Source organism: Paralichthys olivaceus, chromosome 6 (genome assembly GCF_024713975.1).
Source record: "Paralichthys olivaceus isolate ysfri-2021 chromosome 6, ASM2471397v2, whole genome shotgun sequence".
NCBI classification, from domain to species: domain Eukaryota; kingdom Metazoa; phylum Chordata; class Actinopteri; order Pleuronectiformes; family Paralichthyidae; genus Paralichthys; species Paralichthys olivaceus.
This window is the reverse complement of record NC_091098.1, coordinates 3,713,065-3,777,593: the sequence shown is the minus strand read 5'-3', so window position 1 is coordinate 3,777,593 and position 64,529 is coordinate 3,713,065. Positions and strand designations below refer to the sequence as shown.

The 64,529-nt window shown below is 39.9% G+C and overlaps 3 protein-coding genes and 1 long non-coding RNA gene across 10 annotated transcripts; all 4 read left to right on the top strand.

Annotated features, from left to right (window-relative positions):
* Nucleotides 1–7,679: 7,679 nt before the first annotated feature.
* LOC138410515 (deoxyribonuclease gamma-like) lies at nucleotides 7,680–13,106 on the top strand. The gene is made up of 8 exons (XM_069526893.1): nucleotides 7,680–7,920; nucleotides 8,607–8,695; nucleotides 8,839–8,928; nucleotides 9,027–9,139; nucleotides 9,241–9,353; nucleotides 9,479–9,636; nucleotides 12,254–12,350; nucleotides 12,485–13,106. Exons 1-8 carry the CDS (start codon nucleotides 7,771–7,773, stop codon nucleotides 12,632–12,634), a joined length of 960 nt encoding a protein of 319 aa, XP_069382994.1. The 5' UTR covers nucleotides 7,680–7,770; the 3' UTR covers nucleotides 12,635–13,106.
* A 7,704-nt stretch (nucleotides 13,107–20,810) lies between these two features.
* On the top strand, nucleotides 20,811–22,308 carry LOC138410514 (uncharacterized). Its single transcript, XR_011243223.1, has 2 exons — nucleotides 20,811–20,947; nucleotides 21,082–22,308. It is a non-coding gene; the product is annotated as an uncharacterized lncRNA (long non-coding RNA).
* Nucleotides 22,309–34,841: 12,533 nt separating this feature from the next.
* Nucleotides 34,842–59,585, top strand: LOC138410500 (tumor necrosis factor receptor superfamily member 14-like). 6 transcript variants are annotated; one of them, XM_069526841.1, is made up of 10 exons: nucleotides 34,842–35,232; nucleotides 36,910–37,045; nucleotides 37,805–37,898; nucleotides 38,092–38,214; nucleotides 38,454–38,609; nucleotides 39,929–40,016; nucleotides 40,123–40,295; nucleotides 40,403–40,425; nucleotides 40,547–40,607; nucleotides 41,065–43,104. In XM_069526841.1, the coding sequence occupies exons 2-9, from the start codon at nucleotides 37,004–37,006 to the stop codon at nucleotides 40,592–40,594; spliced, it is 747 nt and encodes a 248-aa protein (XP_069382942.1). In that variant the 5' UTR covers nucleotides 34,842–35,232; nucleotides 36,910–37,003; the 3' UTR covers nucleotides 40,595–40,607; nucleotides 41,065–43,104. The 6 variants fall into 6 exon arrangements, with proteins under 6 accessions (XP_069382942.1, XP_069382941.1, XP_069382943.1 ...); XM_069526840.1 differs by lacking the exon at nucleotides 41,065–43,104 and adding an exon at nucleotides 50,508–51,096 and having other exon boundaries at nucleotides 34,848–35,232; nucleotides 40,544–40,607; XM_069526842.1 differs by having other exon boundaries at nucleotides 34,848–35,232; nucleotides 41,187–43,104.
* LOC138410496 (tumor necrosis factor receptor superfamily member 14-like) lies at nucleotides 53,224–60,842 on the top strand. Of its 2 annotated transcripts, XM_069526823.1 has the most exons (11): nucleotides 53,224–53,352; nucleotides 53,470–54,268; nucleotides 55,286–55,421; nucleotides 56,766–56,859; nucleotides 57,050–57,172; nucleotides 57,571–57,726; nucleotides 58,856–58,943; nucleotides 59,050–59,222; nucleotides 59,330–59,352; nucleotides 59,471–59,534; nucleotides 60,102–60,842. In XM_069526823.1, exons 3-10 carry the CDS (start codon nucleotides 55,380–55,382, stop codon nucleotides 59,519–59,521), a joined length of 750 nt encoding a protein of 249 aa, XP_069382924.1. In that variant the 5' UTR covers nucleotides 53,224–53,352; nucleotides 53,470–54,268; nucleotides 55,286–55,379; the 3' UTR covers nucleotides 59,522–59,534; nucleotides 60,102–60,842. The 2 variants fall into 2 exon arrangements, with proteins under 2 accessions (XP_069382924.1, XP_069382923.1); XM_069526822.1 differs by lacking the exon at nucleotides 60,102–60,842 and having other exon boundaries at nucleotides 59,330–59,475.
* The last annotated feature ends 3,687 nt before the right edge of the window (nucleotides 60,843–64,529 follow it).

The following is a 64,529-nucleotide window of genomic DNA, read 5'->3' as shown; positions in this document are numbered from 1 at the left end:
GTTTATTCTAACCAATGATGTAAATAATATTTTTCTGATGTTCTCCATTACACATGGCATCTATTGCACTTCTGTCCGTCCTGTGAGAGGGATCCCTCACACTTTTTCCCCCTATAAAAGTTTTTTTTGTTTGTTTTTTCTTATTCTTGTTGAGGGTAAAGGACAGAGGATGTCACGCCTTGTTAAAGCCCGATGAGACGAGTTGTGATTTGTGAATATGGGCTATACAAATAAAATTTGACTGATTGATTGACTGAAAATACCAAGGAGTATCTTTGTTTGGTATTCCAGCTGCTGTCATTCCAAGGCACTGCCTGTGAAACCATCTTGTACATGCTCCACACTGAATCTACATTAGGATAAATACGTTAAAACCAATGAGGAAAATGTTTTTGAAAACTTTAGGAAACTTGAATAAAAATGCTGTCTACAGGACAAGATTAAAATCCAGTTTTACATTTGTGCTGTCAACATGCATGAATCATTTATGGCATAGGTCACTAACAGATAGACCGCGGTCCGAGTCCAGACCCAGAAGCCGTCCCAGACCCGGACCTACAGTACAGCCAAAACAGATGGTTATGATTTAAAACCTGACGGGGCGCTTCTATTTGCACAGACCAATCGCATGCGCGTTAAGCCACCCCACGTGATACTACTGAGCCAAAGTTCAGAAACTGTGGCACTTGCTCCACAATGAACATTATCAAAAGTAAATATTGTTCAAGGCTCACCAATGAGCGCCTCCACATCTGTATGAGAATGGCCCTGACTCCTTTGAAGCCCAGATTTCAAATCCTGGCAGGACGAGCTAGAGCTCAATTCTCTCACTGAGCAAAAAAGTGGAGGAGTGGGATAAAAGAGGGGAAGAAGTGATTCTAAAACTTCAGTTGTTAAGATGTGTTGAGATTTATTCTCTGTAAAATTGGTTGAGACTGTTGAGGCAAGATGTGAAACAGAAAAAGGGAAATTCAAGCCTTTGCTTTCTTTATTTGATTTTTCTTAAGTTAAGCACTTTATTTGAACATGCACAATTTTTACATTTTATTTATTTAGAAATGCAGCCCTACTTTTATTTATTTAAACAAGAGAACATTATACATATCTGCAATACATATATGTTCAGTTCTATGTTACGTGACAATAATATTTTTGAAACATACTGAATTCATTTGATTTAACAGTCAGATATTGAGTATATGCAGATGTTAATGTAACTACTAGGCAGTGGCAGCTCCTGACAAATTTCTCAGGGGGGGCAACTGTTGCAATGATGGCTGAGATGACCTGTTCAATGGGTAAAATAATAACAAATAAAAGTCAGATGGCTAACTTTACAGTGTTACATTGCATTGTTTAATTGGGTTTTCATGTTCAACCACTAGATGGCAACACCAGAATGTCTCAAATACAATACATTTGGTTCCACAATAAAACACTTCCACACTATCATCAAAACTAATTAATCCAATTTTTCCAGAACATATTCAGTATATATACAATACAGCTATTTATGATTCAACATTTGGAGAGTACAACATAACACAACTCACCATTTAATAACACACTCACTTATCACTTGAAATGTTTCTCATCTCTCTTTCAAGCAGTTAAAGTGAACAATTACCCTCTTATTGAAATCAGGCATGTTCCTGACAAGTTCTCTCTGCATGGAAAGCATGGCCAGTGCATTCAGACGTTCCTGTCCCATTGTATTTTCTCAGGAACATCTTGATTCTCTTTAAGGGAGCGCCTCCCGGCATGTGCGCACTGTTTTTTGTTTTGTTTTTTTCCCCCCGCGCTGTACGTATCGTCCGAGCACGCATCAGTGCGTATGATGAGGACATGTCGCTGTATTGTATATATACTGTTAGCTGATTGATCCTCATTCATTCATTTATTTATTTTAATACATGTCAATGACTTGTTCACTTTGTACTCCCATAGTCTCTCTCTCTCTTTTTCTCTCTCATTTCAGATATCTCTGACCCCGGAACCTCAGGACAACAACTTTACCATTATTACTATTATTAATTACAATATCTCAGTAATTCATTATGATATGAATTGTGTCTGTTATCAATAATAATTAAATGTCTTTACACTGTTGTTTACATTTCAACTAGTCAGATCTAATACCTGATGGTGCTCAAGTGTTCCCGGTCTTTTATCACTCCCCTACTTCCCCCTCTCCACTATCTCCCTCTCTCTTCTCTCCCCTCTTTTCCACCCATCTCTCCTCTCCTCCCCCCTTTTTCTTTGCTCACCCCAACCGGTCGAAGCAGATGACCGCCCACATTGAGCCTGGTTCTTCTAGAGGTTTCTCTCTGTTAATGAGGGAGTTTTTCCTCCACAGTCACCAAAGTGCTGCTCATTGTGGGAACTGTTGGGTTTCTCTATATTAATACGATTTTAAGGTCTTGACCTTCTATATAAAGTGCCTTGAGATAATGTATATTATGATTTGGCGCTATACAAATAAAATTGAATTGATTATATGTATATATATATAAGACTGCAGGCTTCAACAATGTCCCATTGAAAGTGAGGAGCAGCTTAAAAGGATAAAGGGAGAAGGTCAGAGCAACAGGAGAGAGGATGAAGGAGAGTTCTGAGTTGTTGGGACCTGTTATTGGTGAACCATAGTTGGGCCTACATGTGTAGGCAAAAGCCTGACTGCATGTCTCCTTTGCTCTGGAGACAAAGGAGAGCTTCCAGAACTCAGTCTCCCAGGGTGCTTCATCTTCACACATAGGTGGTAAAACTGCTCCTGAAGACAACTCTCAACCACTATTGGTCACTGTGTGCCCCATGACCCATGAGGTCACAAGGCCAATATAAAATGAGTTTCCCTTCTTCTGGCTCTCTTCTCTCTTCTGCCTCTTCCCCTGCTGACCGCTCCTGGAGGAGTAGGTTCTGGCCCTGCTCTCCCAGCCAGGGAGACTTCCTCCCTACACAAGCTCCTCAACTTCAAGCAGGCCTGCCTGGAGCAGACTGCTAAAACCTTCCAAAGGCAGTGACACGAGAGCCTGCCTAAGAACTTCAGCACAACTGGCCAGGACACAAGGTCTGACCAGCAGATGATCAACAGGAGCCACAAACCAACAAGACCACTTCACTGGACTTCAAACAGCACATCCAAAAAGGATCTTTCCCCCTTTTTCATGGATGGGTTAGAAGTTTGACTTGTGTTGTTGTGATATTTGGTAATTTGTTATTTGAAAGTTAATGTTTGTTCTGTTAGGCTTTTCATTTTCTTTGCATGCATTTTACTACTTTCTTTAACCTGGCACCAACCCCTCACACACTCACCTCCACAAACTTAACACATACATGTGATCTCAGCCACATGGTCTCACTCCGGGGGGCCTTTTGTCTTCATAGTGGCCAGCTGCCATTTTGAATCTCAGTCACACACACACACACACACACACACACACACACACACACACACACACACACACACACACACACACACACACACACACACACACACACATATGTATATGGTAGTTACACTTTTTTGTTAGTTTGTGTGTTTATACTTTTATTTTTTCATAATAAATGTTGCATAAGTGTGAATTTTGCCAACCTCTATACTGTCAAGAAAGAGAAGAGATACTTTATTGATCCCTCAAGGGTAAATTCTTTTTACACTCGTTTTTTTAGATGCACTTTTTTTTAACCCTGAAACACAATCCCACACAAAAAGGGCTCATAGACATGCACATTTGGTAATTCTGATTATAGTTATTTATTTAATTATTAATCAGAGTTCCAAATTTGTAGTCAGTAATTTCATGAGACTTATTCAATAATCTTTTCCCTTCCTTTGAAGGGTGGGTGTTAGCTGATTGATCCTCATGCTTGAAAAGGCAGCAGCAGAGCTGCCTCGTGGAACACACTGGGGAAGAGACTGGGTGAAGCTAAAGGTCCAGCAGAAAGTGCTGGACCCTTTAAGTTAAGTGTTTTGTCAGTTCTCTTTGTAAATTAAATTAAATAAAAAGATGTTGCTGAGCACCCAGTGCTCCCAGTTGGACTGGTTCATCTCCGGCTGTCGTGGTGGGTACCCCGTGGCATGGTCGACTGCCACAACACCATTTAATGGTGCCACGTTTAATGAGTACATAGTCACAACAGTGATTAAGTGCAAGTGTTTGTTTTCCTGGTTCTTTTAAAGAGCTGGAAAAATCGTTTCAGCAAAGACGGCTTCTTTGATTTGCTCTCTATCACCTTCTCCTCCATTGCCTTCAGAGCTTGCTTAGTGGTGTTGAGAGCCACCTGAAGTGTGGACATTTCCGACTGCCACTGGAGTCTTTCCTTCCTTCTTCCTTCCTGTTCCTGTAGCAGAGCTGCCTTGAGCCTGGAGGTTTCCTGACTATGTGTAGCCAAGATTTGGGACTTCTCATGCTCCCAAAGGCATCTTGACTTTTCCAGTTGGTCATGGGCTTGAACCAGGGAGGTTTGGATTTTGGATCTTTCCTCAATCTCTCTGGCGAGGCATGTCTCTTCCTCCATTGTTTTCTCTCTTTCAGTTTGGACAGCTCTCTCAAGGTCGCTGACCTTTTGGTTTCCACTTGACTGAAGCATCCTCAGTCGTGAAACTTCCTTCCCTAGACCCACTTTAGTTGCATAAATATATACAATTTCTTGCTCTATATCCTTTGCCTTTCTGACGAGGTCTTCATTTTCCTGTACCTGAGCGGTCCTTTTCATGTGCTTCTCATGCAGGAGCTGATTTAAGAGTTCAGAGTAGGCATGTGTGGTCAAATCAACCCCACTGCCAGATTCAAACTCAGGCACAGATGCAGACACAAATGCAGATGCCTCTGTGTGTGCAGAAACATCAGCTGTCCCAGCAAACTGTGTTCCTGTGGACTGAGAAGTCCATGCCTCTGCCTGTGGAGATGGAGGCTGAAACTCTTTTGCTTCTTCCTCCATCCCCAGGACAGTCTGGTCTTCAATTGTCTCTTTCGTCAGGACAGTCTGGTCTTCAATTGTCTCTTTCGTCAGGACAGTCTGGTCTTCACTTGTCTCTTTCGTCAGGACAGTCTGGTCTTCAATTGTCTTTGTTGTCTCTTTCCTCAGGATAGTCTGGTCTTCAATTGTTTCTGCTGACTCTGTCCTCGGGATAATCTTTTCTTCATTTATCTCTTCTGACTTTATACTCAGGACAATCCTCTTCTTTTTAGATGTAGTTGGCTTATTATTCTCCCCAATTTCACTTCTGTCTGGTTTATAGATCTCTCTTTGTAGTGGTGGGAAATTAATATCATCCATTGATTGATTGAACGTTAGAAGCGTTCCATTGCTTTCGGTCACTTTATTCCTATTCATGCTGAGATTTCTACTCGATCCTCTTCACTGAAATGTCTCTAAGTAAATATTAATGATAAAACAATGTGAGGCATTACACCTACTATGGGGAAAATGATGCTTTGTAAACCCTAACATCAAAGCACATTGAAGGCACAAAAGAAGAATGCCTTTACATCAAAATCAAAGCCCCAGAGAATGGTGTCCTTTGCATCAAACTCAAAGGATGGAATATTGATAGAACAAATGATCCTAGATGTTTGTAATAAAGACATCTGTCCATAATTGGCCTCTTACATCATTATGTGTGCAACTGTGATCTGATTTCCTGTTGAAGTTGACAATTCTGTTAATAGTAGCACAAAGAGAAAATAATTGGTTGCCTGGCTGAGAAAACGAGATGTGTGGCCTGTTGACTGCACCTCTTCATCTAACAGCTCACTAGGGTTGCTCCTGACTGTTCCATTTCTCCCTGCAATATCTCTAACTAATCCCTTGTTGAAAAAATACCCCAAATAACTGTTACCTTGGTTTGTAAACATGTTACATAGAATAAAGCAAATGTTAATAGTAGTAAAACAGAAAAACTCCAGGCCTTTCTATCGTTTGCGTGTTGGACGTAGTGTGCACAGCTTTTTATTAACAGTCTAGGATGTAGTGTTACGTTTTCATTCATCCTACCTGGTTTATCTGCATAAAGATTTTATATTCAATATTTACATGAGATGAAACAGAATATGCTTATTTACTGTTCACGTGTGTGGCTTTGAATAGGTTTGAATGATGTTATTTTTACATACATAACACTGCGGCTATTTCAGGTCTGTTAAGCCATTGACACAACCTTCAGGCCATAGTTCACAGCTTTTTGAAATTCAAACATCAAACTGCATCAAAACAAAAACATTTAGCTTTGAGGTCAAATTGATAAACAGGAAGTGATTCTGTGAATATACAGTGTCACAAAGAAATGCAATATGTCACCTTGTACTTTACATATACATTACATATATACATACCAGCCACAAAATGTTGTCTTTTTAACTCTGTGTTCAAGTGAAAAATAAAATAGAGTAAAATCCATAAAATAAATGTTATTATTATTAAACTATTATTAATTATTATTAAATAATTATTCAACTGAATCTCCTCTCTCTCACTTCTGTCCTGTTTGGAGATGCCTTTAGGAAGTGATGCGAAATTAATTTCATCCACCTTCGGCAAGGATTCAACCTCTGCTTGGAAATGCATTGTCTTCTGAGGGTTGACTGTTGGCAGCTCAGTTTATTTTATTTTGAAGAAATGACACCACGACTTGAAACAATACAATTGATGATCAAATATAATCTATTTAATGTGAATGTGGACAGCAGTGACATTATAGTAATATGTTTTTAATTGGCTGGTGTGTACGTCCTCATGACTAAAAATGCAAGGATTTGTTTAGTAAATTTGTTTTTGCTGCACTTGTTAGATTGGCATAGAGACTTCCAAAAATGAATTTACAGAGCCTGATAAATTATGTGACACACAAAAACAAGATCCTCTAAACAACTGACAGAGGATCTGAAAATGAATCAATTTAATGCTACAAAGCAGGGGAGAATATAACAGGTTGTTGTAATGAAAATAATAACTTAAATTGTACCTTGGTGTAATCAAGTATTCCAGCCTATTAATCTGAACAGCGTTGAGAAAGGCTAAAAGTAAATCTGACTGGCTACTGGCTTGTATGGCAGTGCTGTGAAAGCCATGTGGCCCACTCAGTAGACCAGATGTCATTACCTCTGTGCCTTTTTTATTCTCTTTATGTATTTATTTGTTTTTAAACTAAATTGAACTAAATACCTACTCTCATAGGTTGCAGAGTCAGAAGCTGCCATATTAACCCAACAGTTCCCACAATGAGCAAGCCCTTTGGCGACTGTGGAGCTGAAAAACTCCCTCTTTAACTGGGAGAAACCAGTCCCAACATTGAATATCAAACAAATAAATATTGCAATTAATACCAAAAAATTGTAGTGAATATAATCATGTTTTTGTCTGCTTTAAAGGTCCAGTTTGTAGCATTTAGGAGAAATTATAGGACATATTTACAATGATGTTATCATTCGCATATAATTGCTAAGAATGGATTTTTGTTACTGTAGAATCAGCCATTTATCACCTAAAACAATTAACCAATTGAGCACTTTCAATAATACATACGCACAAAAGATAAAATACTCAACCCCAGCTAATTAAAAAAAAAAACTCAGCAGGGAAGATCCCTACCCCACTAGAAGACAAGCCCACTGTACAATGAATTAGATAGATCAATAAACAATTACAGAAGAACAAGCAGAAATACAGACAGACAATTTACAGCAAAGAAATCTAAAATGAATAATAATAAAATGTAACTGTGCCTTTGTCATTGTTCTCAAATGTTACAGTCTCTTACAACTCTGTACCATGAGGTGGTCTTCTCTTGTCCTGCTCTCCTTCCTCTCTGGTGTGACGATTGTTCGGGGGGGTTCGGACTTTAGAGTCTGTGCCTTCAACCTCCATCACTTTGGGGATTCCAAGTCCAAGAAGAGCACTGTCATGCACACTCTTACCAGGGTAGGACTAAGTCAGATGGATTTACCTGAAATACTGATATTTGTATTTCTTATCTCTGTCTTGAGCATTATAGGTAAATTATTGTATTCTTTTTTATTTTTATTTTTAGATTAAAGCCCTCAAATTACTGTGTAATTATTTGATATGTGCAGTGTATCAGTAAATTACTGTCTGGATACTGAAATCAGGGAAAAAACATTAGTAAGAGAACAATAGTTAGTGAATGAGGGGGTAACTAATTTGTTCATAAGAGACACTAAGAAATAAATGACATTGAGTATATGAGAGCATATACTATCATTGTTGCTGTGAAACAAAATATTTGGCTCAGCCAGGAGAAAGAGTGTGCAGCTATCACTTCAGTTACTAAGATGATAGGAATCTGGTGAACAGTGAGAACTTGTGATATCAGCTCAGGCTCACAGGCCCTCAGTATGAATAATCGTTTTACAAATTCATCAAGGAAACAAATGACACGTCACCGTCTTAACCAGTTTCTTGAAAAGCATCAATGATATCAGCTGAGGTCTTCAGTATTTATAGCAAGACAAGGCAGTTGAAATGTAGCAGGAAACTCACTTATTACACTGCAGCACTCATAGTACACTGTGATTCGTGAGCTATATACACAAAAACTGGCATGAAACTTTTTCAGAGTTTATACCTTTATTATATATCTGTTCCAGATCATCGCTCGCTGTGATGTGTGTCTTCTTCAGGAAGTGAGAGACAGCAAAGAGACAGCTTTACCAAAGCTGCTTACACGCCTCAACAGGTGAATAATCACTTGCTTTCACACACACGCACACACACACACACACACACACACACACACACACACACACACACACACACACACACACACAGAACTGAAAGAGCAATATTAACAGTTGCCTCCATTGTCTCTTCTATCCTCAGCTATGATACTGAACATAAGTACGATGCTGCAGCCAGTGAGAGGCTGGGCAGATCTGACTCATACCAGGAGCAGTACGTGTTCGTTTACAGGTGATATCATTGACTGGCTACTTTGCTGCCCGATCAGAGTGTTTGAGTACAGCCTGTAATGTCGATGTTGTACTCTGTCTGTATGCCGATGTGTGCAGGACTGATACAGTGAGTCTCACTGGCCAGTATCAGTATCCCGATGATCGACCAGGAGATGTTGATGCTTTTTCCAGAGAACCTTTTGTTGTCCGTTTCAAAGCCCCCAAGACAGGTCAGTTATCAAACACTCATTATTCATGTCAAAAATAAAACACATGGTGATGATTCTGAATATAAACACCTGTATCCTTCCTCTCTTATTTACATATTCAGCTATAAAGGAGTTTGTCCTCATACCTCAGCACACCACTCCAGTCAACACCACTAAGGAGCTTGATGCACTGTATGATGTTTTACAACATGTGAAAAAGATGTGGAAAACTGAGGTAAAAGCTTGTTCTGCTGAAGGTCACTGGCAACTGGCATCCTTTTGAAATAACAGAATTTCAAAGCTCAGTCATGTAAGATTTTGTGACCATGAGTGTTGTTGTGTTTGTGTGCATGTGAGCAGAATGTGATGCTTCTTGGTGACTTCAATGCTGACTGTGGCTACCTTGCTAAGAAGAACAGGAAGAATGTGCGTCTGATTACAGACACGGATCTTGTTTGGCTCATCAAAGATAAAATTGACACCACCGTGCGATCAACCACCTCCTGCACCTACGACAGGTGACCTCACACATATTACTACACGCTTTTCAATGTCATTTACGTATAAATTTGGTCTTCACTTGAAGGTGGTGTATTTGCATTGCTTAGTGTACTGTCACAGTGACTGTTGGTTTGTGTCTCTGTGTGTACTCAATCCTTCCACCTCTCAATAGCTGCTTTTAGAACTCAGTGAAATATATTGTCCAGACATTCCTCGGACGGGCTGTACATGAGAATGCAAACATCTGAGTGAGAACCTCTGGATTTTCTGTGGAGTTTCTCCGGCAAGTGCCATCGTAAAAAAATCCACAGAGTGTCCTATTGAGCCGATGTAAGAGAACAGCAGGAGATTCTCTGGAGGAGACTGACATTACTAAAAAGTGACAGATGCAAAACTGAAAAAGAAAATGCATATATCTCAGGACGAAAAAGGCAAATCCATACATTGAACCTTAGACGACACTGACAAAGATGTTGAGAGCTTTTGATGATAAGGGCCAATGGTGGTGCTGTAAACAAAAACATGTGATCTCCAAAGCAGAATGAATATGTTACATCCTGCCTCTGCCTGCTGCACCACCCCTCAGCTGAATACTCCAGAGATTTCTGTGTTGTTGTGAACACGTCTGAGCAGAGAAGCTCCTGTGGCACTGTTCATGTGCAAATAGCGCCGAAGCCAATGATCCCAACAACTCCTTTCAAATGAATTTATATCACACTGAAATTATGCTGTTTTAAATTATGTCAAATAAATATAGTTTAATTGGTAGTAGCCTTCGTTAGCTGCTATAACGTGTAGATAAAAATTAGTCAGTAATGTCAGCATGCAGTGATAAAGGATATGGACCTAATTTAATATGTATTATCAAAGTTATTTTATTAATTATTGTATATTGTTATTGAAAACCATGTCAATATCACAACCTTCAGGAGGACCTCTGCTAGTTTATTTAGGCAGGGAATATGGAACTTTATCTTAATCTCAGGCCAGAGCAGGCCTGGTGTGTGCACTTCTGTTGAAACATTTTTTTGCTGCCCCTCTTTTTGCAACATACCATACCAGCAACAACACAAATGTCAATATGCCGTACACATAAAGGCCCAATCCCAATTCATCCCTTGGCGCTACCCCTACCCCTAGTTTTCGAGGGTTATCTTGCCCTTTGAAACGGAGTCACAAGGGGTAGGGGTTGAAATCTTCCCCTATAAATTGGGACTGCCCTTCAAGAAGCGGTTACATCATAAAGTTGTGGCGAAAAGTCATCAGTAGTCGCCAATGTAAACAGTCGAGACAAAGTTTTGCCGGGGATGTTATTGTAATAACATTGTTGAGGTATTAAATAAACCAATGCTATTGTTTGCAGTTACTAAAGTGACAAACCTATAATATCAAAATAGCATCTATGCTAATGCAGGTGAATTGATCACATTTGAAATTGAAAAGCTTGGATACTCTGCATTATTTCACATATAAATCAAAAGCACACAGGCGGCTAGCAGTGGTCTGTTTGCAACCCTGCCAGGATGCTTTGTTATTAGGAGCATTTCAGTACAGTAACATTGCTTCTATATGCTGGTTCAATTAAATACATCGGGTGTCTTCAAAGAGAGATATGAAATTACGTGAAAATACGGGATTATCATGCAAAAAAAAATGCAAGCATGCTAACACAAGCGCGGTTGTGATCTTTTTTTAAAAAGGTTGTTGTGAAAAACAACAACAATATTGATGTGTGATATTTAAATAAAATAATACAATCATTATCAGAATTTTTAAATCTTTATTAATGGAGAAAATACTACATTTGTGGGTCTCTCCCAGCTTGCTGGTGATTCACAAGGCATTCTGGCTACCGCTTCGTTTGAAGTGAGGGTCGGAAAAATCTCAGTTTCTAGGGTTATAAGAGCCCTACTCCTTAGCCCTACAGGTATTGGGACAGCCTACCCCTTCACGTGAATGCGCAAAACGAAGGGGAAGGGCTAAGGGGTAGGGGCAATGATGGTGAAATGGGATTGGGCCTAAGTGCTAGTGCAACGCTAGTGTGCTTTAAGTGCCAACAGTATTGAAGTATGAATGCGCAACATGCATTTTGCAGATCCATATCATGAGTCATTACAGCACATGTAAAATGGCGAAAGAGGCACCTGGGGATGCAGCGTGATTGACATTTCCTCATCCATTTACATTTCGCCGCTCTTGCCAAAGTACCGCTCTAGGCAATCGCCTAGTTCGCCTATATGGACGTGCCGGGCCTGGGCCAAAAGTGAATTGTTCTGACAATAAAGTTCTGTCACCTTTCACCTTTATTATGACAATTTCATCTGACTTCCTGTTCAACCTTTTCTTTGATCTCAGTCAGTGGTCGTCTTTGATTCACAAGGGAAAACTGAAAAATGGAAACTACATCAAATCAAAAAACGAGCTGCTTTTCCACTGTTTTTAATGTAGCTTTTAATGTTTATGGACATTAGAAAAATGCTAAATTGGCCTGTTGTGTTGTTTTTGAACAGGAAAACAAATGATAGCTGACTTTTCACACTTTAATATACCTTTCTTATTTGAAATGAGAATATATCAGTATATATATATCAGTATAAGTATACAGTATATCACTTTATGTCCATTCTCTCTCAGGATCGTTGTGCACGGGGGAGCATTTACCAGAGAAATTGTACCTCTTTCAGCCAAACCATTTAACTTCCAAACAGAGTACCGACTCACAGAAGAGCAGGTAACAGTTTGTGTGTTAGACCAACTGAAGTAAACCAGTAAAATATACACACAAAAAAAACAAATCAAGGTCAAACTCAGGTCTGTGGATGTGTGTGTGGTTTGCAAACTGTTTCTTATGTGGTTTCTGCTCAGGCACTGGAGGTCAGTGATCACTACCCAGTGGAGGTTCTGCTGAAGGTCGTCAAGTCAAGATTCCCTTTCAATGATGCAACTTCTCTAACCAGCACAAAGTTCCTCTCTTTGTTTGTGCTCAGTCATTTTTTCTCTCAAGTGTTCACATGATAACTGAACAATATACCCTGTGCAGCTTTATGTTTGAGGACAATCTCAGGATAGCTTACTTCATGGACTTATGAGAACTGTATGAGTATGCAATGTGTAGACGTGCCAAACATTGTCACTGTGAACACTCCACAGAAATAGCCCTCCATGTTTCAGGTTCAGGGTTAGAAAAGAAAAAACCTGGGAATTACACAACTGTTTTATAATTCAACATATTGCGCAGTAATTCATAGCTGTGTTCCTGCAGGAGTCCTCAGTATGATTCAAACAAAAGAATATTTACATTATAGCACTATAGCAATAAAAACTCAGGAAAACAGCTCTTTTAATGATGATGATGATGATGATAGGTCAAGCATGACGATGCATTCACACCAAACCAGTCAAAAATGTGACGCAATAGATGCATAATTAGCATTACTCACTTCACTCACTTGAGTTGAAATATTCCATTTAATAAACTTGAGCGAAAGATTTGTGTGATTTGATGTCACGAAAGCCAAGCAGCGTTGAGAATGAAACCCACAGTTGAACAAGTTCAACCCGATTTAGCAGGCTATCTAGTCATCCTCAGGAATCCCTAGAAACAACAGTCATCCAGACGCGTTTCCTGGAGGAGATGGTAAAATTCCCCAAGCTGTGTTTACCTCCGGATGCTCTTTTGGAACATCACACAACTACGCTGGCTTCTCCAGCATTTCTACAACACGTACAATGCAGAAACAGTTGTCACTTCATCCAGCAGTCCCTGGGCAAATATTTTCAGATGGTGTTAACTCATGTTGCTCATATGAGTACAACAAGTAAACACAAAAGATAGCATAATCACGTATACACAAATGTGCAAGTGAGGAGGCGAATAAACATGTGCTGCAGCAAATCTGTAGCGTGGCTTCCTGTGGAGTTCAACTTTAGTGAACTTTGATCTGCAATATTCACTTCCCATATGCATATGTGTAAAAGGTTTGTTATGACATTTTGTATTCGAAAAAATCTTATCTTTGACAAAGCACTATTATTAAATGTTGATTTCTTATGAATGGAATAAACATTGCACTTTGTAAATACTTTTCCTGACATTTTGGTTTGGTTCTCTCGTTGTGTGTGTTTTGAGAATAGATGTTCTCCCTCTTTTTAAATGTATCTTAAAACCTTGATAGTGTTAGGGAACATGGTCTCTTGTGAAAAAGAAAGAAAGCATCCTTTTCATGATTATGCCTGTGTACTTGATGCACAGGATTGAAGATGATTCTACACATTTTACCAAACTAATTTTTTATCTGCGACTCACTGCAATGTCAAAAACTTGTTGAGTTGTTGAGCTAGCTTCCCACTTCTTCCCCGGAGTCCCTGTGCCTTATCATCCACATCGTGGTTTATGATGGTGGATCGCGAATCAGAGATCATAATCATAATGGCGGATCCTGTATCGTGCTGGCCTCTGATCATAGTGGTGGACATTGATTGAAGTGGCAGCTGACGGTGCATCCTGATGGCGGCAGTGGATCATGATGATGTATTATGATGGTGGATCCTGATCGTGGTGGCTGCTGATCATGGACTATGACTACAAGACTGCTTGATATACAATATATCTTCTCAGATTCCATTACTGACCATAATTCCTCAATACATTTACCTTCCATCATACTTCAAACTGTTTATTCTAACCAATGATGTAAATAATATTTTTCTGATGTTCTCCATTACACATGGCATCTATTGCACTTCTGTCCGTCCTGTGAGAGGGATCCCTCACACTTTTTCCCCCTATAAAAGTTTTTTTTGTTTGTTTTTTCTTATTCTTGTTGAGGGTAAAGGACAGAGGATGTCACGCCTTGTTAAAGCCCGATGAGACGAGTTGTGATTTGTGAATATGGGCTATACAAATAAAATTTGACTGATTGATTGACTGAAAATACCAAGGAGTATCTTTGTTTGGTATTCCAGCTGCTGTCATTCCAAGGCACTGCCTGTGAAACCATCTTGTACATGCTCCACACTGAATCTACATTAGGATAAATACGTTAAAACCAATGAGGAAAATGTTTTTGAAAACTTTAGGAAACTTGAATAAAAATGCTGTCTACAGGACAAGATTAAAATCCAGTTTTACATTTGTGCTGTCAACATGCATGAATCATTTATGGCATAGGTCACTAACAGATAGACCGCGGTCCGAGTCCAGACCCAGAAGCCGTCCCAGACCCGGACCTACAGTACAGCCAAAACAGATGGTTATGATTTAAAACCTGACGGGGCGCTTCTATTTGTAACTGGCACAGCTTTTGTGGTCTTTATGGTTTAGTGGATGAGGAAACGCACAGACCAATCGCATGCGCGTTAAGCCACCCCACGTGATACTACTGAGCCAACGTTCAGAAACTGTGGCACTTGCTCCACAATGAACATTATCAAAAGTAAATATTGTTCAAGGCTCACCAATGAGCGCCTCCACATCTGTATGAGAATGGCCCTGACTCCTTTGAAGCCCAGATTTCAAATCCTGGCAGGACGAGCTAGAGCTCAATTCTCTCACTGAGCAAAAAAGTGGAGGAGTGGGATAAAAGAGGGGAAGAAGTGATTCTAAAACTTCAGTTGTTAAGATGTGTTGAAATTTATTCTCTGTAAAATTGGTTGAGACTGTTGAGGCAAGATGTGAAACAGAAAAAGGGAAATTCAAGCCTTTGCTTTCTTTATTTGATTTTTCTTAAGTTAAGCACTTTATTTGAACATGCACAATTTTTACATTTTATTTATTTAGAAATGCAGCCCTACTTTTATTTATTTATACAAGAGAACATTATACATATCTGCAATACATATATGTTCAGTTCTATGTTACGTGACAATAATATTTTTGAAACATACTGAATTCATTTGATTTAACAGTCAGATATTGAGTATATGCAGATGTTAATGTAACTACTAGGCAGTGGCGGCTCCTGACAAATTTCTCAGGGGGGCCAACTGTTGCAATGATGGCTGAGATGACCTGTTCAATGGGTAAAATAATAACAAATAAAAGTCAGATGGCTAACTTTACAGTGTTACATTGCATTGTTTAATTGGGTTTTCATGTTCAACCACTAGATGGCAACACCAGAATGTCTCAAATACAATACATTTGGTTCCACAATAAAACACTTCCACACTATCATCAAAACTGTAATTAATCCAATTTTTCCAGAACATATTCAGTATATATACAATACAGCTATTTATGATTCAACATTTGGAGAGTACAACATAACACAACTCACCATTTAATAACACACTCACTCATCACTTGAAATGTTTCTCATCTCTCTTTCAAGCAGGTAAAGTGATCAATTACCCTCTCATTGAAATCAGGCATGTTCCTGACAAGTTCTCTCTGCATGGAAAGCATGGCCAGTGCATTCAGACGTTCCTGTCCCATTGTATTTTCTCAGGAACATCTTGATTCTCTTTAAGGGAGCGCCTCCCGGCATGTGCGCGCTGTTTTTTGTTTTGTTTTTTTCCCCCTGCGCTGTACGTATCGTCCGAGCACGCATCAGTGCGTATGATGAGGACATGTCGCTGTATTGTATATATACTGTTAGCTGATTGATCCTCATTCATTCATTTATTTATTTTAATACATGTCAATCACTTGTTCACTTTGTACTCCCATAGTCTCTCTCTCTCTTTTTCTCTCTCATTTCAGATATCTCTGACCCCGGAACCTCAGGACAACAACTTTACCATTATTACTATTATTAATTACAATATCTCAGTAATTCATTATGATATGAATTGTGTCTGTTATCAATAATAATTAAATGTCTTTACACTGTTGTTTACATTTCAACTAGTCAGATCTAATACCTGATGGTGCTCAAGTGTTCCCGGTCTTTTATCGCTCCCCTACTTCCCCCTCTCCACTATCTCCCTCTCTCTTCTCTCCCCTCTTTTCCACCCATCTCTCCTCTCCTCCCCCCTTTTTCTTTGCTCACCCCAACCGGTCGAGGCAGATGACCGCCCACATTGAGCCTGGTTCTTCTAGAGGTTTCTCTCTGTTAATGAGGGAGTTTTTCCTCCACAGTCACCAAAGTGCTGCTCATTGTGGGAACTGTTGGGTTTCTCTATATTAATACGATTTTAAGGTCTTGACCTTCTATATAAAGTGCCTTGAGATAATGTATATTATGATTTGGCGCTATACAAATAAAATTGAATTGAATATATGTATATATATATAAGACTGCAGGCTTCAACAATGTCCCATTGAAAGTGAGAAGCAGCTTAAAAGGATAAAGGGAGAAGGTCAGAGCAACAGGAGAGAGGATGAAGGAGAGTTCTGAGTTGTTGGGACCTGGTATCGGTGAACCATAGTTGGGCCTACATGTGTAGGCAAAAGCCTGACTGCATGTCTCCTTTGCTCTGGAGACAAAGGAGAGCTTCCAGAACTCAGTCTCCCAGGGTGCTTCATCTTCACACATAGGTGGTAAAACTGCTCCTGAAGACAACTCTCAACCACTATTGGTCACTGTGTGCCCCATGACCCATGAGGTCACAAGGCCAATATAAAACGAGTTTCCCTTCTCCTGGCTCTCTTCTCTCTTCTGCCTCTTCCCCTGCTGACCGCTCCTGGAGGAGTAGGTTCTGGCCCTGCTCTCCCAGCCAGGGAGACTTCCTCCCTACACAAGCTCCTCAACTTCAAGCAGGCCTGCCTGGAGCAGACTGCTAAAACCTTCCAAAGGCAGTGACACGAGAGCCTGCCTAAGAACTTCAGCACAACTGGCCAGGACACAAGGTCTGACCAGCAGATGATCAACAGGAGCCACAAACCAACAAGACCACTTCACTGGACTTCAAACAGCACATCCAAAAAGGATCTTTCCCCCTTTTTCATGGACGGGTTAGAAGTTTGACTTGTGTTGTTGTGATATTTGGTAATTTGTTATTTGAAAGTTAATGTTCGTTCTGTTAGGCTTTTCATTTTCTTTGCATGCATTTTACTACTTTCTTTAACCTGGCACCAACACCTCACACACTCACCTCCACAAACTTAACACATACATGTGATCTCAGCCACATGGTCTCACTCCGGGGGGCCTTTTGTCTTCATAGTGGCCAGCTGCCATTTTGAATCTCAGTCACACACACACACACACACACACACACACACACACACACACACACACACACACACACACACACACACATCTGTATATGGTAGTTACACTTTTTTGTTAGTTTGTGTGTTTATACTTTTATTTTTTCATAATAAATGTTGCATAAGTGTGAATTTTGCCAACCTCTATACTGTCAAGAAGGAGAAGAGATACTTTATTGATCCCTCAAGGGTAAATTCTTTTTACACTCGTTTTTTTAGATGCACTTTTTTTTAACCCTGAAACACAATCCCACACAAAAAGGGCTCATAGACATGCACATTTGGTAATTCTGATTATAGTTATTTATTTAATTATTAATCAGAGTTCCAAATTTGTAGTCAGTAATTTCATGAGACTTATTCAATAATCTTTTCCCTTCCTTTGAAGGGTGGGTGTTAGCTGATTGATCCTCATGCTTGAAAAGGCAGCAGCAGAGCTGCCTCGTGGAACACACTGGGGAAGAGACTGGGCGAAGCTAAAGGTCCAGCAGAAAGTGCTGGACCCTTTAAGTTAAGTGTTTTGTCAGTTCTCTTTGTAAATTAAATTAAATAAAAAGATGTTGCTGAGCACCCAGTGCTCCCAGTTGGACTGGTTCATCTCCGGCTGTCGTGGTGGGTACCCCGTGGCATGGTCGACTGCCACAACACCATTTAATGGTGCCACGTTTAATGAGTACATAGTCACAACAGTGATTAAGTGCAAGTGTTTGTTTTCCTGGTTCTTTTAAAGAGCTGGAAAAATCGTCTCAGCAAAGACGGCTTCTTTGATTTGCTCTCTATCACCTTCTCCTCCATTGCCTTCAGAGCTTGCTTAGTGGTGTTGAGAGCCACCTGAAGTGTGGACATTTCCGACTGCCACTGGAGTCTTTCCTTCCTTCTTCCTTCCTGTTCCTGTAGCAGAGCTGCCTTGAGCCTGGAGGTTTCCTGACTATGTGTAGCCAAGATTTGGGACTTCTCATGCTCCCAAAGGCATCTTGACTTTTCCAGTTGGTCATGGGCTTGAACCAGGGAGGTTTGGATTTTGGATCTTTCCTCAATCTCTCTGGCGAGGCATGTCTCTTCCTCCATTGTTTTCTCTCTTTCAGTTTGGACAGCTCTCTCAAGGTCGCTGACCTTTTGGTTTCCACTTGACTGAAGCATCCTCAGTCGTGAAACTTCCTTCCCTAGACCCACTTTAGTTGCATAAATATATACAATTTCTCGCTCTATATCCTTTGCCTTTGTGACGAGGTCTTCATTTTCCTGTACCTGAGCGGTCCTTTTCATGTGCTTCTCATGCAGGAGCTGATTTAAGAGTTCAGAGTAGGCATGTGTGGTCAAATCAACCCCACTGCCAGATTCAAACTCAGGCACAGATGCAGACACAAATGCAGATGCCTCTGTGTGTGCAGAAACATCAGCTGTCCCAGCAAACTGTGTTCCTGTGGACTGAGAAGTCCATGCCTCTGCCTGTGGAGATGGAGGCTGAAACTCTTTTGCTTCTTCCTCCATCCCCAGGACAGTCTGGTCTTCAATTGTCTCTTTCGTCAGGACAGTCTGGTCTTCAATTGTCTCTTTCGTCAGGACAGTCTGGTCTTCAATTGTCTTTGTTGTCTCTTTCCTCAGGACAGTCTGGTCTTCAATTGTTTCTGCTGACTCTGTCCTCGGGATAATCTTTTCTTTATTTATCTCTTCTGACTTTATACTCAGGACAATCCTCTTCTTTTTAGATGTAGTTGGCTTATTATTCTCCCCAATTTCACTTCTGTCTGGTTTATAGATCTCTCTTTGTAGTGGTGGGAAATTAATATCATCCATTGATTGATTGAACGTTAGAAGCGTTCCATTGCTTTCGGTCACTTTATTCCTATTCATGCTGAGATTTCTACTCGATCCTCTTCACTGAAATGTCTCTAAGTAAATATTAATGATAAAACAATGTGAGGCATTACACCTACTATGGGGAAAATGATGCTTTGTAAACCCTAACATCAAAGCACATTGAAGGCACAAAAGAAGAATGCCTTTACATCAAAATCAAAGCCCCAGAGAATGGTGTCCTTTGCATCAAACTCAAAGGATGGAATATTGATAGAACAAATGATCCTAGATGTTTGTAATAAAGACATCGGCCCAAAATTGGCCTCTTACATCATTATGTGTGCAACTGTGATCTGATTTCCTGTTGAAGTTGACAATTCTGTTAATAGTAGCACAAAGAGAAAATAATTGGTTGCCTGGCTGAGAAAACGAGATGTGTGGCCTGTTGACTGCACCTCTTCATCTAACAGCTCACTAGGGTTGCTCCTGACTGTTCCATTTCTCCCTGCAATATCTCTAACTAATCCCTTGTTGAAAAAATACCCCAAATAACTGTTACCTTGGTTTGGAAACATGTTACATAGAATAAAGCAAATGTTAATAGTAGTGAAACAGAAAAACTCCAGGCCTTTCTATCGTTTGCGTGTTGGACGTAGTGTGCACAGCTTTTTATTAACAGTCTAGGATGTAGTGTTACGTTTTCAATCATCCTACCTGGTTTATCTGCATAAAGATTTTATATTCAATATTTACATGAGATGAAACAGAATTTGCTTATTTACTGTTCACGTGTGTGGCTTTGAATAGGTTTGAATGATGTTATTTTTACATACATAACACTGCGGCTATTTCAGGTCTGTTAAGCCATTGACACAACCTTCAGGCCATAGTTCACAGCTTTTTGAAATTCAAACATCAAACTGCATCAAAACAAAAACATTTAGCTTTGAGGTCAAATTGATAAACAGGAAGTGATTCTGTGAATATACAGTGTCACAAAGAAATGCAATATGTCACCTTGTACTTTACATATACATTACATATATACATACCAGCCAAAAAATGTTGTCTTTTTAACTCTGTGTTCAAGTGAAAAATAAAATAGAGTAAAATCCATAAAATAAATGTTGTTATTATTAAACTGTTATTAATTATTATTAAATAATTATTAAACTGAATCTCCTCTCTCTCACTTCTGTCCTGTTTGGAGATGCCTTTAGGAAGTGATGCGAAATATAAGTATACAGTATATCACTTTATGTCCATTCTCTCTCAGGATCGTTGTGCACGGGGGAGCATTTACCAGAGAAATTGTACCTCTTTCAGCCAAACCATTTAACTTCCAAACAGAGTACCGACTCACAGAAGAGCAGGTAACAGTTTGTGTGTTAGACCAACTGAAGTAAACCAGTAAAATATACACACAAAAAAAACAAATCAAGGTCAAACTCAGGTCTGTGGATGTGTGTGTGGTTTGCAAACTGTTTCTTATGTGGTTTCTGCTCAGGCACTGGAGGTCAGTGATCACTACCCAGTGGAGGTTCTGCTGAAGGTCGTCAAGTCAAGATTCCCCTTCAATGATGCAACTTCTCTAACCAGCACAAAGTTCCTCTCTTTGTTTGTGCTCAGTCATTTTTTCTCTCAAGTGTTCACATGATAACTGAACAATATACCCTGTGCAGCTTTATGTTTGAAGACAATCTCAGGACAGCTTACTTCATGGACTTATGAGAACTGTATGATTATCCAATGTGTAGACGTGCCAAACATTGTCACTGTGAACACTCCACAGAAATGGCCCTACATGTTTCAGGTTCAGGGTTAGAAAAGAAAAAACCTGGGAATTACACAACTGTTTTATAATTCAACATATTGCGCAGTAATTCATAGCTGTGTTCCTGCAGGAGTCCTCAGTATGATTCAAACAAAAGAATATTTACATTATAGCACTATAGCAATAAAAACTCAGGAAAACAGCTCTTTTAATGATGATGATGATGATAATAGGTCAAGCATGACGATGCATTCACACCAAACCAGTCAATAATGTGACGCAATAGATGCATAATTAGCATTACTCACTTCACTCACTTGAGTTGAAATATTCCATTTAATAAACTTGAGCGAAAGATTTGTGTGATTTGATGTCACGAAAGCCAAGCAGCGTTGAGAATGAAACCCACAGTTGAACAAGTTCAACCCGATTTAGCAGGCTATCTAGTCATCCTCAGGAAGCCCTAGAAACAACAGTCATCCAGACGCGTTTCCTGGAGGAGATGGTAAAATTCCCCAAGCTGTGTTTACCTCCGGATGCTCTTTTGGAACATCACACAACTACGCTGGCTTCTCCAGCATTTCTACAACACGTACAATGCAGAAACAGTTGTCACTTCATCCAGCAGTCCCTGGGCAAATATTTTCAGATGGTGTTAACTCATGTTGCTCATATGAGTACAACAAGTAAACACAAAAGATAGCATAATCACGTATACACAAATGTGCAAGTGAGGAGGCGAATAAACATGTGCTGCAGCAAATCTGTAGCGTGGCTTCCTGTGGAGTTCAACTTAAGTGAACTTTGACCTGCAATATTCACTTCCCATATGCATATGTGTAAAAGGTTTGTTATGACATTTTGTATTCGAAAAAATCTTATCTTTGACAAAGCACTATTATTAAATGTTGATTTCTTATGAATGGAATAAACATTGCACTTTGTAAATACTTTTCCTGACATTTTGGTTTGGTTCTCTCGTTGTGTGTGTTTTGAGAATAGATGTTCTCCCTCTTTGTTTTGTCACAGAGCTTTTTAAATGTATCTTAAAACCTTGATAGTGTTAGGGAACATGGTCTCTTGTGAAAAAGAAAGAAAGCATCCTTTTCATGATTATGCCTGTGTACTTGATGCACAGGATTGAAGATGATTCTACACATTTTACCAAACTAATTTTTTATCTGCGACTCACTGCAATGTCGAAAACTTGTTGAGTTGTTGAGCTAGCTTCCCACTTCTTCCCCGGAGTCCCTGTGCCTTATCATCCACATTGTGGATTATGATGGTGGATCGCGAATCAGAGATCATGATCATAATGGCGGATCCTGTATCGTGCTGGCATCTGATCATAGTGGTGGACCATGATTGAAGTGGCAGCTGACGGTGCATCCTGATGGCGGCAGTGGATCATGATGATGTATTATGATGGTGGATCCTGATCATGGTGGCTGCTGATCATGGACTATGATTACAAGACTGCTTGATATACAATATATCTTCTCAGATTCCATTACTGACCATAATTCCTCAATACATTTACGTTCCATCATACTTCAAACTGTTTATTCTAACCAATGATGTAAATAATATTTTTCTGATGTTCTCCATTACACATGGCATCTATTGCACCTCTGTCCGTCCTGTGAGAGGGATCCCTCACACTTTTTCCCCCGTTAAAAGTTTTTTTTGTTTGTTTTTTCTTATTCTTGTTGAGGGTAAAGGACAGAGGATGTCACGCCTTGTTAAAGCCCGATGAGACGAGTTGTGATTTGTGAATATGGGCTATACAAATAAAATTTGAGTGACTGATTGACTGACAATACCAAGGAATACTTTGTTTGGTATTCCAGCTGCTGTCATTCCAAGGCACTGCCTGTGAAACCATCTTGTACATGCTCCACACTGAATCTACATTAGGATAAATACGTTAAAACCAATGAGGAAAATGTTTTTGAAAACTTTAGGAAACTTGAATAAAAATGCCTTCACCATCATCTCGGCCATCTGTACGGAGCACAAAATAACACATGGCAGAGTCTGATCTTACACAATAAACATGTTTTATCATCACAAAAATTACATGTTGCATAGAATCACCTGCATGACAAAAATCCCACAACTGGTGCCATCCCTCTGGAAGGTGTGGGTTATCTCGCCAAGCTGTCACTTGATGATAACCCAATACTCTATTCCAACTTCTTGAAATACTGTCTACAGGACAAGATTAAAATCCAGTTTTACATTTGTGCTGTCAACATGCATGAATCATTTATGGCATAGGTCACTAACAGGTAGACCGCGGTCCGAGTCCAGACCCAGAAGCCGTCCCAGACCCGGACCTACAGTACAGCCAAAACAGATGGTTGTGATTTAAAACCTGACGGGGCGCTTCTATTTGTAACTGGCACAGCTTTTGTGGTCTTTATGGTTTAGTGGATGAGGAAACGCACAGACCAATCGCATGCGCGTTAAGCCACCCCACGTGATACTACTGAGCCAAAGTTCAGAAACTGTGGCACTTGCTCCATAATGAACATTATCAAAAGTAAATATTGTTCAAGGCTCACCAATGAGCACCTCCACATCTGTATGAGAATGGCCCTGACTCCTTTGAAGCCCAGATTTCAAATCCTGGCAGGACGAGCTAGAGCTCAATTCTCTCACTGAGCAAAAAAGTGGAGGAGTGGGATAAAAGAGGGGAAGAAGTGATTCTAAAACTTCAGTTGTTAAGATGTGTTGAGATTTATTCTCTGTAAAATTGGTTGAGACTGTTGAGGCAAGATGTGAAACAGAAAAAGGGAAATTCAAGCCTTTGCTTTCTTTATTTGATTTTTCTTAAGTTAAGCACTTTATTTGAACATGCACAATTTTTACATTTTATTTATTTAGAAATGCAGCCCTACTTTTATTTATTTAAACAAGAGAACATTATACATATCTGCAATACATATATGTTCAGTTCTATGTTACGTGACAATAATATTTTTGAAACATACTGAATTCATTTGATTTAACAGTCAGATATTGAGTATATGCAGATGTTAATGTAACTACTAGGCAGTGGCAGCTCCTGACAAATTTCTCAGGGGGGGCAACTGTTGCAATGATGGCTGAGATGACCTGTTCAATGGGTAAAATAATAACAAATAAAAGTCAGATGGCTAACTTTACAGTGTTACATTGCATTGTTTAATTGGGTTTTCATGTTCAACCACTAGATGGCAACACCAGAATGTCTCAAATACAATACATTTGGTTCCACAATAAAACACTTCCACACTATCATCAAAACTGTAACTAATCCAATTTTTCCAGAACATATTCAGTATATATACAATACAGCTATTTATGATTCAACATTTGGAGAGTACAACATAACACAACTCACCATTTAATAACACACTCACTTATCACTTGAAATGTTTCTCATCTCTCTTTCAAGCAGGTAAAGTGATCAATTACCCTCTCATTGAAATCAGGCATGTTCCTGACAAGTTCTCTCTGCATGGAAAGCATGGCCAGTGCATTCAGACGTTCCTGTCCCATTGTATTTTCTCAGGAACATCTTGATTCTCTTTAAGGGAGCGCCTCCCGGCATGTGCGCGCTGTTTTTTGTTTTGTTTTTTTCCCCCCGCGCTGTACGTATCGTCCGAGCACGCATCAGTGCGTATGATGAGGACATGTCGCTGTATTGTATATATACTGTTAGCTGATTGATCCTCATTCATTCATTTATTTATTTTAATACATGTCAATGACTTGTTCACTTTGTACTCCCATAGTCTCTCTCTCTCTTTTTCTCTCTCATTTCAGATATCTCTGACCCCGGAACCTCAGGACAACAACTTTACCATTATTACTATTATTAATTACAATATCTCAGTAATTCATTATGATATGAATTGTGTCTGTTATCAATAATAATTAAATGTCTTTACACTGTTGTTTACATTTCAACTAGTCAGATCTAATACCTGATGGTGCTCAAGTGTTCCCGGTCTTTTATCGCTCCCCTACTTCCCCCTCTCCACTATCTCCCTCTCTCTTCTCTCCCCTCTTTTCCACCCATCTCTCCTCTCCTCCCCCCTTTTTCTTTGCTCACCCCAACCGGTCGAAGCAGATGACCGCCCACATTGAGCCTGGTTCTTCTAGAGGTTTCTCTCTGTTAATGAGGGAGTTTTTCCTCCACAGTCACCAAAGTGCTGCTCATTGTGGGAACTGTTGGGTTTCTCTATATTAATACGATTTTAAGGTCTTGACCTTCTATATAAAGTGCCTTGAGATAATGTATATTATGATTTGGCGCTATACAAATAAAATTGAATTGAATATATGTATATATATATAAGACTGCAGGCTTCAACAATGTCCCATTGAAAGTGAGGAGCAGCTTAAAAGGATAAAGGGAAAAGGTCAGAGCAACAGGAGAGAGGATGAAGGAGAGTTAGGGGTTCTGAGTTGTTGGGACCTGGTATCGGTGAACCATAGTTGGGCCTACATGTGTAGGCAAAAGCCTGACTGCATGTCTCCTTTGCTATGGAGACAAAGGAGAGCTTCCAGAACTCAGTCTCCCAGGGTGCTTCATCTTCACACATAGGTGGTAAAACTGCTCCTGAAGACAACTCTCAACCACTATTGGTCACTGTGTGCCCCATGACCCATGAGGTCACAAGGCCAATATAAAACGAGTTTCCCTTCTCCTGGCTCTCTTCTCTCTTCTGCCTCTTCCCCTGCTGACCGCTCCTGGAGGAGTAGGTTCTGGCCCTGCTCTCCCAGCCAGGGAGACTTCCTCCCTACACAAGCTCCTCAACTTCAAGCAGGCCTGCCTGGAGCAGACTGCTAAAACCTTCCAAAGGCAGTGACACGAGAGCCTGCCTAAGAACTTCAGCACAACTGGCCACGACACAAGGTCTGACCAGCAGATGATCAACAGGAGCCACAAACCAACAAGACCACTTCACTGGACTTCACACAGCACATCCAAAAAGGATCTTTCCCCCTTTTTCATGGACGGGTTAGAAGTTTGACTTGTGTTGTTGTGATATTTGGTAATTTGTTATTTGAAAGTTAATGTTCGTTCTGTTAGGCTTTTCATTTTCTTTGCATGCATTTTACTACTTTCTTTAACCTGGCACCAACACCTCACACACTCACCTCCACAAACTTAACACATACATGTGATCTCAGCCACATGGTCTCACTCCGGGGGGCCTTTTGTCTTCATAGTGGCCAGCTGCCATTTTGAATCTCAGTCACACACACACACACACACACACACACACACACACACACACATATGTATATGGTAGTTACACTTTTTTGTTAGTTTGTGTGTTTATACTTTTATTTTTTCATAATAAATGTTGCATAAGTGTGAATTTTGCCAACCTCTATACTGTCAAGAAAGAGAAGAGATACTTTATTGATCCCTCAAGGGTAAATTCTTTTTACACTCGTTTTTTTAGATGCACTTTTTTTTAACCCTGAAACACAATCCCACACAAAAAGGGCTCATAGACATGCACATTTGGTAATTCTGATTATAGTTATTTATTTAATTATTAATCAGAGTTCCAAATTTGTAGTCAGTAATTTCATGAGACTTATTCAATAATCTTTTCCCTTCCTTTGAAGGGTGGGTGTTAGCTGATTGATCCTCATGCTTGAAAAGGCAGCAGCAGAGCTGCCTCGTGGAACACACTGGGGAAGAGACTGGGCGAAGCTAAAGGTCCAGCAGAAAGTGCTGGACCCTTTAAGTTAAGTGTTTTGTCAGTTCTCTTTGTAAATTAAATTAAATAAAAAGATGTTGCTGAGCACCCAGTGCTCCCAGTTGGACTGGTTCATCTCCGGCTGTCGTGGTGGGTACCCCGTGGCATGGTCGACTGCCACAACACCATTTAATGGTGCCACGTTTAATGAGTACATAGTCACAACAGTGATTAAGTGCAAGTTTTTGTTTTCCTGGTTCTTTTAAAGAGCTGGAAAAATCGTCTCAGCAAAGACGGCTTCTTTGATTTGCTCTCTATCACCTTCTCCTCCATTGCCTCCAGAGCTTGCTTAGTGGTGTTGAGAGCCACCTGAAGTGTGGACATTTCCGACTGCCACTGGAGTCTTTCCTTCCTTCTTCCTTCCTGTTCCTGTAGCAGAGCTGCCTTGAGCCTGGAGGTTTCCTGACTATGTGTAGCCAAGATTTGGGACTTCTCATGCTCCCAAAGGCATCTTGACTTTTCCAGTTGGTCATGGGCTTGAACCAGGGAGGTTTGGATTTTGGATCTTTCCTCAATCTCTCTGGCGAGGCATGTCTCTTCCTCCATTGTTTTCTCTCTTTCAGTTTGGACAGCTCTCTCAAGGTCGCTGACCTTTTGGTTTCCACTTGACTGAAGCATCCTCAGTCGTGAAACTTCCTTCCCTAGACCCACTTTAGTTGCATAAATATATACAATTTCTTGCTCTATATCCTTTGCCTTTCTGACGAGGTCTTCATTTTCCTGTCCCTGAGCAGTCCTTTTCATGTGCTTCTCATGCAGGAGCTGATTTAAGAGTTCAGAGTAGGCATGTGTGGTCAAATCAACCCCACTGCCAGATTCAAACTCAGGCACAGATGCAGACACAAATGCAGATGCCTCTGTGTGTGCAGAAACATCAGCTGTCCCAGCAAACTGTGTTCCTGTGGACTGAGAAGTCCATGCCTCTGCCTGTGGAGATGGAGGCTGAAACTCTTTTGCTTCTTCCTCCATCCCCAGGATAGTCTGGTCTTCAATTGTTTCTGCTGACTCTGTCCTCGGGATAATCTTTTCTTCATTTATCTCTTCTGACTTTATACTCAGGACAATCCTCTTCTTTTTAGATGTAGTTGGCTTATTATTCTCCCCAATTTCACTTCTGTCTGGTTTATAGATCTCTCTTTGTAGTGGTGGGAAATTAATATCATCCATTGATTGATTGAACGTTAGAAGCGTTCCATTGCTTTCGGTCACTTTATTCCTATTCATGCTGAGATTTCTACTCGATCCTCTTCACTGAAATGTCTCTAAGTAAATATTAATGATAAAACAATGTGAGGCATTATACCTACTATGGGGAAAATGATGCTTTGTAAACCCTAACATCAAAGCACATTGAAGGCACAAAAGAAGAATGCCTTTACATCAAAATCAAAGCCCCAGAGAATGGTGTCCTTTGCATCAAACTCAAAGGATGGAATATTGATAGAACAAATGATCCTAGATGTTTGTAATAAAGACATCGGCCCAAAATTGGCCTCTTACATCATTATGTGTGCAACTGTGATCTGATTTCCTGTTGAAGTTGACAATTCTGTTAATAGTAGCACAAAGAGAAAATAATTGGTTGCCTGGCTGAGAAAACGAGATGTGTGGCCTGTTGACTGCACCTCTTCATCTAACAGCTCACTAGGGTTGCTCCTGACTGTTCCATTTCTCCCTGCAATATCTCTAACTAATCCCTTGTTGAAAAAATACCCCAAATAACTGTTACCTTGGTTTGTAAACATGTTACATAGAATAAAGCAAATGTTAATAGTAGTAAAACAGAAAAACTCCAGGCCTTTCTATCGTTTGCGTGTTGGACGTAGTGTGCACAGCTTTTTATTAAGGATGTAGTGTTACGTTTTCATTCATCCTACCTGGTTTATCTGCATTAAGATTTTATATTCAATATTTACATGAGATGAAACAGAATTTGCTTATTTACTGTTCACGTGTGTGGCTTTGAATAGGTTTGAATGATGTTATTTTTACATACACAACACTGCGGCTATTTCAGGTCTGTTAAGCCATTGACACAACCTTCAGGCCATAGTTCACAGCTTTTTGAAATTCAAACATCAAACTGCATCAAAACAAAAACCTTTAGCTTTGAGGTCAAATTGATAAACAGGAAGTGATTCTGTGAATATACAGTGTCACAAAGAAATGCAATATGTCACCTTGTACTTTACATATACATTACATATATACATACCAGCCACAAAATGTTGTCTTTTTAACTCTGTGTTCAAGTGAAAAATAAAATAGAGTAAAATCCATAAAATAAATGTTATTATTATTAAACTGTTATTAATTATTATTAAATAATTATTAAACTGAATCTCCTCTCTCTCACTTCTGTCCTGTTTGGAGATGCCTTTAGGAAGTGATGCGAAATTAATTTCATCCACCTTCGGCAAGGATTCAACCTCTGCTTGGAAATGCATTGTCTTCTGAGGGTTGACTGTTGGCAGCTCAGTTTATTTTATTTTGAAGAAATGACACCACGACTTGAAACAATACAATTGATGATCAAATATAATCTATTTAATGTGAATGTGGACAGCAGTGACATTATAGTAATATGTTTTTAATTGGCTGGTGTGTACGTCCTCGTGTGTACGATTTGTTTAGTAAATTTGTTTTTGCTGCACTTGTTAGATTGGCATAGAGACTTCCAAAAATGAATTTACAGAGCCTGATAAATTATGTGACACACAAAAACAAGATCCTCTAAACAACTGACAGAGGATCTGAAAATGAATCAATTTAATGCTACAAAGCAGGGGAGAATATAATAATAATAATAATAATAACTGCATTTGTATAGCACTTATCTAAACAAAGCTACAAAGTGTTTCACAGGAAAATTATAAAATCCATGGCTAGAAGAAGAATACATTTAAATTTAAAAAAAGTAATTCAGTCAAATTTTTTGAGCCACAGAACAGGTTGTTGTAATGAAAATAATAACTTAAATTGTACCTTGGTGTAATCAAGTATTCCAGCCTATTAATCTGAATAGCGTTGAGAAAGGCTAAAAGTAAATCTGACTGGCTACTGGCTTGTATGGCAGTGCTGTGAAAGCCATGTGGCCCACTCAGTAGACCAGATGTCATTACCTCAGTGCCTTTTTTATTCTCCTTATGTATTTATTTGTTTTTAAACTAAATTGAACTAAATACCTACTCTCATAGGTTTCAGAGTCAGAAGCTGCCATATTAACCCAACAGTTCCCACAATGAGCAAGCCCTTTGGCGACTGTGGAGCTGAAAAACTCCCTCTTTAACTGGGAGAAACCTCTGGCAGAATCAGACTCAATGTGGGCGGCCATCTGCCTCGAACCGGTTGGGGTGAGTGAAGAGAAATGGGGAAAGAGTGTCAAGCACACGACTCGGAGGAAGGATCCGGATGCAGAGTTAGGGAAAAAACAGCTGATGCAGCTGTTGTGTTTATTTTCACAAACAAACCAAGACCGAAAAAGCAGAGGGCGCCTCGATAAAGAGGGGATGATTACAAAACGTACATCTCAAATATCCTACCTTCCGTGAAGGGACAAGGGAAAGAAAAAGAAACAACACTTAACTAAGGTCAGATCTAAAGGGGGGAAAAAGGCTATGAAAATTAGTTACTAAATCAAATCACCTCCTGTGAGGGAATTCACTATAAACATTAACAAAAAAACAAAACTCCTACAATGAGGGACAATACTTCTTATATAACTATGAACAAAAAACTCCTTCAAAGTGGGACACGCTATGAACTAAAATAAAACTCCTACCACAAGGGACAATACTTCTAATATAAAGATAAACAAAACTCTCCTCCGAAGAGGGACAAGATCTAACAATAACTAAACTACACTAGCAAAAGAAGCTATGAAAACTTAAAGGCAAACTCCAACAAAAAACACTCTTTACGAGGCAACCGACTGTAACTATGGTTCTTTGACTTAAGGCTGGTGAGACTCAAAAAAGGACAAGACACACTGGCACAGGACAAAGGGAAGACACAGACTATAAGCACACATGGAGGTAATGAGAAACAGGTGAGTATAATCAGGATCGAGGAAGACAATCAGACCGAGGCACATGAGGAAGAGCAAGTGACCTGAAACGAGAGGAGAGTTCCTTATCAAAATAAAACAGGAAATCACATTACAAACATAGAGACAAGACAAATCCTTAACTTGACTTTTGCTGAGGTGTGACAAAGAGGAGGTGAGTGGCAATGAGGGACTGGAATAGAGAGAGAGATGGGGTGGTGGGGTCAAGGGAGGGGAGAGGGACTTTAAGAACATCATACATGAACTCAATAGGTGTTATTAATGTGGTGAAAGTAGTTACAGGTCGAATGTTAGAAATGCTTTCCTGTAAAAATATGTTTTGAGCAGTGATTTAAAGATCGGTATTGAGTTTGCAAGCCTAATCTCATCCGGCAGGGAGTTCCAATGCCTCGGGGCCCTGACAGAAAATGCCCGGTCACCTTGAGTGGCCAGCCTTGACCTAGGGACAGCCAACAGGGACAGGCTGGCTGATCTGAAGTTACGACTGGGATTATGAGGAGTCAAGAGCTGTGAAATGTAAGTGGGGGCCAGCCCATGTTGGGCTTTAAAAGTTATTAAAATAATCTCTCTCCATCGCTGCTCCATCAAGATTGTGCTAACTTACTGCATCTCTGTGTGGTTCCTCAGCTGCACCACGACACACAAGAAGGCGCTGCAAAGGGTCATCAAAACCTCACAAAGAATCATCAGCCGCCCCCTCCCCTCCCTGAAGGACCTCTATAACACCCGCTGTCTCGGGAGGGCACGCAGCCTTCTCAGAGACAGAACACATCCAGGACACCGGCAGTTTGAGCCGCTGCCCTCAGGCAGAAGGCTCAGTGTTCTGAGATCATGGACAAACAGACTGAGACACAAAGTACACAAAGTATGAGCAGAGCTTTCATTTGAGCCTAATATTAAGGCTCTACGATGATTTAGAAAAATTGACATTTAAAGAGCCAAAAATTGGTGGCCATCTTGAATTTGAAGGTCAAAAATAGGTCAAATCAATAAATCTACATCATTTATGAATTTCTTGACCCAAATAGTCTCAGAAACCATGTATTATGCAGCACTGTGGGCCAAACCATTAAAAGGTTAATTTCCAGTTTGGCTGACGGTAGCCATTTTGGATATAGGGCTCTCACAAAATGTCCTCACATTTTTGTGAGGGTACCCGGGCTAATTTTTTTTCTTTCACCTTTATAGATGACAAATCCAGTGAGAAATGAACCTTCGCTCTCCACGGTCACAGAACTGCTATAGATGACCCAACTATTAGCTTGAGCTTCATATCTAGTTGTTTTAACCCCATTTTGCTAAAAGGATCAGTGTCACCCTCTTCAGTATCACTCTCTTCACCCACACTTTATGATTAAGCCTCAGAATCATCGATGACGATCTGTTTATCCAACAACCCAGTGACTAAAGCCTGTGTAATTGCATCTTTTCTGCTACCTGATGCCACAGTAATCTCAAACTGGCAAGCAGTGTGCATAAGGTCTGCCTTTTTTCTTGAATTCAGTGCCTCCAAAGTCAGATTCTACATAAATGGCTCCAACCTAAACTTTATGTTTTGTGCAGTGATCAAACAATTTTAACTCAAGAGCGACCAAAAGAAATACAGATTTATTTCATTCATATTCCAGACGAGCCCCCAGTTGTTACATTTCCCCACAAGAGAAACAAAATCTGGTACACAGGGTCTGCTGTTGGGGAAACTAACAAAACATTAAACATGAAAGGCTCTTCATTGATGAGAGACTGAACATAATCGATTCATTCTGCTATGTTCATTGTTTCCGTGGAAACTGCTGAATAATTATAACCACTGCTGTTTCAGGATCATAAAGCATAAATAAAAAGCGTAGCCTTAAACTGAAGCTCCTGGTTCACCACCAACCTGTTCACTTCTTGAATAAATTTTCCCCACTAACTGCGGAACAAACTCTGGTTATTGGCGACTCTATTTTGAGAAACGTGAAGTTAGCGACACCAGCGACCACAGTTAAATGTTTTCCTGGGGCAAGAGTGGGCGATATAGAGTCCTATTTGAAACTGGTGGCCAAGGGTAAGCGTAAGTACAGTAAAATTGTTACTCATGTCGGCAGTAATGACACAAAAGTCAATATTGATTCAGTGTGTATGTGACACCCACAAATGTATGGTCACAATTGTTTAGTTGTTTGAATTATTGTGTATTTTTCTATGGAAAAGGTCAGATTTAAATGTGTTTTCTATATGGGTAGCGCCCTATATGGGTAGCGCCCTCTGTGACTGGATCCTGAACTTCCTGCCAGGCAGACGCCAGGCAGTGCGGATGGGGAACATCACATGCTCCAGCCGGACCCTCAACACCGTAGCCCCGCAGGGTTGCATGCTCAGCCCTCTCCTCTACTCCCTGTTCACGCACGACTGCGTGGCCACATACAGCTCCAACACCATCATCAAGTTTGCTGACGACACCACCGTCATCGGCCTGATCACAGATGGCGACGAGACGGCCTACAGAGAGGAGGTCAGAGCCCTGACATCTTGGTGCCAGGACAACAACCTCCATCTTAACGTCAGCAAAACCAAGGAGCAGTTTGTGGATTACAGGAAGAAGCAGAGAGACGGACACGCCCCCATCACCATCGACGGGTCATCACAAAGACAGCTCGTCAGCGGCTCTTCTTCCTCCGCAGGCTGCGGAGGTTCAACATGGACTCCAGGATACTCTGCAACTTCTACAGGTGCACCATCGAGAGTATCCTGACCGGATGCATCACGGCCTGGTATGGCAGTTGCACCGCCCTCAACCGTAAGACTCTACAGAGGGTGGTGAAAACTGCTCAGCACATCACCAGGATGGAGCTACCATCCATGGAGGACCTCTACACCCAGCGTTGTAGGAAGAAGGCTTACGGGATACTGAAAGACCCCCATCACCCCAGCAACAAACTGTTCTCTCTGCTGCCATCTGGCAGACGGTACCGCAGCATCCGGACCAAGACCACGAGACTCAGGGACAGTTTTATCCCACAAGCTGTAAGACTGCTGAACTCCTGAGCTCTGTGAAGGTCACTACATCTGTTTAAAACAACATAGTTATTTTCACATTATATTATTCATAAGCAAAAATTGATATTTATTTATTTAGTTTACAATAATTCTCATTCTGTCATTATCATTTCTATTCATCATATTTCCTACCAATATAAAAATATAATGTGGGCAATAATTCATATCTGTCAATACCTCCCCATAGCTGCTGCTAATTCCTGACATGTATATATCTCATTTTAGCACCTTATAATGTTTTATTATTTTATTATAATGTTTTATTTTATTTTTTTGCACCTTATAATGTTTTATTATTTTATTATAATGTTTTATTTTATTTTTTTGCACCTCATAATGTTTAATTTTTTTTTGGCACTAGTACTGACATTTGTAGTTATTGTTTCATTTGCACTAGTGTATGTTATTTGTATTTTTAGTTACTCTTAACTTATTTTATGACACTTGCATGTTGAGTTGCTTGAGGTGCCTGGGATTTAAGATTTTCATTGCCAACATGTACTGTTGTGCAGATGACAAATAAAACCTTTGAAACCTTTGGAACCATTGAACAGGTCATCTTAGCCATCATTGCAACAGTTGCCCCCCCTGAGAAATTTGTCAGGAGCCGCCACTGAGAAAGACGGAAGGACAGGGTGTTGCCCTTTGTAGACGATCCAGCGCGCAGCACGCGCACAGTCTGTAACTACAGCTAAAGACCAGAGCCATGTGCTCAGGAGGATGATTCATACTGAACTTTGCTCGGAGCTCGTTTTCTACCTGACCACACTGGGAAAGAGGCTTTTGTGTTTTAACAACGTTTCGCTTGTGAATTATTGATCCGAAGTTCGAATCTGTGAATATGTTTCCAACTTCCCTCAGCGGCTGTGTGGCGTCGAGAGATCTTTTTCCAGGAAGTGAATATGAGTCACCATTTTTCTGATCCAGCTCCGAGGACACTCCCTTTGAAAACGAAAGCTCACTGCCTGTAGACGGAACATGGAAGTTTGTCTGATCGTGTTAACGACGGTAAGCTGAGTGAATTTCTATAGAACCTCTGAATGTTGCATATTACAGAGCAGGAGTGAACCAGTAGATTGTTGTGATGTCGCTGATAAATCGACACCGTGAGTTTGTGGAGATGAACCAATAAGTTGTTCGCTGTGTACTGGTGTTATCAACAAAGTGTCACTGTCAGAGAACTACTGGAAACATGGTCTGAGTCTGAGTTGTGTAAAACCTTCAGGTTTGGATGAGGAAGTGTGGAATCTGAATCATCTGAAAAACTACAATCACATCAGGATTTAGGTGAAAACTCGCTCCTCCCCTCTGCAGTAATCCTGTGATCAGTTATCATGTCAGAAAAACCACCATCTGCTCACATATGATACCAACTCTTAGCTGTGTGACCGTGGTGTGTTGTGTATTTGTCCAGAGCTCAGTTTCAGTATCTTGAAACAGTCAAAGACAATAGAGGTCACTTCCTATTTCAAATCAACAGGATTCAATTCAATTCAATTCAATTTTATTTATATAGCGCCAATTCATAATTTACATTATCTCAAGGCACTTTACATTTAAAGGTCAAGACCTTAAGACAATATTAACATAGAGAAACCCAACAGTTCCCACAATGAGCAAGCACAGGCGACTGTGGAGAGGAAAAACTCCCTCATTAACAGGGAGAAACCTCTGGCAGAACCAGGCTCAATGTGGGCGGTCATCTGCCTCGACCGGTTGGGGTGAGGAAAGAAAAGTAAGGGGGGAGGAAAGGAGAGATGGGTGGAAAGTGGGGGAGAGAAGAGAGATGAGGTGGAGAGAGAGAGACCGGTAACAATTTGGCACCATCAAAATCAAGGCTAACCATAACAATAACAATGTATAGATCTACATGACTAGATATATTAATGAATTGCTGAGTTCTTGTAATAAATGCAGACAATGGTGATGGTGGTCGTTGTGGTCCTGTAGTCCCGGTGCCGGAGTTATCTGAAACGAGATAGAGAGAAGAGCCAGAGGGACTATGGGAGGACAAAGTGACACTTTGACATGATGACATGTTAAAACTAATAAATAAATAAATAAATAAATAAATAAAGAGGTGTGGGGGGGCAGAGAGACAGAGGGAAGTGAAGAAGTGCTCAGTGCATGATGGGCGTTCCCCCAGCAGTCTAAACCTATAGCAGCACAACTAAGGGATGGTTCAGGACTCACCTGATCCAGAACTAACTATAGGCTTTGTCAAAGAGGAAGGTTTTTAGTTTTACTTTAAATGCTGAGACAGTGTCTACCTCCCGAACCCAGAGTGGGAGCTGGTTCCACAGGAGAGGATCTCACTGAACTGTAGGAAACGTGGGCTTTGAAAGGGAACAGAACTAAGACCTGAACTTTGAGCAGAGCAATGGGCTGTAGAAGGTTTAATGATGAATGTTATCACTCACTGAAAGTGAAAGACACACAGACCTGATCAGACTAGCAGCAGGAATGTTGCCAGGTCACCTTCTGGCCTGTGTGGGGTGAACGGCTGAGAAGTGGCAGCTGACCATAAAATGAATTTATTATTTTTTTGGTGGGGGGGTAAACAAACTGAAGCTAGTCAACAAAAACAACACAACACACAATGTGCCAATCCTGTTGCCTTCTTTGAAAATGTCGCCTCATTGACTGTGGCAACTGCAGCTGAGTCTTCTTTGTCTTTGTCTCCAGATGTGTTTCTCCTTTTTGGATTAAAACCTCACCTCAACCCAGATCTCAGTGATGGTGACTTCAGCTCAAGAAAACTACCAACCTGCCGTTCAAGATGAATTTGAGAAGAAAACATTTGGAAGCTGCATCTTTGTTGGTAAAGTTGTCACACAATAAATAAATACATTAATAAATGAAGACATATTCTGCAAACAAATAAGAAATAAACAAATAAGAGTTTGTAATTAAACAGGACATACATAATTAAATGTCTTAAATTTATTTCCTCATTTATTTATGTATTTCCGTGTCAGTATGCTAATGGAGGCACACACACACACACACACACACACACACACACACACACACACACACACATGCACAACACAGCAGGAGATTCTCGCTCAGACAAGTTCACAACAGCAACAAACACATTTTACCTTCTGCAGAATTGATCAGCGTTAGCAGAATTCTGACAGGCTGCACTTTCAGTAATATTTCCTCAAAGTTGTAAATCAAAGAAACAATAAATACAAACATCTTAACTGGTGGAGCTCCACCTTAACAGATGCAGACTACTCAGCTATTAACTTGAGGAGGAGTATTTGGGCTGGATACTGTTAATTAACAATCTGACTCCAGAAACAATCAAGCCAGTGTTGAGTCTGTTTAAACAGATGAGCAGGTCTCTGGGGTTCTCATCCATTGTTTTTATAAAATAAACCCATATACATCCATCTTTCATTGAATGAACTTACAAAGATCTGAATACTAACTCAAATGTTGTCACAAATATATGACAAAAAACAGAAACTGGAAAGAAGAAACATTTGGTAATTTAAGTGTCCAGTCGTCTCCTCTCCTCTCTCTGTTCATGACAATGTTAACATGTTTAAACTTTTGCTCTGTCCTTCAGATACTTTTGATCAAAGTCTTCTGTGTGAATACTCTGACTTGTCATCCAACTGAGTATCTGATAGGGAGCAGATGCTGTTCTTTCTGTCCACCTGGTAAGATCCTGAACGAGAAGAATAAGATGGAATGGGTTGTTTTATGTTTTGGCTTCTTTTGTTGTAAGTAATAAGAATGAAACTGCAGCGCATGTTACGATAACTCACATATAACGTGAGTTTAACTCTCGAGATGATTTGTCTTTGTTCAACAGAAACATTTCATGCAATTCAATTGTTTTCTTTTCAACAGGAAATCGTGTTGAAACACACTGCACAGAGTTTAGGAGCACTTCCTGTCTGCCCTGTGAGAAGGACACCTTCATGAATCATCCCACTACAGATGCAAAGTGTTTTCCCTGCACCTGTGGTCCAGGTAGATTTCTGTCTTATTTTTAGTTCTTTTTTGCCATCAAATTATAAGAGACTGCTTTGCTCTGTAGTTTCTATCAGTGGGACTTGCATTAATGGTAGAAGTGAAAGTTCTTACAAAAGTCAGTTGTTCACTCCATATCTCCTTGTTCCTGCCACCAGCAGATCAGTCCACTGTGTTGTTTATACAGCAGTTTGTATCTTCATATGTTCCCTCCATATGTAACCTCTATGTGTCCACAGATTCTGGTCTGAAGATAAACACTTCATGCACAGCAACAACAGATTCAGTTTGTGAACCTCTGGAAGGATTCTACTGTACAGACCGCACAAGGAACAACTGTGCAGCAGCAAAGAAACACACACAATGTAAACCAGGGCAGTTCATCAAACAGAGAGGTGTGTTTTCCAATTCTGACTTTAAGATTGAAGTTTTCTCAGCTGTAAAAAAAGAACACAGAGCAGGTTATTTCAGTCATCCAGTCAATTGTGAAGCATTTGGATGATATGTGGCAAATTGTTCATTTCATGCTTCACACATGACATCTGTATTATGAATGATCAAACGTTCAGTCAGAATCACTGCCAGATCATTTTGATGATTTCATGATTTTAATTTCACCACATTGGACTGAGAGAGTCTGATTATCTGATCTCCGTCATGGCAACAGAAGTCAGAGAATCACTTCCTCTTTAGCAATTTGTTTTCAAAGTAAAACATTTGTTGCTGCAGTGCCTTATAGTGAAAATACAGATCTTTTATTTTGAAAAGTAATGAACTTTGGTCTGTATCATAGGTCTGAATATACGTAACAGACTTCTGAAGTAGTGACAAACCATAATATATATATATATATATATATGGTTTTTCTAAGGTGACGTTAGTGAAGTTAGAAAACTTTGTGTTTCACCCACCTGGTTTATCTACAGTGGAGTAGTCAATGTTTTTCACACAATGAAACTGATTTTACTTTGTTACTCTTCATGTGTGAGGTTTATAAACCACACACTTAGACTGTTTATAAAAAGTTCTGCACACAAACAATAAAAAGTGACAGTATATTGTAGAACAGTTTGAAGAGGACTCACTCACTAAAAACAAAACTAATCAAAATCCAATCTTCCTGTGCAACTGTGATAATAATCATAATCATAAGAGAAATAATAATAATAATGTGGCTGAGTGGCAGCCTGTCACATTCTACAAGAAGTGGACAGTTGTGATAAACAGCCTAATATATTCAGTGTTATTTCAAAGTTGTATTCTTATTTTTATTCTGACTACATTGTGTCCATGCACTGCTGCTTTCACTGTGCTGCTGCGTCGACTGAACTTCCTCCATGGAGGATCATTAAAGGTGCATCTCATCTGACCTTGTCTTTTCTGCAACACAAAAAATATAAAAACAAATAATGAATATAGTCATAAAAGACTGTTGCAGTGATCCAGGTGTGATGAGAGAAAATAATGTCAAATAGTTTCTGTATCTTTGAAATTCTGTCAATGTTCCTTAGTTAATAGAATTATGTTTGTAAGTTTAGTGACATGCTGCTCTACATTTCATCACATCTCACATCAAAAGGAGGGAATTTGAACAAGGACATGTTTGCTGATCAAAAACCTCAATAATCAGACAGGTCTCATGTCAAATACCACTTTGCTCTATAATCCTAATATGACGTGTACAATAGTAACTGTATAGTTTGTGTTTGTACAGGAACAGCCCTCACAGACTCTGAATGCTCTGACTGCAGTAACGGAACATTTTCTGATGGGACCCGTACATCTTGTCAAGCACACACACAGTAAGTGAAGAGTCACACCACACGTGGACGTGCCTGGTTTCTTACACCTGCAGTGAATCTGTGGTGTCTCTCACGGTCCTGTGAACATGTCCCCCTGTCGTTCCAGATGTGAATCACCAATCCTTCAGCTGAAGCGACCAGGAACAACTTCAACTGATGCTAAATGTGAATATACCAGTTTAAATGTCCCAGTGGGAATCATCGCTTCAGTGGTTTTGTTTTTTTTTGTTTTATCTGCCATCGCCTTCGTTTGCTGGAAGAGGAAAATATGTCGTTCAGGTACGATGTGTGTGTGATCAAAGAAAATGTTCTCATGGATGATAAGAATCCATCAAGTCATGATGTCATCGAGTTAGAGGTTTTTCATCTGTTTCTATCCGTAACAGGAAAAAAAAGAAATCCCACAGAGGTACGTTTGTTCTCTCTTTCTCACAGTGTATGTTCTGACTCTGTGTATATGTTCAGTGCTTGATGACAATACTTGGTTGATGAAGGTCATTTGATTATTTTATTTAATATTTCACTAGAAGGGAAACACAGCTGAAGGAGAAATGTTGAATATGATGGAGAGAACATAATGAACAGCAGCAGGTGAGACAGCAGCGTGCTCTACATTGAAATATTCATTAATTGAGGACTGTATAGACACTTTCAGACATGACCTCTGGAGGACGTCTGCAGAATTGGGTCCAGACTCTCTCCAGCTTTGTCTTTAACACATGAACAACGCAGCAAGAGATTCTTTTATAGAACTCGTTCACATCAACACAAATCAAAAACATAATAACTGCTGCAGAGATTTTCTCTTTGTATTTGTATTTTTGCGTCTGTAGCATGTTTGAAGCATCATCAACACACCTATCCTGCTGTATCGACACATTAGGTAGAGTTTTAGAGAAACATCCAGCCCCTCTGGAGAATGTCAGGAGATTGTCTGGAGTCCAGTGCATGTCTGAAAGTGGCCTAAGATTGATCTGACTTTACTCTGTGAAGTCTGTACACATGTACAAGAGGTTTCCATTTTAATTCAACATATTTCTTTCCTCAGCAAAAGAGATGAACCTGCAGAGTGAATGTGCTCTAGAATCCAGGTATATCCCTCTGGGTTCTGGTAAATTGTTTTTGCAGGGTACAGAAAAAAACACTGCTCTGTTTCACATCACTTCACAGATGTCACTGCACCCAAACTACAGTGAGCTGGGAATATGAAACTTGGAGCATGTTTATTAAAACTGCCTGAATCTCCTGCTGACAGTGAGTGAGCTGCACGTGCCTCAACACTCAGACTTCATGATCCTCTGTGGAGAGATAACTCACAGCTGGATCTCGACATCTGGCTGAAACTGGAATATTATTTCTAAGTGCTGGCACAGTCGCATGATGGGACAAATGGCCACCCTCTGTTTTATCAGATTATTCTCTTCATCTTTTATTTAGTTTTATTTTCTTCACAACAGACACTTGTATCTTGGAAGGACAAGCATTAAATAGCGTATTTACCATGTAAGTATGTTTCACTGTGAGGTATCAGCACAGTGGTGTGATGTTGGAGCTGTCGCCTCACGTCAAGGAGGGTCCCGTCTCGAATGGCTCCAGCTCTCCCCACAACCCTCTAAGGAAAAGTGTTTATATTCATGTTATGGTTATAATGTTTGCTGTCAGTTGCAGCAGTTAGAGAACAGTATTTTTGTGTATTCTTGTGTTTTATGTTAAAAAAGTTATTCTAACACGAGCAGCATTAAGAGCAGGAGTAGTTACCAGAGGGACCCAGCAGAGGGAGCACAGAGCTTTTAAACAACATTAAGAGTCACCTCTCTTCCTAATGACGTTAATTACATGACATGAACCATGAAGCTAACATTAGCCACATTAATCTCCTGCAATGCTAACTGTGTGTCTCTGTGGAATAGTAGTTCTTCGTGTCTGTGGAAAAACTATGTGACTAGTGTTGTTGCAAGTAGACTATTCTATATTTATGTTTGCTGACATATTTGCGTTACTGACTGAGTGTACTGTTCTAAATTGTGAGTTGCAATATATTATCAGTATATTATCATAATTTTTAATGATTCAAAACACTGTTCAGTGTTTATGAAGCTGTATAGATCTTAATGCTCGGTTATGTTGAAGCATTCTTTGGACTTTTATTGTGAAAATACAAAAGGAATAGCTAAAATAACCTAGTATTGTATATTTAACTTTCTAAATGTGTGTTTGAGTGAAGATTCTGGGTTTTACCTCTAAACATCTGTTTGAAACACAGATGTCTCTTTCTAAACAGAAGAGTGTAACACTGGGGGACATTCAGTGCAGATGGACAAAATATAGTAGATGTAGTACCAGAGTCTGGTTCGTAGTAGTATCTGTTACTAAGCAACCAAAGGCAGAGTACACATTCTGCTTCCTGTTTATACTTACAGTGTATGTAACTGGTCTTGCATGTTAAATGTTTTCAGTGGCTCTTTTAAACTCCAAATGTTTTTGGACCATTTAGCTACAGTTTCTGGGCTGAAATATTTAAATTGAAGTTCACCTGCACTGTCAGATATAGGTGAGTTAACTAGTTCAAGTTTAAAGTAAAGCAACTTGGTTAACTGATCATTATATGATTGTATTAAGCTCTATGACACCATCAGATCATTATACTGAAGCAGGTATGTAAGCTGCAAGTGAAGCTGCAGTAAAATACATTATAAACAGTCATGTATAGAGCGATGTAAGATATATTATGAGAGCTTTTGAAAATTTCAGACATTTGAAATAACTAGATTTCTTTTTCAGATGCAAAACATTTTCAAAACCACGGATTTAGTTTTTAACAATGTGATTTAACAGCTTGTTATATTGTCTATCAAAGAAATGTCCATAAATCCAGATGTTTGTGTTTCATAAATTTGGTTAAAACCTTCACTGAGTTGAATGAATGGATTTACAGTGATCTGGAAAGACAGAGAACATGGTGGAGGAGCAGGTTGTTTGTCTTTTGTTGATAGAAACAAAGTTGTCCATTACAGTTGGAGATTTCAAGCTATGCATAACAGAACATGACAGTTACCAGTATGTTCATTAAATGGGATAAAACAATAAACCTTGTAAAACACTTATTATGCATCTTGACACTGCAAGTATTAGCAGGACAAGGACATGAATTCCACAAATATAATCTGTAACCAGTGATACTGAAATACAAACAGAGAAATATGAAAGACTCATATTATTGAGTTTTTTCTACTTGTTTAAATGGTGGAACATCTAGCTGGTCAGACTTGATGGTCCTGGTAAAAATAAAAGTGCCTTTTTCAGACAAATCTCTTTAAATCTATTATTTAACAACACAATGGCGAGATACATCGTCCTTTAAACACTGTCATAATTAGAACTATGGTTTCTGAGGTATTGTGTGTGAAGCACCGACAGTGAGAGCCATGTCATTTGCTTGCATGGAAGACCAAGAAGTGACATGCATGGAGTAAACACATCCAATAACTCATCCGTATTTCTAACACAGTGAAATGAAGCGGAGGATTAGGGTCTGCTCAGATACTGACTGTTTTATACACAGTAACCTCAAAAGGCTTAAGTGATTAAATCCTACAATTGTATACCTGCCCTGGGACAAGTGAGCATGTACATACAAAGTAAGCAGATCCACATTTTTGAAGTGAAACAATGCAAGAATATGATCACATGTACAAAATTAAAGACAAAAATGGACAAATAACCATGGTTGCATTGATGTGAAGTGCCTGAGGAGAGAGCTCTCGCTGACCTATGAAATTCCACTCAAAGTCTACAAGGTTGATGTGACACATTTCTCTTGGAGACGATTCCCTCAGCTTTTGTTCCTCTTTCTGGGTTGATTCAAAAGAAGCATCTACAAAACACAGAAGAACACAAGAGATGAGAGGTTGAACAGATATGAAGTCTATAATATATGATGTCTATAATGAAGTGTTTATGAAGTAAAGGCTAAAAATAATAATAATGAAACATTTTGAAAAAAAGAGAAAATAACAGATAGACAGCACAAGCCTCAGCTTGTATAGACAGCGTCCCAGTTAAACATGTTCAGTCTGTAAACAGAGCAGCAAGCCCTGTCACAACAGGTGAGAGGATGTCCCAGCAGACGATCCTCAAGGCTGATCCTCCAGTGTCCAACTGTCAAAGGCTCTTTCCCCGTGAAACAGGAATCAAGAGTCATCTCAAAAAGTATCTTGACTTTAGCAAATATATCTATAAAGATGGAATAGATGTGTGTGGCTCAATATTCTAGTCCAGAGACGTCAAACTCAAGGTAAACATATCATATCTTTTTTCGGTGAAAAAAAAGCTCCATAGCCCGAGCCAGGGTGCTCAATGTCCGGCTACACACACACAGCGCTCCTCTCCACTCACTCACTGAGTATTTGATGATATTAAATTATCTTTCCAGAGATCCAGAGATCCCAGTGCCTGTGTGCTGCTGTCTGTGCCCTGTCAAGTTCACCCACACGCTTTTCTCTGAGATGAAGATGAACAAAAACCCACACAGGACTCGTCTCAGTGATGCACACCTTCACTCCATCTTGAGGGTTTCCACAGAACCTAACCCCAAACATTCATGAACTGGCTAAAAAAATTAATAAAAGAAAATGTAGCCTACCTAAATATGTTTGCTTTCTGCACTTTATCATATATCCTGTCTATCTTGTTTAATAAATGTTGACCCTGTTTGGCCCTTGACGTAGTCCCAGTTTTTAATTTTGGCCCTCTCTGTGATTGACTTTGACACCACTGCTTTAACCAGTCAAATGAAAGATGCATCGGGTCACAAGCCCATAAGGAGCAACTTTCAATTAAGCTGCATTGATCATATGTTTATCAGTGTTTACTGCGACACAACTGTGATGGGCAAAGACATCTTTCCATAATCTCCCTCCGGTCCCATTTCATGGTTTCATGTCAATTGTCACGAATTCCCCTTCCTATTAATGTTTTCACTATCAGTTTTCCATATACTAATCCCTGTGTCGTTTCAGAGTTCAGCCACTCCCCTCCTGCTCTGCACGTCCACACCGGCTCCACCCACATACGCACCTGTCTCCAATCCGCTCATTAGTCACCGCCAGTATATCTGCCTGCTAGTTTCCTTTGTCCTCTGCCAGATTGTTAGTGTTTTCATGCCTTACCTTCCAGCGTTATCTTCCCTACCTATCGCCTGCCTGACCTCCGTGTTACCTACCTGCCTGTTCTCTGGACCCTTCTCTCGCCTACTCCCTGTCGGACATTGTTTGCTGTGGACTGATCACCTGGCTCCTGACCTCTGCTCTGTTACCTGGATTCCCCTTTCGCCTACTCCCTGCTGGTTCTGTTTGCCTTGGACTGTCTGCCTGGAAATTGACCTCTGCTTTGGAATAAACCCAGAACTTTGCCTAATCCTTGTCTGCTTCCGTGTCGTGCATTTGGGTCCACGCCTGCCACTTCTGCCAACCCCTGACATCAATAATCTTTTGTTTTTGTTATCTTGTGGTTATTAACATATTCAGTTGAGTTATGCTTTTTTGTCTGTTCAAAAAAATCAGAAATTTAAATTTGAACAATAGATCTTGTGAATATTTGAATTGAAAACTGAAATGTTACTGAATGTAATCACCAAACAAATGTATGTATGTGACTATTTGCACCAGGGTGACAAGAGTCAAACAGCAGCTATTTAATAGTGTATGTTTGGGGCGACCTCTTTTTAAAACAAAAGGTTGGAGCTTTGCCTGTACCCCTTTTCCTAGGTGAGAGGCAATTTGAAGACAATGGGAAGAGTTAAAAAAGGAAACAGAGAAAACATGTCTCATAACTTCTCTGAGCAGTTACTCCTTAAACCCACGCTGACAAGACATCACTCAATCCCAGGAGGGTTGGGCAAAGAGAGACAGAAAGGTCCAAACACTGTTCCAGTTCCAAAGAGAGCAGAGTCAACTCTAAACTCTGACACAGATCTTCAGAAGAGCACAGATGAGAAGAACAGAAGCAATGACCTCACAAGTAAAGGGTCCGAGTCTGCAACAGAGGTTCTTATTTGCTGATAAGTTGGATAAAATGTATGCTCTAAACAAGTCATTGTCATTTGGACGGCCTGAAACCACTGAACACTTTCCAGATCTATAAATACATTGTTAAGGAAACAATAAGAAACATTAAGCAAAAGTGAGGCAGCTATATTCACACCCTAGGTTTGTTCAACCTAGGTCACAGTTCTGCTTGAGTCTTTCTTCCATTAAATAGTATTACAGAAGTGTGTATATTACAAAAGAAATACAGTTCTTTTATCATTTTATTGGATTTTTTCATTCAGGTTACATTTGATTCAAATGATGGAGCCATTAGATTTGTAAATATAAGAAATGTGCACTGTACTTTTGTGGTGAGTTTTTAGTTACTCTTCTTTTATTTATTTTTTTCTGACACTATTACATGTTGAGCTGCTTGAGGTGCCTGGCATTTAAGATTTTCATTGCCAACATGTACGCTGTATCTGTTGTGCAGATGACAATAAAACATTTGAACCTTTTGAACCTTGAACCTTGAGTATACAGCTACTCATGTAGTGCTGAATGTCTTTACAGCATTATGTACAGTATAGCTTATGGTTTGTGCATTTAAAGGTTATCAGCCTTATAACTGCAATAAAGATTTATAACTACCTCAATGCTGTAGCATGTACAGAATTACAAAATGAGAGAGAAATGACTTTATTGGTTATCAGTGCCTCAGGATCCTCCTTTAGTTTTCAATGTCTTCATCCCTATCTTAGTGAAATGACTTACAATTATTGTGAAAACAGCACTCGGATCATCCCAAAGGATCTAATTGTTGGTCCCTTCTGTTCATCTGATGTTTGGAGTATTCTTTCATTCACTATGACCCAAAATTGTGGAACTCAATTCAAACTGATCTGACAGCAGTCGGTTCTCTCAATGCTAAGTAGAATGTTAAAATCTAAAATAGCTTTTTACTTTTATTTACTCAAACTTGTACGTCTGTCAGTTCAGTGCTGTGTATCAATTTGTAAAGTGGGGTTTTCAAGTTTGACATAAAAAAGTATTTCATCCTTGTTGCTGTTGTTGCTGACATATTTGAAGAGTCTAATGATATGTTACTTTTTCAAACAGTATCTTCATGCCCTTTCACAATCTTTGTGGTTGATCCTCTGCAACAGTCAAATGAAGTTGAGGTCTCCAGAAAGGCTGGCTACAGATGTGAGTGATATTAAATAGATTATGAGAAATAAATTGGTTACACACACACACATGCAGAGTAAGTGCAAATGTAAAACTGGATTTTCATTTTGTCCTGTAGACAGTATTTCAAGAAGTGCCAGAAAAGACTTGGAATAGAGTATTGGGTTATCATCAAGCCTGGCGAGATAACTCACACCTTCCAGAAGGATGGCACCAGTTGTGGGATTTTTGTCATGCAGGTGATTCTATGCAACATGTAATTTTTTGTGATGGATAAAACATGTTTGCTGTGTAAGATCAGACTCTGCCATGTGTTATTTTGTGCTCCGTACAGATGGCCAAGATGATGGTGAAGGCATTTCCTAATATACCACAGTGTTTCACATTGACTCATCAAAGCAATCTTTTCAAAACCTAAGAAGAGATATGGCAGAAGACATTCTGAAAGGTTTAGATGTTGTTCAAAATACTCAATAATTATGTTGAACACTTCCTGCTAATTTAACAGTAATGTACTTTTACTGTTTTGTTTTTTCAGTTTCTAAGGATGTGTTCTGTTCCTTCTGTGGAACCTGCCCAAAACTGCTCTTTTCATTACAACTTTCCTAAAGTTAACCTGATTGGTTTTAACGTATTTATATATTTGATTTTACCTCACTCCGAACCTCATCCAGCCTCTTCACACAGGTTCAGACAGCTGACTGAAGCACACGAGCTGTCAGACGTGTGGAGGCTTTTTAATAAGAAGCTCAGGCAGTACACCTGGAGCCACTGCAAACAAAATGTTTTATCTCTGGCCAGGCTGGACCGTCTGAACTCTTTTAAACATCACGCCAACATTTTTAAAAACTGTCACATTGTTCCTGTAGGGTTCTCTGACCACTGCCTTGTCTCTTGCTCTGTTTTTATAAAGAATGTCTGTTTACTCTGCGTACTGGCATTTTAATAACCTGCTTCAGGATAAGGTTTGTAGAGAAACCTTCAAATACTTCAGGCACAGTCACAGGCAAACTAAATCTGAGTTTGCCAATGACCAACAGTGGTGGAAAGACTCAGATAAAACAGCTGTGTCAGCAGTTCAATCATAATGTCACTAGAGATTTAACCGGATCTGTGAAGGACCTGGAGACTCAGGTGGTAGAATTGCAGGGTTTTGCAGATTCTACAGCAGATCGCTGCCCTGATGACGCTCCAGAACAGCAGAGCTCTGTCAAGGTAAACTGGGAGAAGAGCGAGGCAGTGCTGGTCGGGGACAGGCTGAGGGGTCAGCTCAGGCTACCAGGACGTCTAATCTGGAAAAAGACAGGGCTTAAATATCTGGGAGTTTTTTAGAGTAATGACACTAAAGAAAAACTAGGAAAACGTGATAGAAAAGGTCAGAGGTCGTCTCGTGAAATGGACCTGGTTTTTTTTTTTTAATATCCTACAAACACAGAGTGCTTATAATTAACAATCTTGTGTGTTCTGCTCTGTGGCATCGGTTGGCCTGTGTTGACCCCCCAGCCTCTCTGTTGTCACAAATCCAGAGGGTTTTAGTTGATTGTGTTTGGGACAAGCTGCACTGGATACCACAGAGTGTCCTGTTCCTTCATAAGGAGGAGCGTGGACAGGGGCTGATTCACCTGGCCAGCAGAGGTGCAGCTTTTCATCTCCGGTTTGTTCAGAGGTTGCTGACTGGACCAGCTGACCTGGCATGGCGACCTCTGTCCTGCTGCATCCTGAGACGTGTGGTGGTGGTTTGGGACTGGACTTAACCTTGTTTTTTATGGACCTAAGAAGCTGAACACCTTTTCTCTGCCAGACTTTTATCGGAACCTTTTTTCAGTGTGGTCTTTGCAGAAAAAGCAGAGACAGGAGCAGACGGCCTCTCTACACTGGCTCTTACAGGAACCAGTACTGTATGGACAACGTCTGGATTATTCCAACCTGAGTGGACCTACTCTGTCCAGAACCCTCCACGCTGCAGGGATTTCCACACTGGAGCAGGTGCTGAAGCTGGCTGGACCTTGGCTGGACGATCCTGCAGGATTAGCCTCTAAACTGGGAGTGAGATCCATGCGGGTCATGAATCAGCTCCTTCATCACTGGAAATCAAAACTGACAAGACATGAACACCTTCTTTTAAAAGACTTCTGTGAAGGTTCACTGCTGCCAGACTCCACAGACCCATACCCTGCTACCAGATTACTTCCTGTCTTGGAAAAAAAACTGTTCTGGCTGCCGGCTGGAGCCTGTCACCCTTGTAAGTATTTCTCCGGAAGACGCCTCAAGAAAAACCCTCTATGGACTGATGGTGAAGACACTTAACCAGAAGACACTGAACGGGCACAGTGACAATCCATGGAGGGCCTACTTTAAACTAGATCCTGAAACCATCATGGAGGTCTTTGAACAAACATCCTGTAATAAAGAGACACAGAGACCTGCAGTGGAGAATCCTACAAGGAATCGTAGCAGTGAACTCTTTTATCTCGGTCATCAACTCTGCTGTAGAAGACAAATGTCCGTTCTGCAGCCAGAGAGAAACTGTGTTTCACTGTTTTTTAGAGTGTTCTCATCTCTCCACTCTATTTAGTTCACTGGACACCATTTTTAACAGATGCGAGGAGTTTTTCAAGAAGACAGTTTTTATCTGTGGTTTTAATTAAACTCGCCAGAGAAAACACAAGTGCCAGCTCTTAAACTTTGTTGTAGCTCAGGCAAAGATGGCGGTGTATGTGAGCCGTAAAAGAGAAATAGAAGAAGAACTGAACATTGATGTGGTTTACTTGTTTGCAAAAATGGTAAAAGCCAGACTTTTAATTGATTTTAGTTTTTTAACATTAAGATTCCTCTTCATTGTCCCACACACAGCATGCAACATGCAAACATGGGGAAATTTGACTTCTGTATTGAACCCATCCATGTGAACAACTCACACACGGCCTGAACACACAGAACACAATCCACACAGTGACCACACGGAACACACTGGGCAGCCATGAAGGCGCCCGGGGAGCAATTGGGTGGTTCGGTGCCTTGCTCAAGGGCACCTCAGCAGTGCCCAGGATGTGAACTGGCACCTCTCCAACCGGCCACCCTCTGGCTCCCAAAGTGTTTTTATACCACAGCTCTGTGTTCAAATCTAGTAATGTTACTGTAACATTAGCGGTGCAGTGCACGTCAGTCACTGACTGTAAACCTACACTCCCTAATAACTGGCATTATCATATAACCAACATAATATAGAGCTCATAATAAAGCCTTCTCTGAGTTTCTCCTTTGTTTATGTTTTCAGACACTTATAGAAGAGATGAGTGTGGAGCAGCACAGGAGCTGACAGCTGCAGACGTGGTGACCCACCTTCTGCTGGAGTGTCATGGTGTTCTTATGAACTGTAGGGACACACCTTTCAGACAGTCAGAGGAAATGCTGTGGTCAGGATCCTGAAAGCTGTGAGTCTACCACCGTACTTCTCCCAGTACTGCCTAGAAGTTTTTTACATATTCACAGGCAGTACCAGGAGGATGTTACGGTGTTAGACCACATTAGAGAGCGTGGGGGGGGGATGACAACACTGTTACCTCAGCATATCAACATTTGATTTATTGTCAACATGGCTCTTTAGGCCAGGGAACCCATCTTGTCATCCCCAGCTGCTGTATTTGTCCCTCTGAAGGCTTCATACAGTACCACAAGTATTCACACACCTGCATATAGATGTATAAGGATATAATTAGGGTTATGACTATTACTTCTGTTGTATCTTTTTAATTTGATTGTAATGGATATATTCACATTTCCCATTATAAATATTCATTCAAATATTACAAGTTAACACTGTAATGAAAAGTGTAATAATAAAAGGGACATTAAACAGATTTATTTTGAATATATATGTTATATACATAAAGTGATTTTTTATACAGGTTGGTGTCCTGAAAGGCATCATGATTCAGCTTTGCTTTTCAAGGATGAATGGTGACCTACCGTCTGGATCAGTCCTGTTGAAAACAGTTACAATACTTATTAATATAATATTTAACATTTAGATCTAGTTTTACAAAAGCTATGCTAATATGGGTATGACTTACAAGATTTGAATTCCACAAGAATGATGTCAAAACTAATAAAGAGTGCATGCGTATTAATAAAAATGCATTTTTTAATTAAATAAATATTTGTATAGTCTTCTGAAGCTGAAATCCCAGTTTTCAACCATTCAATATCTGATATACATGAAAACAACTTTGACTGTGCATGTGAGTGATCAATTTCAGATGCAAGCTGTGAAAACAAACAAATAAAATAATACTAAAGCATTTCAAACTTTGTTTTAATAGATATGGTAAAATGGCAGTCAGAGAATCAATATTAAAATCGGTCTATGCATTGACTGTGTTCCAGTGCAAACTCCATTGCTACATACAGCCTGATCTGAAAAAGGGTTTTCTTTCATTGGAGTTGATGAACACCTAGAGAATCTTTTGGCTCTGTAATGTGTATGTGACTTGTATGTTTAAATTCTACAATCAAATATTTTTGAAGTGCTGTTACTACAAAATGCTGTGTGTTATTTAATCTGCTACTTGGAGTTTGTTAGTAATTATGAATCTTCATTTTGATAAGTCATTTTTATCATTCACGCCAAGTGACATTAACTCACCTTCTGTATTGACTGCACAACCCGACACAATGAAATGTTTGTGATGGAAGTGACACTTGAAACCACTTCCTGCTCAGCCAGTGACTCAGTAGACAGTTTGTTCTTCTTTCACACAATAGGAGAGACACTACCAGAGCAGCAGCACCTGACCCAGGACATCTCCTGGAGGATTGTATCACTCATTTGATAAGACAGTTTATGGATGTGGAGCCACTGGGGTAGGTTTATGCTTAATTTACTTTGTACAGCCTTGTTAGCTCATCTGCTAAAGTCAGTGTGTGACTAGGCCACAGAATACTTTGCTAGCATTAGCTTAGCTTGCTAGCTAAGCCGGCATGTGTGCTGCTTTTCAAGACACATACCCAGGCATGTGCTCAGACATCTTTGGAAGCAGGTGCTCATGCTAAAAAAACAAAAGGGCAGCCATCGCCAAAGTTATTCATAAAATTAAGAAAAAACACAGTCGGATATATTAAACTTATATTTTTAATTTTTTAAATAAATAAATAACAGGCAAAAAATAATCATAAAATATTCTCAGTTAAAACTTATCAAAACTCTGCTCTGAATAAATGAAATAAAAATAAAGCATCCAATATAATCTATAAAATACATCTATTTAAGGAGGAGGTGAGGGGAGCAGGATCGTTCAGCTTCTTCACAGGAGCATCCTCCTTGGTGCCATCTCTTGGAAGATTCTTATGACCTCTGGTTTATTTGTATGTCTTGCTCAATGGCAGGAGGAGAAGGTCAGAGAGTCTTTCTTCCCCATAGAGACTCCTGAGCCTGTTCTTTATGATCTACACTGTGAGATCTATTAACCTGGTCAGTATCTCTCTGTTTGTCTGCCTCTCTCGCTCTCTGGCTTCCACTCCCTTTACATCTGATCATCATCAACATCAGATGAAGTCTGGAGAGCCTTTTGGTAATTGGTCCACCTCACCATGCTTGTCATGTGGACCTCTGTGACAGAGTGCTGCTTGATTTTTTCAAGAGCACTATTCCACTTTCTGATCCCTTTTCTCCACTCCTTTCTGCTTTTATATCTTCAGGTAGAAAAAGCAGACAACTGACACAATGCATTGAATCAGCACATTTCCAGGAAACCAATGCGTGGGGCCAGTAGCCACGTACTGTTTTCAGCTATAATGTTAAGTATTGTGGTTCATTTTGCACAAACACTACCATTACCTGTCTGTCTGATGCTGCGGGTCAGAGGAGACCTGCAGGCTGCAGCGGTTTAGTGCTCAGCTCTGCACGAGAGCTAAGTGGAGGAGGAGGAGGAGAAGGAGGAGGAGGAGGAGGGAGGAGGAGTAGGGAGGAGGAGGAGGGAGGAGCAGAATTGTTACAAGAACTCAAATAAATGCCATCAGATATCAAAACACTGTTGGGCTCCAGCAGAAAGGGCACTTTTCTCATCCAGGGCAAAGGGGCAGGTGCTTGAGCACCACTAGGGGTCTATCTGTGCACATGCCTGGTAAGATGAATGTTATGATGCAGAAAATAAGAACATCTTGTATCTTTCAATTAAATTGTTTCACACATTTTTATGTTCATGTAAAAGTGATTTTAATGCCATCCCAAATGATCAGAGGTTCCATGTTCTGGCTCCGTCCCTGCTAACACCAAGTACTTGGTGAGGAGGAGCGCTCGCTCCGTGTGGATCTAGCCGGGCATCGCGCACCGTGGCTCGGCCTATGGAGCTTTTTTTCCTTCTTACCGGCGGAGCAGTTGAGATAGACGTGTGATATTTTATTGCGGGCATTGAGTTTGACATGTCTGGGTTAAAGTCCATTGTCCATGAGGCAGCCATGAGATGATCTGTTAGTATGAGCATTCCAGAAAATTCTTATCCCCAGAATGATTCTGTAATACCTCTGGTGAAGGAAGGAGAGAGCCCGAGTCGTTGCCTCAGTGTTTTATTCACCCACAATATGAGTCCCTGAACACGAGCTGCTGTCACAGCCACAACTCACACTGATACTTCCTGATCACACTCTCCTTCTAACCATAGACTGTATGTAAAGAGGTTATAACTCCACCCACTGAACCTTCAGCCAAACAACATTAGGTTGTTCTGTCATATCACTTCTCGGTCGTGGAGGATGACTCATACTGAGCTTTGCTCGGAGCTCGTTTTCTACCTGATCACACTGGGAAAGAGGCTTTTGTGTTTTAACAACGTTTCGCTTGTGAATTATTGATCCGAAGTTCGAATCTGTGAATATGTTTCCAACTTCCCTCAGCGGCTGTGTGGCGTCGAGAGATCTTTTTCCAGGAAGTGAATATGTTTCACCATTTTTCTTATCCAGCTCCGAGGACACTCACTTTGAAACCGAAAGCTCACTGCCTGTAGACGGAACATGGAAGTTCGTCTGATCGTGTTAACGACGGTAAGCTGAGTGAATTTCTATAGAACCTCTGAATGTTGCATATTACAGAGCAGGAGTGAACCAGTAGATTGTTGTGATGTCGCTGATAAATCGACACCGTGAGTTTGTGGAGATGAAACAATAAGTTGTTCGCTGTGTACTGGTGTTATCAACAAAGTGTCACTGTCAGAGAACTACTGGAAACATGGTCTGAGTCTGAGTTGTGTAAAACCTTCAGGTTTGGATGAGGAAGTGTGGAATCTGAATCATCTGAAAAACTAAAATCACATGAACACACCCACATCAGGATTTAGGTGAAAACTCGCTCCTCCACTCTGCACTAATCATGTGATCAGTTATCATGTCAGAAAAACCACCATCTGCTCACATATGATACCAACTCTTAGCTGTGTGACCGTGGTGTGTTGTGTATTTGTCCAGAGCTCAGTTTCAGTATCTTGAAACAGTCAAAGACAATAGAGGTCACTTCCTATTTCAAATCAACAGGATCTCACTGAACCGTTGGAAACGCCTTGTTATGAGTCCACTTATCGAAGTGCTGCCTGTTACTTGTGCTCCTGACACTCAACCACTTTATCTATACTTCTTTTTAAAATTTCCCTACGAGGATTAATTAAGTATTCCTGATTCTGAAATCAACAGGATCTCACTGAACTGTAGGAAACGTGGGCTTTGAAAGGGAACAGAACTAAGACCTGAACTTTGAGCAGAGCAATGGGCTGTAGAAGGTTTAATGATGAATGTTATCACTCACTGAAAGTGAAAGACACACAGACCTGATCAGACTAGCAGCAGTAATGTTGCCAGGTCACCTTCTGGCCTGTGTGGTGTGAACGGCTGAGTAGTGGCAGCTGACCATAAAATGAATTTATTATTTTTGGTGGGGGGGTAAACAAACTGAAGCCAGTCAACAAAAACAACACAACACACAATGTGCCAATCCTGTTGCCTTCTTTGAAAATGTCGCCTCATTGACTGTGGCAACTGCAGCTGAGTCTTCTTTGTCTTTGTCTCCAGATGTGTTTCTCCTCTTTGGATTAAAACCTCACCTCAACCCAGATCTCAGTAATTGTGACTTCAGCTCAAGAAAACTACCAACCTGCCGTTCAAGATGAATTTGAGAAGTAAACATTTGGAAGCTGCATCTTTGTTGGTAAAGTTGTCACACAATAAATAAATACATTAATAAATGAAGACATATTCTGCAAACAAATAAGAAATAAATAAATAAGAGTTTGTAATTAAACAGGACATAAATAATTAAATGTCTTAAATTTATTTCCTCATTTATTTATTTCTGTATATTTCCATGTCCGTATGCTAATGGAAGCTCACACACACACACACACATTTTCTCTCGCTCCTGGTATTTCACTTGATGCCTGATACGATGATGATTTTAAAAATAAATGTCACTCACGTTCATCATAAGAAAAGTGATTTGTTCAGTTCATTGTTGATGAAAAATATGAACAGAGCACAACACAGGCTGTTTGCCTTCAACCTGCTTAAGTAGCTAAGTTTTACATATTGTATTTTATCTACTAGTGGTTTAGAAATGTCAGGTTTTATGAGGCATTGCAAATGAGGTTAGGTCATTAGCTAACCATGTAGAGAACCATGCACCCAAGGACTAGCTTCTGTTGCTCGTTTGCTAACTACACTACAGTGAAGATTCACGAGGAAAACATTGCTTCTGTCTGGATCGCTCAGTTGACCAATCCTGCTCCAGACTGAGGTTAGGACCTCCTACCTCATTTACATATGGCCAAAGAAATATGGAAATAAATCAATGTGGAAATAAATAAAGTATTTTTCCTCCTCCATACTCCTCTTCACCTGCAGTTCTGCTTCTTCTTTCCTCTCTCTGTCACTCATAAGCCGTTTTGTAGACATGTCCTGTGGAGGAGCTCCAGAGAATTGGGGGCAGGACTTTCTCCACAGTTTTCCTTTCACACATGCACAACACAGCAGGAGATTCTCGCTCAGACAAGTTCACAACAGCAACAAACACATTTTACCTTCTGCAGAATTGATCAGTGTTAGCAGAATTGTGACAGGCTGCACTTTCAGTAATATTTCCTCAAAGTTGTAAATCAAAGAAACAGTAAATACAAAAATCTTAACTGGTGGAGCTCCACCTTAACAGATGCAGACTACTCAGCTATTAACTTGAGGAGGAGTATTTGGGCTGGATACTGTTAATTAACAATCTGACTCCAGAAACAATCAAGCCAGTGTTGAGTCTGTTTAAACAGATGAGCAGGTCTCTGGGGTTCTCATCCATTGTTTTTATAAAATAAACCCATATACATCCATCTTTCATTGAATGAACTTACAAAGATCTGAATACTAACTCAAATGTTGTCACAAATATATGACAAAAAACAGAAACTGCAAAGAAGAAACATTTGGTCATTTAAGTGTCCAGTCGTCTCCTCTCCTCTCTCTGTTCATGACAATGTTAACATGTTTAAACTTTTGCTCTGTCCTTCAGATACTTTTGATCAAAGTCTTCTGTGTGAATACTCTGACTTGTCCTCCAACTGAGTATCAGATAGGGAACAGATGCTGTTCTTTCTGTCCACCTGGTAAGATCCTGAACGAGAAGAATAAGATGGAATGGGTTGTTTTATGTTTTGGCTTCTTTTGTTGTAAGTAAGAATGAAACTGCAGCGCATGTTACGATGACTCACATATAACGTGAGTTTAACTCTCAAGATGATTTGTCTTTGTTCAACAGAAACATTTCATGCAATTCAATTGTTTTCTTTTCAACAGGAAATCGTGTTGAAACACACTGCAGGTTCAGGAGCACTTCCTGTCTGCCCTGTGAGAAGGACACCTTCATGAATCTTCCCACTGCACGTAGAATGTGTTTTCCCTGCACGACCTGTGGTCCAGGTAGATTTCTGTCTTAACATTTACTGTAGGTTTAAAATCAGTAAGTCCAACAGTGTATGAGCTGAGACTGAGATGGAACTGAGCTTTTCTGATGGTTTTTACATCGTCACTGTGTTTGTCTGTTTAGAATCGTTTTCGGCATATTACAGATTTGGCATAGATGAAAACTGGGATGGTCAATAGTTGAGTTTCACAAGATGTGCACATCATCTCCTTTGCTCTGTAGTTTCTATCAGTGGGACTTGCATTAATGGTAGAAGTGAAAGTTCTTACAAAAGTCAGTTGTTCACTCCATATCTCCTTGTTCCTGCCACCAGCAGATCAGTCCACTGTGTTGTTTATACAGCAGTTTGTATCTTCATATGTTCCCTCCATATGTAACCTCTATGTGTCCACAGATTCTGGTCTGAAGATAAACACTTCATGCACAGCAACAACAGATTCACTTTGTGAACCTCTGGAAGGATTCTACTGTACAGACCGCACAAGGAACAACTGTGCAGCAGCAAAGAAACACACACAATGTAAACCAGGGCAGTTCATCAAACATAGAGGTGCGTTTTCCAATTCTGACTTTAAGATTGAAGTTTTCTCAGCTGTAAAAAAAGAACACAGAGCAGGTTATTTCAGTCATCCAGTCAATTGTGAAGCATTTGGATGATATGTGGCAAATTGTTCATTTCATGCTTCACACATGACATCTGTATTATGAATGATCAAACGTTCAGTCAGAATCACTGCCAGATCATTTTGATGATTTCATGATTTTAATTTCACCACATTGGACTGAGAGAGTCTGATTATCTGATCTCCGTCATGGCAACAGAAGTCAGAGAATCACTTCCTGTTTAGCAATTTGTTTTCAAAGTAAAACATTTGTTGCTGCAGTGCCTTATAGTGAACAGTTCTTTTATTTTGAAAAGTTGTGTATATATATATGGTTTGTCTAAGGTTTATAAACCACACACTTAGACTGTTTATAAAAAGTTCAGCACACAAACAATAAAAAGTGACAGTATATTGTAGAACAGTTTGAAGAGGACTCACTAACTAAAAACAAAACTAATCAAAATCCAATCTTCCTGTGCAACTGTGATAATAATCATAATCATAAGAGAAATAATAATAATAATAATGTGGCTGAGTGGCAGCCTGTCACATTCTACAAGGAGTGGACAGTTGTGATAAACAGCCTAATATATTCAGTGTTATTTCAAAGTTGTATTCTTATTTTTATTCTGACTACATTGTGTCCATGCACTGCTGCTTTCACTGTGCTGCTGCGTCGACTGAACTTCCTCCATGGAGGATCATTAAAGGTGCATCTCATCTGACCTTGTCTTTTCTTTATGCAACACAAAAAATATAAAAACAAATAATGAATATAGTCATACAAGACTGTTGCAGTGATCCAGGTGTGATGAGAGAAACTAATGTCAAATAGTTTCTGTATCTTTGAAATTCTGTCAATGTTCCTTAGTTAATAGAAATATGTTTGTAAGTTTAGTGACATGCTGCTCTACATTTCATCACATCTCACATCAAAAGGAGGGAATTTGAACAAGGAAATGTTTGCTGATCAAAAACCTCAATAATCAGACAGGTCTCATGTCAAATACCACTTTGCTCTATAATCCTAATATGACGTGTACAATAGTAACTGTATAGTTTGTGTTTGTACAGGAACAGCCCTCACAGACTCTGAATGCTCTGACTGCAGTGATGGAACATTTTCTGATGGGACCCGTACATCTTGTCAAGCACACACACAGTAAGTGAATAGTCACACCACACGTGGACGTGCCTGGTTTCTTACACCTGCAGTGAATCTGTGGTGTCTCTCACGGTCCTGTGAAAATGTCCCCCTGTCGTTCCAGATGTGAATCACCAAAACCTCAGCTGAAGCGACCAGGAACAACTTCAACTGATGCTGAATGTGAAAATACCAGTTTAATTGTCACAGTGGGAATCATCACTTCAGTGGTTTTGGTTTTTTTTGTTTTATCTGCCATCGCCTTCGTTTTCTGGAAGAGGAAAATATGTCATTCAGGTACGATGTGTGTGTGATCAAAGAAAATGTTCTCATGGATGATAAGAACCCATCAAGTCATGATGTCATCGAGTTAGAGGTTTTTCATCTGTTTCTTTCTGTAACAGGAAAAAAAAGAAATCCCACAGAGGTACGTTTGTTCTCTCTTTTTCACAGTGTATGTTCTGACTCTGTGTATATGTTCAGTGCTTGATGACAATACTTGCTTGATGAAGGTCATTTGATTATTTTATTTAATATTTCACTAGAAGGGAAACACAGCTGGAGGAGAAGCTGTGAATATGATGGAGAGAACATAATGAACAGCAGCAGGTGAGACAGCAGCGTGCTCTACATTGAAATATTCATTAATTGAGGACTGTATAGACACTTTCAGACATGACCTCTGGAGGACGTCTGCAGAATTGGGTCCAGACTCTCTCCAGCTTTGTCTTTAACACATGAACAACGCAGCAAGAGATTCTTTTATAGAACTCGTTCACATCAACACAAATCTCTGGAGCGTTCAGGTGAGGGGTGGCCCAATAGTCAGAGGCAGGATGTAACATAATAACTGCTGCAGAGATCACATCACCAAAGGCTCTCTTGGCATCATCTTCATCTTTACTCTTTTTCATGCAGAGATATTTGCTTTCTCTTTGTATTTGTATTCTTGCGTCTGTAGCATGTTTGAAGCATCATCAGCACACCTATCCTGCTGTATCGACACATTAGGTAGAGTTTTAGGGAAACATCCAGCCCCTCTGGAGAATGTCAGGAGATTGTCTGGAGTCCAGTGCATGTCTGAAAGTGGCCTAAGATTGATCTGACTTTACTCTGTGAAGTCTGTACACATGTACAAGAGGTTTCCATTTTAATTCAACATATTTCTTTCCTCAGCAAAAGAGATGAACCTGCAGAGAACCAGTAAACTGTCTGTGCACTGCAGAGTGAATGTGCTCTAGAATCCAGGTATATCCCTCTGGGTTCTGGTACATTGTTTTTGCAGGGTACAGAAAAAACCACTGCTCTGTTTCACATCACTTCACAGATGTCACTGCACCCAGACTACAGTGAGCTGGGAATATGAAACTTGGAGCATGTTTATTAAAACTGCCTGAATCTCCTGCTGACAGTGAGTGAGCTGCACGTGCCTCAACACTCAGACTTCATGATCCTCTGTGGAGAGATAACTCACAGCTGGATCTGGAATATCATTTCTAAGTGCTGGCACAGTGGCATGATGGGACAAATGGCCACCCTCAGTGTATGAACTGAGATTATTCTCTTCATCTTTTATTTTGTTTTATTTTCTTCACAACAGACACTTGTATCTTGGAAGGACAAGGATTAAATAGCACATTTACCATGTAAGCGGTTATATTCAAATTATGGTTATAATGTTTGCTGTCAGTTGCAGCAGTTAGAGAACAGTATTTTTGTGTATTCTTGTGTTTTATGTTCAAAAAGTTATTCTTCATTAGTTACCAGATGTTTCCAGCAGAGGGAGCACAGAGTTTTTAAATAACATTAAGAGACACCTCTCTGATCTGAGAACAGTTTATGTCCATGTATCTTCACTCAAATACTCCCTTTGTCAGGGCTTTTACACATATGACAATAAAACCCTTGAAACTTGAACTGCATTCGTTTTAATGATTCAAAAACACTGTTCAGTGTTTATGAAGCTGTACAGATCTTCAAGCTCAGTAAGGTTAAAGCATTCTTTGGACTTTTATTGTGAAAATACATAAGGAATAGCTAAATGTTGTATATTTAACTTTCTAAATGTGTGTTTGAATGAAGATTCTGGGTTTTACCTCTAAACATCTGTTTGAAACACAGATGTCTCTTTCTAAACAGAAGAGTGTAACACTGAGGGACATTCAGTGCAGATGGACAAAATAGAGTAGATGTAGTACCAGAGTCTGGTTCGTAGTAGTATCTGTTACTAAGCAACCAAAGGCAGAGTACACATTCTGCTTCCTGTTTATACTTACAGTGTATGTAACTGGTCTTGTATGATAAATGTTTTCAGGGGCTCTTTTAAACTCCAAATGTTTTTGGACCATTTAGCTACAGTTTCTGGGCTGAAATATTTAAATTGAAGTTCACCTGCACTGTCAGATATAGGTGAGTTAACTAGTTCAAGTTTAAAGTAAAGCAACTTGGTTAACTGATTATTATATGATTGTATTAAGCTCTATTAGATCATTATACTGAAGCAGGTATGTAAGCTGCAAGTGAAGCTGCAGTAAAATACATTATAAACAGTCATGTATAGAGCGATGTAAGATATATTATGAGAGCTTTTGAAAATTTCAGACATTTGAAATAACTAGATTTCTTTTTCAGAAGCAAAACATTTTCAAAACCACTGGTTTAGTTTTTAACAATGTGATTTAACAGCTTGTTATATTGTCGATCAAAGAAATGTCCATAAATCCAGATGTTTGTGTTTCATAAATTTGGTTAAAACCTTCACTGAGTTGAGTGAATGGATTTACAGTGATCTGGAAAGACAGAGAACATGGTGGAGGAGCAGGTTGTTTGTTTTTTGTTGATAGAAACAAAGTTGTCCATTACAGTTGGAGATTTCAAGCTATGCATAACAGAACATGACAGTTACCAGTATGTTCATTAAATGGGATAAAACAATAAACCTTGTAAAACACTTATTATGCATCTTGACACTGCAAGTATTAGCAGGACAAGGACATGAATTCCACAAATATAATCTGTAACCAGTGATACTGAAATACAAACAGAGAAATATGAAAGACTCATATTATGAGTTTTTTCTACTTGTTTAAATGGTGGAACATCTAGCTGGTCAGACTTGATGGTCCTGGTAAAAACAAAGTGCCTTTTTCAGACAAATCTCTTTAAATCTATTATTTAACAACACAATGGCGAGATACATCGTCCTTTAAACACTGTCATCATTAGAACTATGGTTTCTGAGGTATTGTGTGTGAAGCACCGACAGTGAGAGCCATGTCATTTGCTTGCATGGAAGACCAAGAAGTGACATGCATGGAGTAAACACATCCAATAACTCATCCATATTTCTAACACAGTGAAATAAAGTGGAGGATTAGGGTCTGCTCAGATACTGACTGTTTTACACACAGTAACCTCAAAAGGCTTAAGTGATTAAATCCTACAATTGTATACCTGCCCTGGGACAAGTGAGCATGTACATACAAAGTAAGCAGATCCACATTTTTGAAGTGAAACAATGCAAGAATATGATCACATGTACAAAATTAAAGACAAAAATGGACAAATAACCATGGTTGCATTGATGTGAAGTGCCTGAGGAGAGAGCTCTCGCTGACCTATGAAATTCCACTCAAAGTCTACAAGGTTGATGTGACACATTTCTCTTGGAGACGATTCCCTCAGCTTTTGTTCCTCATTCTGGGTTGATTCAAAAGAAGCATCTACAAAACACAGAGGAACACAAGAGATGAGAGGTTGAACAGATATAAAGTCTATAATATATGATGTCTATAATAAAGTGTTTATGAAGTAAAGGTTAAAAATAATAATAATGAAACATTTTGAAAAAAAGAGAAAATAACAGATAGACAGCACAAGCCTCAGCTTGTATAGACAGCGTCCCAGTTAAACATGTTCAGTCTGTAAACAGAGCAGCAAGCCCTGTCACAACAGGTGAGAGGATGTCCCAGCAGACGATCCTCAAGGCTGATCCTCCAGTGTCCAACTGTCAAAGGCTCTTTCCCCGTGAAACAGAAATCAAGAGTCATCTCAAAAAGTTTCTTTACTTTTGCAAATATATCTATAAAGACGGAATAGATGTGTGTGGCTCAATATTCTAGTCCAGAGACGTCAAACTCAAGGTAAACATATCATCTTTTTTCGGTGAAAAAAAAGCTCCATAGCCCGAGCCAGGGTGCTCAATGCCCGGCTACACACACACACAGCGCTCCTCTCCACTCACTCACTGAGTATTGATGATATTAAATTATCTTTCCAGAGATCCAGAGATCCCAGTGCCTGTGTGCTGCTGTCTGTGCCCTGTCAAGTTCACCCACACGCTTTTCTCTGAGATGAAGATGAACAAAAACCCACACAGGACTCGTCTCAGTGATGCACACCTTCACTCCATCTTGAGGGTTTCCACAGAACCTAACCCCAAACATTCATGAACTGGCTAAAAAAATTAATAAAAGAAAATGTAGCCTACCTAAATATGTTTGCTTTCTGCACTTTATCATATATCCTGTCTATCTTGTTTAATAAATGTTGACCCTGTTTGGCCCTTGACGTAGTCCCAGTTTTTAATTTTGGCCCTCTCTGTGATTGACTTTGACACCACTGCTTTAACCAGTCAAATGAAAGATGCATCGGGTCACAAGCCCATAAGGAGCAACTTTCAATTAAGCTGCATTGATCATATGTTTATCAGTGTTTACTGCGACACAACTGTGATGGGCAAAGACATCTTTCCATAATCTCCCTCCGGTCCCATTTCATGGTTTCATGTCAATTGTCACGAATTCCCCTTCCTATTAATGTTTTCACTATCAGTTTTCCATATACTAATCCCTGTGTCGTTTCAGAGTTCAGCCACTCCCCTCCTGCTCTGCACGTCCACACCGGCTCCACCCACATACGCACCTGTCTCCAATCCGCTCATTAGTCACCGCCAGTATATCTGCCTGCTAGTTTCCTTTGTCCTCTGCCAGATCGTTAGTGTTTTCATGCCTTACCTTCCAGCGTTATCTTCCCTACCTATCGCCTGCCTGACCTCCGTGTTACCTACCTGCCTGTTCTCTGGACCCTTCTCTCGCCTACTCCCTGTCGGACATTGTTTGCTGTGGACTGATCACCTGGCTCCTGACCTCTGCTCTGTTACCTGGATTCCCCTTTCGCCTACTCCCTGCTGGTTCTGTTTGCCTTGGACTGTCTGCCTGGAAATTGACCTCTGCTTTGGAATAAACCCAGAACTTTGCCTAATCCTTGTCTGCTTCCGTGTCGTGCATTTGGGTCCACGCCTGCCACTTCTGCCAACCCCTGACATCAATAATCTTTTGTTTTTGTTATCTTGTGGTTATTAACATATTCAGTTGAGTTATGCTTTTTTGTCTGTTCAAAAAAATCAGAAATTTAAATTTGAACAATAGATCTTGTGAATATTTGAATTGAAAACTGAAATGTTACTGAATGTAATCACCAAACAAATGTATGTATGTGACTATTTGCACCAGGGTGACAAGAGTCAAACAGCAGCTATTTAATAGTGTATGTTTTGGGCGACCTCTTTTTAAAACAAAAGGTTGGAGCTTTGCCTGTACCCCT

What these genes read in the sequence shown, in the direction of transcription:
- LOC138410515 (XM_069526893.1), top strand. Translation starts at nt 7,771, where the DNA reads ATGAGGTGGTCTTCTCTTGTCCTGCTCTCCTTCCTCTCTGGTGTGACG. An exon ending in CTGCTTACACGCCTCAACAG is followed by an intron (nt 8,696 to 8,838) that starts GTGAATAATCAC and finishes TTCTATCCTCAG; the next exon opens with CTATGATACTGAACATAAGT. An exon ending in CAGTACGTGTTCGTTTACAG is followed by an intron (nt 8,929 to 9,026) that starts GTGATATCATTG and finishes CGATGTGTGCAG; the next exon opens with GACTGATACAGTGAGTCTCA.
- LOC138410500 (XM_069526840.1), top strand. Translation starts at nt 37,004, where the DNA reads ATGAATTTGAGAAGAAAACATTTGGAAGCTGCATCTTTGTTG. An exon ending in CTGTTCTTTCTGTCCACCTG is followed by an intron (nt 37,899 to 38,091) that starts GTAAGATCCTGA and finishes TCTTTTCAACAG; the next exon opens with GAAATCGTGTTGAAACACAC. An exon ending in GCAGTTCATCAAACAGAGAG is followed by an intron (nt 38,610 to 39,928) that starts GTGTGTTTTCCA and finishes GTGTTTGTACAG; the next exon opens with GAACAGCCCTCACAGACTCT.
- LOC138410496 (XM_069526822.1), top strand. Translation starts at nt 55,380, where the DNA reads ATGAATTTGAGAAGTAAACATTTGGAAGCTGCATCTTTGTTG. An exon ending in TGGAAGCTGCATCTTTGTTG is followed by an intron (nt 55,422 to 56,765) that starts GTAAAGTTGTCA and finishes TCTGTCCTTCAG; the next exon opens with ATACTTTTGATCAAAGTCTT. An exon ending in GAGGAAAATATGTCATTCAG is followed by an intron (nt 59,223 to 59,329) that starts GTACGATGTGTG and finishes TTTCTGTAACAG; the next exon opens with GAAAAAAAAGAAATCCCACA.